We start from the raw sequence: 72,089 nt of genomic DNA, 5'->3' as shown, positions 1-72,089 counted from the left end.
ATGTGATCTAATTCGGCAAGTCTGCTTCAATGTTGAGCTGCCGATTCTCCTTTTTGGAGATTTCAATATGTGTTTATTCCATTCCGAGAAAGTTGGAGGTCGTCTAAGAGATCAAAGGGAGATTGATGCGTTCAGAGGGGCTATTGATGAGTGTGGAGTTGCTGATTTGGGTTTCGAAGGTGCTGCATTTACTTGGTCAAATATGCGTGAAGCAGATCACAATATTCAAGCTCGTCTTGATAGATTTCTCGGCAACATGAAATGGCAAGAGATGCACTGGGGGTGGAGAGTCCAACATCTAGCTAGACAAAGGTCTGACCATTGTCCCATTTTACTTAATACCCTAAATGAAGATGCAGCGTTGAAGGGTCAGAAACCGTTTCGGTTTGAAAAATTGTGGATGTCCCACGAGAATTTTGAAGAGGTAGTTATTAATTCTTGGCAGCAAGACGATGGGGTGCACGATGAATTCATGGGTAAAATTACTTCCTGTGGTGATAACTTTAAATCTTGAGCATTCCACAATATCGGTAGTGTCCGTCGCAATATTAAAGATAAAATGGCAGCGCTGAAAACTTTGCAGGATGGACCGGTCTCTGTTGGCACAGCTCAATCAATTTCTGATATGAGTATAGAGTTGGACGATTTGCTTTGTAAGGAAGAAACGATGTGGAAACAGCGTTCTAGAGCCGAGTGGATGCGATAGGGAGATCGGAATACTAAATTCTTTCATCACAAAGCCTCTGCCCAAAAGAAAACAAATACAATCCATAAAATTCGTGATGCTATGGGCATTTGGCGTGCAGGTACAACTGTCTCAGTGGTTGTTGCTGAGTATTTTTGCAAGATCTTCACTTCATCTAAACCGAGTAACCAAGAGGTAATCGTTGGTTGTATCGATTCCTGCTTACTTCCTGAGCAGATTGCTGATTTGCAGCTCCCTTTTCGCGAAGAAGAGATCACGTCGGCCCTTAAACAAATGGGTCCTACTAAGGCACCAGGCCCTGATGGTATGCCCGCTCTTTTTTATAGCTCGTACTGGCACATTATTGGCAAAGATGTTGTGAAGTGTGTTCTTGATTTTTTTCAGTCAGGAAATATGCCTACGAACATGAACCACACTTTTATCACCCTCATCCCGAAGAAATCTTCTCCGGAGTCTATGCAAGATCTCAGGCCAATTAGTTTGTGCAACGTTGTGTACAAATTAATTGCTAAAGTATTAGCTAAAAGACTGAAAAGTGTGCTATCTGGCTTGATTCAAGAATCACAGAGTGCTTTTGTTCCCGGTAGGCTTATTACTGATAATGCATTAATTGCATTCGAGCTTTTTCATTCCATGGCTAAGCGATCTCAGGGGAGAAGGGGTTCAATTGCTCTTAAATGAACAAAGGGTCAACGCGCCCCTTGAACTTGTAACTCAGGGTCATCTAATCCAATTTATACTTTTTTGAGCAACTAACCCCAAAACTCTACATTTTTGGGTCAAATAACCCCATAATTTATATTTTTATTTTAAAAAATGAATTTAAGATAATTATATCGCAATAATTAGGGAAGTATCTAATTACTTTTTGCATCGCTCACCTCCGATTTGTATTTTACGCGTTTTAAAAATACAATTATGGGGTTATTTGACCCAAAAATGAAGAGTTTTGGGGTTAGTTGCTCAAAAAAATATAAATTGGGTTAGATGACCCCGTGTCACAAGTTTAGGGGGCGCGTTGACCCTTTGCTCTAATAAAAATAACCAATTTTTCACACACAAATCTTAGAACTCAGCTACCAAACACCAGAATTCCAGCCACCATTCACACCTCATAATTAATCAAACTAAGATTCTACGCTTCAGAACTTCAAGAATTAACTGATGCACAATGTTTTACACTAGACTCTGCATCTTGATCACCGGAAAACGACTTCAAGACACTACAATAATTTTGAGGATTCTTATCAATCCTTACAATATATAAGTATCTCTATTTTTGCAGTTGAATTCAGTTTCAGTTGATTCGAATGCATGATTAGGGTTTTTCGTGCTCTTGAATAATTTTTCATGATTCTCATTGATTTCGTTTTTAGATCCATATTTATGATGTTTTCGATTGTTTTTATGTGTGGTATTAATTGATTATCAGTTCTAGAGACTTAATTACTCGTTTTTTTTTATTGTTTTTTGCATGTTTTCGGTCGAAATTTGAACCCCCATGGACCTAGAGTTGTGTCACCGCCGCCACATTAAATTGGCGACATGACTCCTGCTCCCTCAGCAATCTAAGATCTTTGATTCCCTTCATGGACCTTGTTTCTATTTTTCCGGCTTATCCGGACTCGGAATCACTCCTTGTTTGAACCAATGGATATGTAATTAGTTGTAGATTATTTTCATTTAATCTCTCAGACCCTTCCTAATCAGCACGCCGGCGCCGTGTTAGCAAGGGCAGTGTGGTGCCATATTATCAATGGCATCATGGGTCACATATGCAAGATGGCTACCAAATGTAGCATTATTGAAAAATGTGAAGGGGAAATATCAAATTTGTGGAGAACTTACTTACCTAAACAAAGCGCCCCCCAAAATTTCTTTCCCTTTACCGAACATTGACTAGTTGGTGGTTACAATAACATATTATCAGTTGTATAGTTATAGATATGTCTTATGGATACTATCAAATATCCTTGAAACGGGAGATCGGGAGAAAACAAGCTTCGTAATGGATGGAGAAACATTCTATTACATTTCGAGGATAACGCTAAAGGATTATATGAAATTTAGCCTAAGCTCTTTTTTTTAATTTCGCCACAGGTTATGAGATAACTTAATATTTAAGTGAAAAATATATATCTCTTCATCTCAAAATAATTGTCCATTTTGTCATTTTTATACAGTTTAAATAAATAAAATCAATATTCTATTTTTTTTTTATAATTTTATGTTAATATTTTCTATTATATCCTTACCGATATGTATGACTAATTCCCTTTTTAGAACTAAAATAATAAATCGTGAACTTTAAATAAAGACAATACAAAAAAATTAATTTAAATATTATAATTTACAAGAAACATGTAAGTATTTGAAAAAACAGAAATGAAAAATTATTTGGTATATTTTTGTTGATAATTTTACCAACTCGTAATACTCGATAAGTCGAGGTTGAACCCACAGAGATGAGAGGTTTAAAGTGAGTGAAATACGATTTTGAATTCCAATTCGTTTAGCAATGAGTGATGGTTTTTCAATTAACAACTACGGAATTTAGACTAAAGCAAGCGATAATTAAACTATAAAATAAAGGGTTAATGTCATAAAAATTCACCAACTTTACACGTTTTCTCATTTTATTACGCAGTTTAAATTTTCTCATTTTCATGCACGAACTACCACTTTTTCTCAAATTCATGCACGAGGCTGAGGTGTCACGACTCCATTGGTGTAATTCGCTGAGGTGGAGGTCATTTTACACCAATGAATGAGTGGCACCTCAGCACCGTGCATGAATTTGAGAAAAAATGACACTACAAGAAATCAGCCAATTAGCGACGGATATTTCCGTCGCTAATTAGCTAATATCCGTCGCTAATTAAGATTAGCGACGGATTACCGACGGACTTAATCCGTCGGTACATTTTGAGTCGCTAATCATTTAGCGACCCAAAAAATGAACCGTCGCCAACTTACCGACGGAAAATTCCGTCGGTAAGTTGACCTGGACCAGTCGGTATTTTGGTCGGGTTGACCGACCAAATACCGACACATTTAGCGACGGACATTTCCGTCGCTGATTTAGCGACGGATTATTCCGTCGCTAAATGTAGTCGCAAAATTGGACTAATTAGCGACGGATTTTTCGTCGCTAATTAGTCCAATTTTGTCGTTTTTGAGCATTTTAGCGACGGAAAATCCGTCGCTAAAAGCTCATATGTGGTCGCTAATTTTTTGTTTTTTGGGCAGAAAATTCCCGTTTTTCGGCATTTTTCGATTTTCCCTGTTTTTTAATAGACCCGTTAACTAATCACAGACAGACACAATAGGTACTGGTATACATCCAACTGCGGTCTGGATTCATTTCTGGAGGACGTACAATTAGGTACTGGTTCATAAGCTCAACGTAGCAAAGTCAATGTAATTGACTGCTAAAAGGGTAGGGTCCTATCCCATTCGCAAAACTGGCACCCCATAATTCGATTACGATATATGCATGAATACGGAAAAAATATTCGCCAGCCTTCCGGCGTCGTTCCCCAGGTGCATTACATAACATAGGGTGTGTAACGCTAATTATATATTCCGTAAGGAATAAGCGTTACACAGCCTATATTAAATAGCCACCCGGAGAACATACGCCAGAAAACTACCAAATATTTTTATACCATATCCATACATATATGTTTTTTCGTGATCAAATTACGCAGACGACAGCAGTTTTACGAACTGTACACACGTACAATCCCGTATCGTTCAATCTCTTGAACACACGGGACGGGTTTCTACGGCTAGGTAAGATTTTATTCGGTGGGAATAAAATCTTTGTTAATTAAATTTAACAGTTATTCAATTTACTCTAACTATAAAAAATTAAAAATAAAAATGCAGTAACACTTACTTGTTGAAAAGCAGAACCGCAAATGAGAAGTCACTGGGTACCGTCGGCTTAGTGCGAGAAGCGTCTACGACTATTAGCAACAAAATCTACAGTAAAAGTAATCAATTAGTTTTTGATCCTTAAAAAAAACGGCAGCATTTCCCCTGAAAATGAGCATCACCCATTTTTCAAGGAAAGCCTGCAGACAAACAATATGTATCCCAAAATAACCAAGACAATATTAAATCAAAATTATAATGTTTTAAACCTACAATTCAACAATTTAATTAACCTAATCAAATACTAAAATAAACAAAACATTATTAATAAGATATCAAATTATTATTAATTGAATACAAACAATTTCAATTTAACCTAATTAAAATCTAACCTAATAGTCTAATCTAATCCAATATATCCAATTAAACTTATTAAAATTTTATTTAATTAAAAATTAACAAAATTAAAATTTAACCTAATATTGTAATCTAATCTAATATATCCAATTAAACTAATTTAAATATTATCTAATTAAAATTAACCTAATTAAAATCTAACCCAATATTATAATCTCATCAAATATACAATTAAACTAATTTAAATATATATTATCTAATTAAAATTAACCTAATTTAAAACCTAATTTTATTAAACCCTAATTAACAATATTAATCTAATTTCAACCTAATTTTATTAAAGAATAATTAACAAACAATTAATCCTAAAACCCTAATTTAAATCTCATTAATAAATCTGCAAAAATTAAATAAACCTAGTTTTCAATCATATATAAAATCTAATATCAATAAATTTAATTTACAATTTAAAAACCTAATTTAAATTCTGTAAAAATTAAAAAACCTAATTTAAACCTAAAATTAAATCTGTAAAATGTTTAAATAAATTAAAAAAACTTACTTTAAAGCAGCGAGCAGCGGCAGACGGCGGAAACGGAGCCGGCGGCGTCAGGAGGGTGGAGAAACGCGAACTGGGCAGTGGCAGTGGAGGAGAGAACGGCGGACGGCGGACGGCGGAGGGAGGAAGGCGGAGGAATGGAGAACCGGCGAAATGGAGGCTCAATGGAGGGAGGAAGGAAACGGCGGAGGCAGGCGGAGGAAGGAACGAACGGCGGAGGCAGATAAAAAAGTTAAAAGGAGAAGAAAATGGAAAGGGTTCTGCTGCGTTTTCATTTATTATTGATTTTAGCGACGGACGGTCTAATCCGTCGCTAAAATCAATAATAAATGAAACGCAGCGTTTGGGCTCCATGCGTTTAGCGACGGATTGACAAATCCGTCGCTAACTTGGAGCCCAAACGCAGCGTTTGAGGTGCCTCTTAGCTTTAGCGACGGATTTACAAAATCCGTCGCTAAAGTATAGTCGTATTTTTGGCGGGTATGCTCCCGCCAATTGAATTTGGCAATATGGCGACGGATTGGCCATCCGTCGCCAAGTCCGTCGGTAATTGATGAAATTAGCGACGGATTGGCAGTCCGTCGCTAATGTCGGTCGCCAATTCCAAAATTTCTAGTAGTGTGATAGTTCGTGCATGAAAATGGGAATATTTAAACTGCGTGATTAAAATGAGAAAACGTGTAATGTTCGTGATTTTTTTTGACACTAACCCTAAAATAAACAACAATCAATCAAATACGGATTTAAACAATAGGTAAAAGGCGTTTAGAGGTCACTAACAAATACCGCAAGTATCCTAGGTAGCCGGTATTGTGTAATAAGTGGGCTCGTGTCAAGCAATCTTAAGGCCTTAACATCTGCTCTCTCGAGTATAGAGTTAGAGAAAATTGCACCTTGATTAATAAGTCGAAATCTAAATCGCCCTCGCGTAATTAGATTTTGCCTATATCAATCAAACGCAATTAACAAGCAAACTTATAGACCACCTATTTCCTAAACCGCCCTCGCGTGATTAGGTCTTAGTTTCGTGATTGCCACTATCCGTCTAGTTAACTAGCTCTCGCTCAATTAGCTAAACTACCAACCAAAGATTAAGAGATCAAGTCAACCTAGGCATTACATACAACAATCACAACTAACCCTAACCAATACACTAACCCTAATCAACTAATCAACTAATAAGCATTCATTAGCAACCCCCCTAAACAAGGGAGTTTAGCTACTAACTATTAATTACATGGTATCAACTAACAAGCAATAATAGGAACTAAACATAGTGCAAAGAGTAATTACCTTGTAATAGTGAATGGAGCCCCAAAGCATTAAATAGAATGTAGAACACTAATGATGAAAGGAATACTAATTCTTCTATTAATAATAATAACTTGAATCCACAATAAAAGCTTTTAATGTCACTAATAGTAATGGAGGCTACAATCCTCAAAGTTAGTGCATAACCCTAAAATAGAATTGAAGGGATCCTTTTATAGTTCAAGGATAAAAAGGGAATAAAATTACATCATATGACAAGTCTAAATGAAGCAACCAATGAAAATAAACCAAAGATTTGTCCACATGTGCTATTTCAGCTTCTAATCACGTGTCTTCATTAATGTGGTGTTTCTGTCCGAAATGAGCTTGTTTCTTTCGAAATAGGCTTAGGAAAAACTGCTCCTGGATGACTTCTGGTATGGTTTCGATCGAAACCACCATTGACTCGATCGAGACAATGGTTTCTGGGGGTGTTTTGATCGAAACCCTCTCTGTTCGATTGAAATAGCCACTGGCTAGGAGTCTTCTACTTCTTTTGGCCTTAGCTCGCTCTGATTACGCTCCACTTCGCCCAGTTTCCCCGATATGCACCTAAAACACTTCAACATGAAAATGAGCAACATGCGGTATAAAAAAACATATTAATTGATATTAAATGCTTCAATTAAACATGCCAAATAAGTTTAAATTCTACACCTATCAATTTTACGTTAGGCTAAATGAACTTTTATATATATATCCATAATTTTAGTATTTTTTATCAAATATACCACGATTTTTAAATTTTATCAATTTGATCTACCATCTTTTCAATATTTTACAAATATATCTATAATTCATTTTGATCTGATGTGACATAATGTTGATCGTATAGATGTATAGAGATTATTCTACATAGTAGCAGTGCAGCATGTTAAATCCAAATGAGTGATAAGTATTTTGGTAAATACTTAAGAGATGATAAATCATTGATAAATTTTTTAAAAACGTTAAAATTAATTAAGAATAAATAAATTCATTTTACCTCCATATTATAACATGTATATGAGTTTGGAAATGGTCTAACTACACAAAAACCTTAATAATTGTCATACCTCATCTCATTAACTCTAACTCTCTTTTTCTCCATATTTGTCCATATTATCCGACAAACAACCTTTTTTTTCACCACCTTCAAATTCAATATATATATCTTATATCTTTGTTTCTCCCACAAATGTACTTTCACTTAAGGTTTCTTAGTTACACCTAAGAAACAAAAAAAAAAAGCAAGTTGAAGAAAAAACAATAATTTAACTCTCTTATCTTTCTCTTTCTTTTTCTTCTTGTTCTTGATCCCATCCTCAAGCAACTCTCTTTCTTCTTGTTCTTGAATCCAAAACAAAACAAGAACATCAAAATTTATTATATACCATGTTGGATCTAAATCTTGATATAATCTCTAGCGATTCTTCTTGTGACAGCCACAACAAGAACAGAATCAAGAACAAGATCAAGAACAAGAACAAGAGGAAAAATGATGATTATATGGTGATACCAGAGTTCAATCTTGCAGCTGGAGTTCAATTAATGGAGGATGATTCTACCGGAACGTCTCATTCTTCTGTTATTATCAATCCGGGAGACGATAATAATAATAATAATTATAATTCCTCGAATACTAATAATAATATCAACTCCGCGTTGATTTTTGATGTTTTCAAGAGCGAAAAACTCGATCATCCTCATCCTCATCAAGATTTTACAACTCAGCAGTTTTTTCCGGAGAGATGTACTGATAAGTTAGACTTGGATTTGAAGTCTGGTGCTGTACCTATGATAAAGCCACAACAGCAACAGCAGTGGTTGAGATTATCACAGGTCGGGCCTGGTGGTGGCGGTGGAGGAGGCGGCGGAGAAGCGGAGTTGAAAATTGTGCAGCAGAAACAGCAGCAAATGAGAAAGAGTAGGAGAGGTCCTAGGTCAAGAAGCTCTCAATATAGAGGAGTTACTTTTTATAGAAGAACTGGAAGATGGGAGTCTCATATTTGGTAATTAAATAAAATTTTGTTTAATTTTTCCATCAAATTACAAATTTTTTTGATAACGAGAACTCACTCCTCTGACCCGAAGTTCAGTTAATAAAAGATAAAATCATAATCTTTTTGGGTTTGTTTTGTTAATTAGATCTTGATTTTGTTTATGTAGGGATTGTGGGAAGCAAGTATATTTAGGTGAGTTGAAAATTTAATTTCTTGAAAAAAAATTAAATTTTTAAGGCAAGATTTCATGAGTTTAAAGATTAATTATTTTTTTTCTTTTTTTTTAATTTCTTTTAACAGGTGGATTTGACACTGCACTTTTTGCAGCTAGGTATGAAATTAAAATTGTTCTATTTTTGGTTTCTTAATCTTTCCATTTCTGGAATAATTTTGTATTGTTTCCATATATAGATTGGATATGTTTATGCTAAATTTGGAAATTATTGAATTTTCAGAGCATATGATAGAGCTGCTATTAAATTCAGAGGAGTTGATGCTGATATCAATTTTACTTTAAGTGATTATGAAGAAGACATGAAGCAGGTGTGTGAGGAAGCATAGTCACAATTAATTAACCTGTTAATTTTTATTTTTAGCTAATTAATCAACTTTAAAACTGATTTAATATATTTTTGCAGATGAAAAATCTGAATAAAGAAGAATTTGTTCAAATCCTTCGTCGCCAGAGCACCGGATTTGCTCGAGGCTCGAAATACAAAGGCGCAACACTGCAAAAATGTGGCAAATTAGAAGCTAAAATGGGGCAATTTCATGGAAAGAAGTAAGATCCTGCAAAATCATTTAGCACTTTCAAATGTTGTTCTTATTGATTGATGTTAGCATCTAAAAATCACTAAAGATCTAGTGGGTAAAATTGACCGATACGTGTCTTAAAAGAATAAAAAAGTGCGTCAACTAAACACTAAAAAGATTTATTTTTTAAATTTACTCAGACAATCAAATTAATATATAATATAAAAAGAAGATTTTTATACTATTTTGTGCCACGATTATCTTATTCATGTAAAGATGTCTAATGTAACATTATTTCGGTAAAATGTAATATTTTATTCCAGTAAAGTGTCATTGATGGAGTGAAGATAACGACATACTATGTTTTAACCGTCTGGTTTTTTGGGATTTTACCTTTGTTAGTGAGACGAGTTAATCTAATTTATATTTTTTAAATCCAGGGCTTATGATATGACATCCATTAAATGCAATGCAAATGATTATGAAAGGGGCATGATTTTTGATCCAAATTGTGCAGGTAAAAATTTAATTTGCGTGTTGTAATTTCAAGATTATGTATGTATTTCTTGTTGTTGATGATTTTATTTGTATGCAGCTGGTGTGGCCATGGGTGGTCACAATCTTGATTTGAGCCTCGGAATTTCTGTGCCAGATTCAAAACCTAAGTACAGTAATTCAAAACCCAATTACACCCATTTCCATTACAGCACTGATCGCGAAGTGCCTAATCAAGAAACGCCAATGGTAAACTACTTTTTATGTAGCACGGAAATAGAAATACTGTAGTAAGAAAACACTTATATGAAAAGAATATCGTAGAACACGATATTTTTTAGAAAATATATCGTAAATGTATAATTTAAAAAGTTTTCGTACGACATAGTCGATTTTTATTGTCAGTAGTGATTGATTGGTGTTTTGTGTTTGTACTAAAAGGTGGAGAATGCTCCTTCATGGGTACCTAAAGGCAACCAGCCATGGGCATCAAAGAACCTTCCAACAATGTCTGCCATATTTCCTGGTTTTCTATCAACCAGTCAGGTACTTTTCTCCATCTAATTGCATTTAAAAGGGCATCTTCAATGCAAGATAAGCCCTCGTCAAGGGGCGGAATTAGGGTCGGAACGAGAGGCTACATTTTAACTATTATAACTATTCTTTTTGTTATAATTTTATTCTCGGAAATTTAATAAACGTAAGAGATGTACAATAAAAATTAGCTTCTTACATTTAATATAAAAATGATAAACTCAACTTAATAAATAGATGATTGAATTTGAAATCTTCATATTTTTGATACATTGAAAATAATAATTAAATCGCTTCTCTGATTAGTTTCATTTTTAATAAAAAAATTATATGATCTAAATGTAATAGATTATTCCTCTTTTAAAATTCACCATAATAGAAATTGAACTATGCATATTATAATAACTTCGGAATTGCCTCATTTTTTCTTTTCGATTCTTAACAGATACGTTTTTTTTCCTCTCATTCAATTCTTTTATTTTATAGTTCCAGCCTCACCAATCAAAGAGGAAGACCCGACTTCAATTACGTTTGCAATATATCTTATATAATTACTCTTTTGTGATTTACGTACAGAACAATGTTGACGCAGATTTTCCGATGAAAACGTCAAGCTTGTTATGGAAAACGAATGGCAGCAACAACAACAATGTTGCTAGAAATTGAAAAAAGATCAATTGCAGCATCATCAGGATTCGCTTTCACTTCAATTAATTTATCAATCATTGCCCCTTCAGCAACCGTTTTGTGGATAACAATCAATCAATTACATCAATTTATTTCATTTCTCAATACTCAGAGCTAAACGACATCGTTTTGTCTCTGTAAAATTTGGAATGTTAGCTGAATCCAAAAAAAATTAATATTCTGTGGGGACCCATTTTAGAGTGTAGCATATCAAAAACAGATTTGTAGACATGATTTGTCTCCATAACCTCTCCATGTAAAAGCTTTTGTCATTTTATAACTTTTTAAGAAAGGTAGCTTCATTTGATGATGAATTATGTTTATATATATTTGTAGTATGAAACTAAGAATAGGCTATCTTGTGTCAATTATCAAACTTTAGTAAGACTTAATGAAAATTTTACTGCTATTCGAGCTTTGGAGTGGAACAATGAGAAAGGTGTTTCTGTAGAAGTTATTTCAATGGTGGTTCCTGCGATGCAGGACCACCGAAATTAATGATCATTTATTGTGGAACGTTCAGGGATTAGGCTCTACTAGAACGTTCCGGAAATTGCGCGAGCATGTTAATAAAATCAAGTCTAATCTTAATTGGGTGACCCGCTTGGTGGTTAGAAAAACCCTAGTCGATGACTGTATTATTACAGCTCTCATCATCTTTTTTAGAATAGTTCATTCAATGTATTGAAGAATTGTTTCTTTGTAATTTTCATTATTTTTAATGGAAATTTTAGCTTTTGTGAAAAAAAAAGTAAGACTTAATGGTCTAAGAGATACAAATATGTATACCTAATTATAAATTTAACTTATTGTAATTTAATTTAATTTGAAAAGATGATGATAATTTTAGTTTTATTCTATCAATTGTTCCGTTTGACATGTAAATTTTAGTAAATTTAAAAAGTTATATATGCATTTTCTTAAAATCGCTTTATTTGTTTGGCTTAATTGCTTTAAAAATCAGAAAAATTAAAGTTTTTGATAAATTTAAGGCTAAATTCATTTTAAGGTCCTTAAACTTTTATTTTTTTGTTTCATCAAGTCTTTCAATTTTTATTTGGCTTTTTCAAATTCTTAAACTTTCATTTTTTGGTTCATCAGATCTCTTAACTTCTGTTTGACTTTCTTAATCTCTTAAATTTTTATTTTTTTGGTTCATTAGGTCCTTAAATGAAGATCCATTTAAGGATCCAATGAACCAACAAATAAATAATTAGGGACTTGATAAAAGCAAATAAAAGTTAAAGGACCTAATGAACCAAAAAATGAAAGTTTAAGTACCCAAAAAAGTCAAATAGAAGTTAAGGGACCTAATGAACTAAAAATGTATAGTTTAAGGATCTCAAAATAGATTTAGCCTAAATTTAATAAAAATTTTTAATTTTAGCAATGTCATACACTAAGTTTTGAATTTTTACATCTCGAAGCATCAAACGCCATAATAATTGCTCGGTGTTTGCAAAAAAAAAAAACTAAAAGCTTATATATTAAATTATCAAAATTAAAAGTTCATGTTAAAATTCAAAAAACGCTAAACTCATGATTTTTAAAGTAATTATGTCTTATTTTTATAACTTAACACATGTAAATTCTAAAAACTAATGTCACACCTCAATCAGGTAATTTTTAAATTTGGATTAGATTATTATGGATCTTTAAACTTCATATAAATTACCAAAATAAAAACAGTTGGTTAGATTTATGAGTATTTAAAAATATTTGTAAGTAACTTACTAAATGATCATTCTTTCTAGGTCCTGCAAAGTGTCAATAAACATCAAAACAATATCGAACGGTTTTTTCAACAATCTTCTGCCATCAAATTATTTTATAGACACACAAAAAAAGAGAATAGAAAATGATACATATAAAATGACGACTTTTACATCAAATTTTAAAAATAATATAACATTTAAAACGTGTCAATCACAGACTCCGCCTTTTATTTTTTTTCAAAAATAACATCGGCGATTTTTTGTGGCATTTTTGCTGACGTGAAATGACACGTGGCAGATCCATCGGTTGTTCATGTCAGCAAAATTTCACCGAAAAATATGTCATAATAAAATTAAAAAGAAATAAAATATAGTGTCTGTGATTAAAACATTTTAATTATTATATTATTTTTAAAAGTTGATGATTGAGCCTTTAATTAACCCTTTTTTTTATAGATATAGGTTATGATTTTATATAATTAATTTTTTTTATTAATTTCAATATCGACGTTGAGCTATAATTTACGCATGGAAAATACACATATGCAAGTGTCATATTACCTATTTCTAAAGAAGATATTTTATATAATTAATGGCACTTTTGCACACGTGACATGACACGTGCAGACCCTTCGGGTGTTCAAATTAGCAAAATTTTATTGAAAAATGTGTCCATGATAAAATTGAAATACAATAAAAATAGTGTACGTGATTGACATGTTTAAATGTCATTTTATTTTAAAAACATGATGTAAAAATTATGGTTTTATATATAATTAACTCTTTTTTTTAAAGAATTTCAATATTGATGAGGTATAATTTACGCTTGGAAAATATGTTGACATATGCAAGTGTGACATTACCTATTTCTAAAGAAGATATTTACTTAAAAAAATTGAAAAACCCTAGCCGTCTCTCTCTTTGAGAAACCTCTCAAACCCTAGTAAGTTTTCTTCTTTTTATCATTTGGGAGGTGGTTTTTGGCCATTCTTGGCCTAAAATCACCTCCCTAATCTCTCATATTCAGTCTTTTTAGCTTTTTTCATAGTTTTTATCTTTAATTTTGAATAAAATTTCTTTCTTGGCCATTTATGGTCTAGATTTAAAAATTATTTTTTATTCTAGTATCTTAATTTCATTAGATCTGATCTAATCGAAATTAAGAATAGTTTATTTTCATCGTTAGAGATGAAATTGTTTTTTGCGATGCAAGCGACTTGGATCTCTAAAACAATTAGAGCCACCATCTTACGACGGATTTCATCAAATATCGGTATGTTTTGCGTCAATATCGATGATGTCTTTAATGTTCAAGAGAAGAGATATGTCACAGAAGATGTGATCAGAGACTTTAACGATGAAGTTATAGCTGCTAGCTGTAGCTGTAATACCCCAAAATATTTTAAGATAATTACGTCGTGCCACGTGTCGTGATTTCTGATAAATTAAATTAAAGAGAATTTAATTTAATTATATCGGAAATTCAGAATAAAAATCTAATGAGTCAATTAGCGGGATTTAAGGAATTAAATTTGAAAAGTTGGATGTGGAGATATTTCGGGGCTAGATTGTAAATTTTGAAAAGTTTAGGGGCTAAAGTGCAAATTAGCCAATTAAGCCCGAAAAATAGAAATTTGAGGATTTTCGATGGAAATATGTATTTTTGAGTTAGTATTATTTATTCGGAAATAAATAATACGTATTTGAATTAATAGAAAGATTAATTGAATAAGTTTTGGATTAAATTGAAACTTTTGAAAAGTTTCAAGGACCAAAGTGTACTTTAGCCAGGATATATATGAGATTGAGATGAATGAAGAAGGGATCAGAACCTTCATTCCTTTTCTTTCTTTCTTTCGTTCTTAACGGCGATCGATTACGGTTCCATCGCTCGATTCCGTTTCTCGTCCATTTTCGACGTTTAATAGCTCGAATTGATCGTACTCTCGAGGCGAATCACGGTAAGCTTGACGTTTTACCGTTTCGTTGATTATATTTTAAGTTATATCGATTCAAAGTTTTAGGCCACGAAACGATTTTATCGTTTTATCGAGTATAGGATTGATATATAGCGTTTTGAGCTTGGAATATGCGTTTTGGTTGAGTTTGGAGCGTTTTTGCGTATATAGCAGGTCGGGAACCCCGGAAATCGATTCCGGGGGATCGTGCACGACTGTACACGATCGTGTACTGTGGTACACGAACGTGTACTTGAGGTACACGAACGTGTACCATCTATGGTACACGAACGTGTACTAAAGTACACGAACGTGTACCATCATATGGTACACGAACGTGTACCAAGGTACACGAACGTGTACCTCCCTGCACGAGCGTGCACCCTTCGATTCTCGCACCCTGAGTCTTCGTACTTCGATTGAATTAATTACGCGTATTGAATCGGAAATCGAATAGTAGTTAACCTAATGAGGTTATAAGAAGATTGAATTGGAAGTAATTTGCGATCCGTAAACGAGTTTGATATCGTTTAATGGGATATGCGTGAGAAGCACGACGATTAATGAAAGTAAAATGTGTCGAGTCTCGAGTCTAGAGTCAATCTTAGAATAGGATTCTGATGTGAGTCAAATGTTTTGAAATTGTATTAGATCCAGCGAGGCAGGAAGGAGCTGGACCAGGAGCTCGGGAAGCTTGACGTTCTAAAGCCCCGACGTATTTTTGGATAAGCGTTTTCAGTGAGTTTATACGATTTGCTTTTAAAGTATTTATTTAAGCAATTATTATATATTGCTTTATATTTGAATTGCATGTTTTATATGCGAATTCTTTTTATGAATTGCATATGCTGGATTTGAAACCAGTATTGATCCGATGGAACGTGCTACCTATTGGGCGACAATAGGACTGTGTGATCACCAGTTTTGATATGACTCAGCTGGGAGCTGATGATGAATATGAAATTTACGATTGAGTTATGATTTAGATACGCAGAGTGAACTCGGCTACGGTGTAGCCTGGAAGTCCCCGTATCTAGTGGCTGGGCCACCAGCGAGTTGGACTCGCGATTGATATTTATGATTGGGTTGATCGATTGATTATTAGTATGTTTGAGGATTAAGGTTTCAATCGGATCCTGTACTTGGCTGCATATGATTGATTACGATTTTATGTTTTATTTGAATACTTATTAGTAAATGTATGAACTCACGCAGTATATCCCAATATACTGACCCCTCACAGATTTCCTTTCAGGATAAAGACGCTTTGAAGCAACGGACTTCTATCCTACTTCCAGAAGTCTGTATTTTTGAGTATGTAAAGAAACAGTACTTTACTCTTAGAGCTGCAGTAGATAAGTATTTTGTGAGTCAGCTGTAATATATAGTTTTATGTAAATATTACTCTAACGTTTTAAAGTTTTAAACGTTTTACGCTTGCTGCGTTATTTATATATGGTGACTGCCAGAGGATATGTGTGCCTGGCATGTGTGCTTCTGCATGACACGTGTTTGCTTATGTCATGCATGACGTTTACATTTCGCGAAAAATTATTTTACGTTCTCAGGCTTGCTACGGGTTTCGGAGCAACCACTCCCATTCCCTAGCGCCGGTCTCGGCCCTGAGATTGGGTCGTGACAATGTTGGTATCAGAGCATGGTCCAGTTACCATTGCTTATGTTAGAAGAGTGATTGATTTTCCTAGGATTCTACTGCAGCACATAGGATTCAAGTCTTGTCTTTGTTATGTATTCATTTGATTTTCAAACTTTCAGCTTTCCCTCTAGGTTGTGAGTCTGTCTTACGTGTGTGTTCGCATGTGGTGAGATGCGCGTTTTATACGGTATGCGTTTGCGATAATATGTGATTAAGTGGCTAAGTAACGCTGTTTGTCATGGTCAGGATGTCTGACCAACGACAAGAGGTAGAGCGAGCTGCCGCTGCAGCACGTAATGTTATAGAAGGGGCGCACGACATTCATCCAGAAGCTCAAGATGAGTCTTCTGTTCAGGGAGGAGGAGGTGGCCAAGAGGCCCAGGCGCAGGCACCAGGAGTGCAAGCGCAAGCCCATCAACCTAATGTTGTGGGTTTTGATCTGAATCAGTTTCTTACGGGAATTGCGGCTATGCAAGCCAATCAGGCTGAGGTGCAGAATATGCATCGTGAACAACTACAGCAACAACAGTTACGTAATGTGGCTTTCACTGATCGAGATATCGTCTTGGCTTATATGCGTCTCAAACCAACTAAGTTTGACAGTACAGGCGATGCTCTCGATTTCCTCGAAGAAGTAGAACGTAATGCTCGACGCTTGCAAGCTAATGAGAGACAGACCATCATTATGGTGGAAATGTCATTGAAAGGACCTGCGAAAGATTGGTTTCAGCAGCATATTCAGCCAACCATGGATACTATGACTTGGGCTGAATTTGCAAACCACTTTAGGGAATACTTTTTACCATATGCGGTGACGGAGAGTTATCGTAGTCAGTGGTTGACCCTGAGTAGAGGCAATCGATCTGTGCAAGAGTATGTAACGGAGTTTACCAGAGTGAGTAGGTTTGCACCAGACCTGACTACAGACCCTGTTAGAGTGAACTCGAGATTTGTAGAGGGTCTAGGAGCGGAATTTGTGAGTCTGACGTCTGATATCGGAAGAACCCTAGTGCAATTGATTGATAGCGCTAGGCAAATGGAAGTTTCTCTGATCCGTTTTGGAAGAATTCCTGACCCTTCCAATGTTGCACCTGTGAGAGATAATACGTTTCGTAGCGTACAGAGTGCGCCTACTCAGTCATATGTTGGGAATTATTCTCGATACACACAACGTCAGCAAGAACGCAAAAGACCTCGACGCGGAACACGAGTTAGTACCTCAGGCACCGGATTTAGTGCCAGATCGATGAGTGACATGGGAGGCGGAGTTCCTTTATGTTTGAACTGTAATAGGAGGCACTATGGCGCGTGTTACACTGCTAATGGAGCATGTTTTAATTGTGGTCAACGGGGCCATTTCGCTAGAGACTGTCCGAGGCAGATGCCTCAAGGCTCGATGACTACTGTAGTACAGCCTTCTTATCAGCAGCAGAGAACCGCGCAGCAGATAGCGTCAGGATATGATCAGACTGGAAGTACCTTTACGGGCCAGAGAGGCCGTGGCTATGGAAATCGTGGGGGAAGAAACGGCGGAGGACGCGGTACTGGCCAGACTTCGCAGGCTGGCGGGAGTCAAGCTAGGGTCTTTGCACTGAATCCTCAGGAGGCTCAGGCTTCCAATGCGGTGGTGCAAGGTACCTTTCCTATCGCTTCTCAAGACGCATTGATTTTATTTGATCCGGGCGCTACGCATTCGTTTGTTTCGCCTAGTTTTGCTAGTAAGTTAGGAGTGCAACCAGCGTATCTTAGGAATCCCTTATCCGTAGCTACCCCAGTTGGAGAAAGTGTGGAAGTTAGTATCGTTTATCCATCTTGTCCTGTGAAAGTTCAAGGACGAGATTTGTTAGTTGACTTGATTTTACTTGAGGTTTTAGCCTTTGACGTCATACTGGGAATGGATTGGCTAGCTCAACACTACGCCAATGTGGATTGTCGAAAGAAGACGGTGACGTTTAACACGCCTGGAATTGAAGCGGTTTTAATTCAGGGCGATAAGATGGAATCTTCTACGAGTATCATTTCAACTATTAAAGCTTGTAGTATGTTGAAGAAGGGATGTCAAGGATTCTTAGCAGTAGTACGAGACGTGGAGAAGAAAAGTGTAAACTTAAGCGACGTACCAGTTGTATCGGAATATCCAGACGTCTTTCCAGAGGAATTACCTGGATTACCCCCAGATCGTGAGATTGAATTTTGTATCGAATTGGCTCCTGGCACGAAGCCGATATCGATACCTCCTTATCGAATGGCACCAGCAGAGCTCAAAGAACTTAAGGATCAGCTAGAAGAATTGTTTGATCGTGGTTTCATCAGACCGAGTGTATCCCCGTGGGGTGCACCAGTGTTGTTCGTGAAAAAGAAGGATGGATCGCTTCGACTATGTATTGATTATCGACAGCTGAATAAGGTAACGATTAAGAATAAGTATCCGCTACCTAGAATCGACGATTTGTTCGATCAGTTACAAGGAGCGAAGTTTTTCTCCAAGATTGATCTAAGATCAGGCTATCATCAATTGAAGATTCGCGATGATGATATTCAGAAGACTGCCTTTCGAACTCGATATGGACATTATGAGTTCCTCGTTATGTCATTCGGATTGACGAACGCCCCAGCAGCCTTCATGGATTTGATGAATAGAATATTCAAACCATACTTGGATCAGTTCGTGATCGTATTTATCGACGATATTTTAATCTATTCGAGTACAGAAAAAGAGCACGCTCAACATCTGCGGATAGTACTACAGAAGCTAAGAGAGCATCAGCTTTACGCCAAATTCTCTAAATGTGAATTTTGGCTAACGGAAGTGGCTTTCTTAGGTCATGTGGTTTCACAAAGCGGCATTAAGGTTGATCCAAAGAAGATCGAAGCTGTGATAGAATGGAAGCGGCCTGAATCGGTTACAGAAGTTAGAAGTTTCCTTGGTTTAGCAGGATATTACAGACGATTCGTACAGGACTTTTCGAAGATCGCTGTACCTTTGACGAAGCTAACTCAAAAGAACGCGAAATTCAACTGGACGGACCAGTGTGAACTCAGTTTTCTGAAACTGAAAAAGTGTCTGACAACGGCACCAGTCTTAGCGTTACCAGAAGGAACGGAAGGATTCACAGTTTACTGTGACGCGTCAAGAGTTGGACTAGGATGTGTCCTTATGCAACACGGTCGAGTGATTGCATACGCTTCGCGACAGCTCAAGAAGCACGAAACGAACTATCCGACGCATGATCTAGAATTAGCGGCGGTGATCTTCGCGCTAAAGATCTGGAGACATTATTTATACGGCGCTACGTGCGAGATCTTTACAGATCATAAGAGTCTCAAGTACATTTTTGACCAACGAGAGTTAAACCTCAGACAGCGGAGATGGATGGAGTTACTGAAAGATTACGACTGCACGATACAATACCATCCAGGCAAGGCCAACGTAGTGGCAGATGCCTTAAGCAGAAAGTCAGCTGGAAGTCTCGCGCACGTTACAACAACATGGCGGAGGCCATTAATTAACGAAATACATACGATGTTTAGCCAAGGAGTGGAGTTCGAAATCTCATCTCTCGGAAACCTAATGGCTCAGTTAACGATACGATCGACGTTGATAGACCAGATCAAAGAGTTGCAAGCAGACGACCCTCAATTGAAGCATCTAATTGAGGAAGTTCAACAAGGAAAGAGTCAAGATTTCAGTATCGTCAACGGAATGCTGAAATACGGCAGTCGAATGTGCGTTCCAGATGTGGAGGACTTAAGACAGAAGATCATGGAGGAAACTCATGGAATGATCTATAGCGTTCATCCTGGTTCCACGAAGATGTACCACGACATCAAATCAACGTATTGGTGGAGCGGAATGAAGAAAGACATCGCAGAGTTCGTGGCGAAATGCCCGACTTGTCAGCAAGTCAAATTGGAGCATCAGCGACCTTACGGATTTCTTCAGCCGTTACCCATCCCGGAGTGGAAGTGGGAACAGATCGCGATGGATTTCGTAATCGGATTACCCAAGACGCAGAAAGGGTTCGACTCTATTTGGGTAATCGTGGATCGTTTGACGAAGTCAGCACACTTCATACCCATCAAGACGACGTATTCTGCAGCAAAGTTAGCAGAGATCTACATCGATAAGATCGTGAGTCTACACGGAGTTCCCGTATCAATCGTTTCAGATAGAGGTTCCGTATTTACCTCTCATTTCTGGAAAAGCTTACAAGACGCGTTAGGAACGCGATTAAATTTCAGCACTGCGTTTCACCCTCAGACGGATGGACAGTCTGAGCGAACGATTCAAACGCTAGAAGATATGCTTCGACTTTGCGTATTAGACTTCGGAGGTAGTTGGGATACGTACCTACCTCTAGTCGAGTTTGCCTACAACAACAGCTATCATTCAAGCATCGAGATGGCTCCATACGAAGCATTGTACGGGCGAAAATGTCGATCTCCTATTTGTTGGGACGAAGTTGGTGAGCGAAAGCTCACTGGAGCAGAAATTATCCAGATTACGTCAGAAAAAGTTCCGTTGATAAAGCAGCGTTTGAATACTGCTTCTAGTCGACAGAAGAGTTACGTGGACCCCAAGAGGAAGGATATTGAATTTCAGATCGGAGATTACGTGTTTCTTAAAGTATCACCGATGAAGGGAGTTATTCGTTTCGGAAAGAAGGGTAAATTGGCTCCGAGATATGTCGGACCATATCAGATCGTGGAACGTATAGGCTCAGTTGCCTATAAGCTAGACTTGCCACAGGAGATGTCGCAAGTTCATCCTGTCTTTCATATTTCCATGCTTAGGAAATATGTACCAGACCCTTCTCGAATAATTCAACCACAAGTGGTGGACGTGAGCGAGGAACTAACTTACGAAGAACGACCAGTGCAGATTGTCGATACGCAGATACGACAATTGCGAACGAAAAGAATTCCAATGGTGAAAGTTCTTTGGAGAAGTCAATCCGTAGAAGAGTGCACGTGGGAGACAGAAGAGGATATGCGGCAGAAGTATCCATATCTGTTTACTCAAGGTACGTGGCTAATTTTAAATTCGAGGACGAATTTATTTTAAGGGGGGGTGAATGTAATACCCCAAAATATTTTAAGATAATTACGTCGTGCCACGTGTCGTGATTTCTGATAAATTAAATTAAAGAGAATTTAATTTAATTATATCGGAAATTCAGAATAAAAATCTAATGAGTCAATTAGCGGGATTTAAGGAATTAAATTTGAAAAGTTGGATGTGGAGATATTTCGGGGCTAGATTGTAAATTTTGAAAAGTTTAGGGGCTAAAGTGCAAATTAGCCAATTAAGCCCGAAAAATAGAAATTTGAGGATTTTCGATGGAAATATGTATTTTTGAGTTAGTATTATTTATTCGGAAATAAATAATACGTATTTGAATTAATAGAAAGATTAATTGAATAAGTTTTGGATTAAATTGAAACTTTTGAAAAGTTTCAAGGACCAAAGTGTACTTTAGCCAGGATATATATGAGATTGAGATGAATGAAGAAGGGATCAGAACCTTCATTCCTTTTCTTTCTTTCTTTCGTTCTTAACGGCGATCGATTACGGTTCCATCGCTCGATTCCGTTTCTCGTCCATTTTCGACGTTTAATAGCTCGAATTGATCGTACTCTCGAGGCGAATCACGGTAAGCTTGACGTTTTACCGTTTCGTTGATTATATTTTAAGTTATATCGATTCAAAGTTTTAGGCCACGAAACGATTTTATCGTTTTATCGAGTATAGGATTGATATATAGCGTTTTGAGCTTGGAATATGCGTTTTGGTTGAGTTTGGAGCGTTTTTGCGTATATAGCAGGTCGGGAACCCCGGAAATCGATTCCGGGGGATCGTGCACGACTGTACACGATCGTGTACTGTGGTACACGAACGTGTACTTGAGGTACACGAACGTGTACCATCTATGGTACACGAACGTGTACTAAAGTACACGAACATGTACCATCATATGGTACACGAACGTGTACCAAGGTACACGAACGTGTACCTCCCTGCACGAGCGTGCACCCTTCGATTCTCGCACCCTGAGTCTTCGTACTTCGATTGAATTAATTACGCGTATTGAATCGGAAATCGAATAGTAGTTAACCTAATGAGGTTATAAGAAGATTGAATTGGAAGTAATTTGCGATCCGTAAACGAGTTTGATATCGTTTAATGGGATATGCGTGAGAAGCACGACGATTAATGAAAGTAAAATGTGTCGAGTCTCGAGTCTAGAGTCAATCTTAGAATAGGATTCTGATGTGAGTCAAATGTTTTGAAATTGTATTAGATCCAGCGAGGCAGGAAGGAGCTGGACCAGGAGCTCGGGAAGCTTGACGTTCTAAAGCCCCGACGTATTTTTGGATAAGCGTTTTCAGTGAGTTTATACGATTTGCTTTTAAAGTATTTATTTAAGCAATTATTATATATTGCTTTATATTTGAATTGCATGTTTTATATGCGAATTCTTTTTATGAATTGCATATGCTGGATTTGAAACCAGTATTGATCCGATGGAACGTGCTACCTATTGGGCGACAATAGGACTGTGTGATCACCAGTTTTGATATGACTCAGCTGGGAGCTGATGATGAATATGAAATTTACGATTGAGTTATGATTTAGATACGCAGAGTGAACTCGGCTACGGTGTAGCCTGGAAGTCCCCGTATCTAGTGGCTGGGCCACCAGCGAGTTGGACTCGCGATTGATATTTATGATTGGGTTGATCGATTGATTATTAGTATGTTTGAGGATTAAGGTTTCAATCGGATCCTGTACTTGGCTGCATATGATTGATTACGATTTTATGTTTTATTTGAATACTTATTAGTAAATGTATGAACTCACGCAGTATATCCCAATATACTGACCCCTCACAGATTTCCTTTCAGGATAAAGACGCTTTGAAGCAACGGACTTCTATCCTACTTCCAGAAGTCTGTATTTTTGAGTATGTAAAGAAACAGTACTTTACTCTTAGAGCTGCAGTAGATAAGTATTTTGTGAGTCAGCTGTAATATATAGTTTTATGTAAATATTACTCTAACGTTTTAAAGTTTTAAACGTTTTACGCTTGCTGCGTTATTTATATATGGTGACTGCCAGAGGATATGTGTGCCTGGCATGTGTGCTTCTGCATGACACGTGTTTGCTTATGTCATGCATGACGTTTACATTTCGCGAAAAATTATTTTACGTTCTCAGGCTTGCTACGGGTTTCGGAGCAACCACTCCCATTCCCTAGCGCCGGTCTCGGCCCTGAGATTGGGTCGTGACAGTAGCAGTCGTGCGATTAAAGGTAGTATTATCATGGCGAGCGAAGCTAATCTAATTCCCTTTATTTTAAAGGTTGCAATGGATGTCTTCAACAACAACTCTTTGCTTTGTAATATTATCAGTTTAATAGCACATGACTACTTTAGCTTAATTGAGATGCATAAATGTTGTTTTAATAGAAAATCTCATGTGGTAGCATATGACTATTTTAGTTTATCTAATTGGTTGGGGCATGTCCCTCCAATTATCAAATTCTATGTATTGGCTGATCAATCAACTTTTGATTAATAGAACTTTTATCTCAAAAAAAAGAAGATATTTACTTTTAGAATTGTCCCATTCAATTTTTGATACTTAGTAATGATAATGAATTTGAGTGAGGTTAATTATGCTACATCATTTCTTTCAACAACTAAGTACTCCATTCAATTATTATATGATTGAAAAATTCTAACTTATTCCCACTCTTATACCCAGCGGCTAGATTGATTCACTTAGGTTTAAACTATTGATATTTTTTTTAATTTGACCACATGTACATCCATTCAATAAACTTGGTCAATGGCAGCCAGACATGTAAATTATAGAGTTGACATATTTGAATACAACTTTCTGAATTTGGAAACCTTCCATTTACTTTTCATGTTGATTTCACTCCAACTTGGAGAAATGCATTTACGCACCGTTTGGATTGATGGATTTTAAACAATGGATTTTAAACAATCAATGAATTTAGACAAAATCCATCGTTTGTTTCAGAAAAAAATTAATAGAATCCATTGATTTATAAATTCCCTCATTTTCTACAATTCATCATTTTTAATGATTTTAATTTCCCACCTACTAGGTGGGAAAGTCGAAATTTACCATTTTTTTATGAATGATGGATTGTTATACTATTTATTTTTTTCCATAAATAATATTAAAAATCATTGATTTTATTTTCAATTCAAACGATGTAATTTTAAAATTTATGGTTTAACGCCTTAACTTGACTTAAAATGCAGATTAGTATATAAAATTTGGTAGGTGTAGTTGGCAAAATAATCTTTTTATGTTTAGTTTCTTGATCATTTGTTAAATATACCCTCAAAACTAATATGAACATTGTAGTGCATTAATTTTATGAATTGTGAAATTATATTCAAATCAAAAAATACATCTATTTTAAAACTTTTCTTAAAAAAAAATAAGTTCATGAAAAATTATCTTATATAGTTGATTTTTACATTAGTTTATTATGTGCCTGAAAATAAATTAAATTGAAAAATAAATTTATTAATTTTAATTCATAATTTTGTTTTTATATAAAGGAGGTAGCGTTTGTGGGAAGAATCAAATTTACGACCTAATAGTTTGTTGCTCACCATTAATAAAACCTATATTCGGTTTATGCAATCAAGACGTGTTGCTTCTACAGATTGAAGTGAAGACTACAAAAACTTATGCTCTAGTTGATAAGTCATGTCAGCAATTCAAGTGATAACTTGCCATGACATTTTTGATTAATAAAGAATTTGTTTTTGCTCTTAAATATATTATGTTTTCTATTAAGCGCATATACCATTTGAGTTGTAATTCATTAGTTCAATTCGTAAAATTGATGGATCAAAATATCCAAATTATCTTTTACAAATATATTTATGAAAAAATAATTAAAATTATAGATATGAAAATCATTTTATCAAATTAGTTTGACCGTTAATATGATTTTGGCCGCACTTAATACAATGTTATTATAAAAATTGAATATTAAAATATTTAATAACAAAAGAAACTGGATGAGTTTAATAGTTATTAAGAAAGTTAAAAATGAATGAGGTGAAATAAATATTTATAATATTTTTTTTTTAAAATCTAATATAAAAAGGAGTTTCAAATTTCAAATACAGTCAAATTATATACTCCTAAGTTATTATTAAAACATAATCACTTAAAAAATAAAAAACTTATCAATCTTTATCGTTTCTAATCTAATTTTTATATATTTTTTTTTCATTTTTAATATGAACGAATAGTTTTAAGTATGGACCAACTCGACCTCTCTTCTGCTAACAAAGACTTAATCTGCTGGACAGGAAAATCCCGCAGTTCACATCTCGGTCTATTTCTGATGTTTCTCGTCTGCACAGCTCTGCTTTTTCACCGCTGTGGAAGTCAGTCAGTTCTTCTCGCATTAAGTTCTTCGCTTGGACAGCTTTGCATGGAAGGATAGCCAATCATAATTCATTCCTTACTCAATGAAACACCATTCCAAATGTGAAAACAACTTTTATTTTTTACGGCGAGATAGAAGATAGTGACCATTTTCTTATGCATTACTCTTATACTAGATCAGTTTGGAACTTGAGTTTATCAAAAATTGGTTTGTTATGGGTTATGCCTCGTAGCTTAGAGTACTTTATCTTTTATTGACGATGTTTGATTTACAACAATCTCTACTCAGATTTGTGGTTCAGTCTATGGGTATTTAGTATTTGAAATTTGTGAAAAAGAAAAAATTTGCGTATTTTTCAGAGAAAAAGCATTTCAGCATAGGATGTGATTTTTGATAGTTTTACTATGACGGCGAATTACTTTAAGTTCTCAAATCTGTTTTTCTCTTATTCTGGTTTGGAGTTATTTAGAAATTTGGATTGTATTTTTCTTAAATGATTTTTTTTGTTTTTGTTTAAATCTTTAACTTCTTTCGCTTTTAAATGTTGGTTTGCCTTTTTCTAAGTTTTAATATATTTTTATTCATAAAAAAATTACAGTTAAATGACTCGTCTGAATGAGTATCACTCAGTGATATATAAGCACAACTTATGCACTATTCATTTAAATTAGACATTTAGTAATAACTAAAATATTTCATAGACTAGATAAATTTTGCAATTTTTATTATTAGGGCCACAACTAAATGTCGGTTGAATGATATTTTTAATAAGCTTTAACATTTTAAAAATACCAGATGTTTGCTCTTAATGTCAATTCTAAAAAAACCTTCAAAATCGACGTATTTAGCCTGTTTTAAGATTTTGTGTATTAACTATATGCAATTTTGAAAATAGTAAGATCTTTTTGTCAAATTTAGGTCCTTAAAGTTGTTGACATGTAGAGGAAAATCTGATTTTGTATAAAATTAATTATAATTAAGACAAGTTTTAATTTTTAAAACGGGATAAATAAGACAATTTTAAAAAGGCCTAATTACTTAAAAACCACCCACCTTGTAACTTTTTTTCATTTATACCATGACTTAGGAAAATTTTCAATTGTACCCTATTTTCGATTTTTATGTTTCATCTCTACCCTAATGAGCTTAATTGACCTATTTTTTTTTAAAAAAGAGTTTAAATTAGTCCTTCATTTTTAACCTATATTCTAATAAAACATTAATGTTAATCATTTATGTATCTTATTTTTAATATTTTCATCTTTAAATTAATTAAATTATCAAAATTTTTAATTTTGGGGTACAAATGAAACATAAAAATTGAAAATAGGGTACAATTGAAAATTTTCCTAGGTCATGGTATAAATGAAAAGAAGTTACAAGGTGGGTGGTTTTTAAGTAATTAAGCCTTTTAAAAAAATTTGATTAGAATGGGCTCTAAACGTAAAATGTTTAATACTTTTAGATATTGACTCCTTATAATATTTATCATCAGTATGCTGTATATATAAATAAATTTGGTAGCATTCACTATAAGGAATTAATTATATGTGACAAAATTTAAATATAAAAGATGGGCTGTTTTGTCTTCTAGTCCATTTTGGTTGTCAACCACAGGAAGCTTTTTAGATGTTGGATATGGGCAAATCGCATTACTAAATAGAAGACCATATAACCATAAATTCCTACATCTTTGCTCCATATCATATCACATCTTCTCATTTCTATTGTTAAATTTATTTTTGATATTTGATTTTAAGAATGTAATATAAAAAAGAAATCAATATATTTATTGGTCACTTAACATATTATCGACTCACTTAACATGAATATATCGAGAGATTCATGAATGTGCCGAATAATAATTAATTTATTTTTTTATCGTTTATATTTGTACGAATTCATATTTTTAAAATAAAATTGGTTTTAATTTTTTTATATAAATAATTGAATCAAGCTCAATTATAAATAAAATTTGAAACAATTCAAGTTAATTTTAAATTTAAAAAATGAGTTAAATTTGAATTAAATAATATTTGACTTGATTCGATTATGCAACTAACACTAATACCATTGATAGTAGAAGAAAGAAAGAACTACCTATAATAGATAGTTTGTCGATTAACCTATAATATTTATTTATGGCAATATATTCAAGAAAGTTTCATTGGCATATCTTCCCTCCAATAATTCAATATATAGTATATTTAATGTTTTCATAAAAATAATTTTTCCATTATTCCCAATAATTTTAAAAATGCTTTTGGCTATGGTCCTACTTCAAAACCCCGTTCCACCAATTTATAAAAATAAATAAATAGGAATGAGTGATTGGGGTATATCATATCCATCTTAAGATCGTGGAGCCATAAGGACCAATAAATTCTTGAGGTAGATTTCTATTATATATGGTAAATCATCTAATATTTTTTTTAATAATTATTAATTTAAATCATCTAATACATTCGTAGACCTAATATTAATATTATATTAAAAAAACTACATACACTTCATACTCACTTAATACAAAAGAAATAATTTTATATTCAGTACAAAAAATATCAACTTAATACTAAACTAAAAAATAATTATCAAAAAGTTGTATTTATGAAATAAAATAATTTTTAATATCTTTTTCTACTAAAGATGCTTCAGTTGCTTTTACTTATTTATCTAATAATTTCTAATAATTTCTCTTAAAATTTTCTGAAACGAACAAAAAAATTATAATTTAATTGTTATTTTAGCTTCCACCTTATGAATCATAGTTAGTGTTGAAAAATCATCAATTGTTATATATTTCTTTAGAAAAATCTCTCTGGTAATTAATATTTTTATAAAATATATTTTAAATTTTATTAATTATTAAATAACAGAATTATAAATTATTCGACGTGGAACGAAGATGATTTCTTTAAATTTTTATTAATTATTAGAATTATTAATTTATTGAATATTAACAATTAGAGGGTCTAGTCTAGTTGATTTTATCTAAGGATGTAATTATTAGAAATGAATTTAATTTAAATTTTCAATTTTTTTAAATAATAAAATTATGTACAATTTTGAAAAATTGAAAGATATTTTAAGCCCACTAAATATACACCTTGAGCCTTCTCCATACCAAAATTGTGGGTATAACTTTTGAGTCCTAATCTCTCTCTTTTATTGGAAGCTTGATGCAAGTTATTATAGGCCCAACATAAGATATTCTCAAATTCGTGATAGATGTATAATACTACATTTGTCATATTTAGTTGTTACTTTTTGTTTTATTTTTATGTTTAAAAAAACACATATTTTTTTTAATTTTTAATATTAATGAGTTCGATATATAGGTTAATAAATTAAATTAATAATGTATTTGTTTGTATTATATTTCCAAGATAAAATAAGGGGCATAAAAAATGTGTACATAATATTCAATGTATTTTTAATATACGTGAAATCGAAAAAAGTGACAAACAAAATAGGATTGATCGAGTATTTTTTTCAGCAGATAAATGTCATTATTATTATTAGGATAAATCATATCAGCGGTGTCTAAACTTCTTAAAATAGACTATTAAATTTCCTTTTTTTAATAAAAAATTACTTTTAACTTTTTAATAGTGTATGATCAAATGAGTGTTTTTAGTTATTTTTCAAACTAATGATAAGGTCAAAACAATTTTTTTTTAATATGATATGACATTCTATTATTTATATAGAAATCTACTATTGCTCACATAATCGTCATTTTCATTTACTAATAAAATGTATAAATCTAAGTAAAAGATTATTTATTTTTATTTGAATATCACTAATAAACAGAAAACGGTTAAAAGCACTTGTTTGATATATTTAAAGAATATTAATATAAAAAAATAAAAAACCAATATGAAATATTTGAAAAAAATTCAAAAATCATTTTATAATCTTCCGTTTTTTACTTGTCCATTAAAGTGGAATTTTTATCTTAAGAGCATCTCCAATATTACTTTTTATTTTAAAGAATATTTTTAAATAAATAAAAATATTTTTAATAATAAAGAGTAAATTTATCTTATAGCTAGTGGACTTTTGAAATTTACATATCGTAATCTTTGAATCAAAAAATGAAAAAAGAAATGAAATTATCAAAAGATAAAGAAAAAAATACAAGAGAAGAGATAAATGATTTAGCTGTCTATTTGTGAAGAGCCAAACTGATTTTTTATTTTTATTTTTAAAAATAAAAAATTTGTTGGAGCATTATTTTATGATGATACTTTTAATATTATAGAATTTTAAATTTATAAAGAGTGTAATGTAGATACTCTAATATAATTCTATTAGTTAATTATGGAGTCTGCATTCTGATCCGGTGAATTAGACCTGCAAAACAGGGTAGAAGCTGACTGGAGGGTGGTTGAGCTTTGAGCAGCGTTTTGAGTATATGAATGTAATTGTGTGTTTAGACATACCTCATGCTCCTTTTATAGTAGATAATTGCATACCTAGTAGTAGGGGTGAGCATGGTTCGGTTCGGTTCGGTTTGGTTTAGTAAACTTTCAAACCAAACCATATTTTAAGGGAAAATATAAAAACCAAACCACGCCAAATATTTATGTAAAATTTCGGTTCGGTTAACCAAACTTTAGCATCGGTTTCGGTTCGGCTTGGTTCGGTTTGGTTAATATAGATTTAGATAAAAATTATATATAATTATACGTAATAATTAAAATTATGCATAATAATTTTTACTTATATGTGTGTATTAGTTTATATGTTTTATTTTCATATATGTATCTATACACACATATTATATTTTTATATAAATATTTCAATAAATAAATTTTATATTTATTTAAACATATATAAATATTAATAAAAATAATATTATTGTAAACTTCGGTTTTTCGGTCGGTTCGGTTAACCACTAGTTGAAATCAAACCAAAACCAAAAACCATACTTTTTTATAATTTGAAACCAAACCAATCCATTTTAACCATTTTAACCAAACCAAAATTAATTTCGGGTTGGTTTGGATCGGATTAATGGTTTGGTTCGGTTTTTGCTCACCCCTACCTAGTAGAGCTGTAATAGGAAAATGAATCCTACTTTATAGCACTTGGCCCTGATTAGAAGTAATATTCCTTATTCAGATATGAGTCCTATTTAGGAATGTCTTCCTAAATAGTCTCGTCTTCCTAAGTTAGAGTTTATCTTCCTAAGTTGCAGTTTGTATCCAAATAGATAGATGCTCGAGAATATTCAGTAGATCTGGTGATGCGTCCGAATTCCAGGGTCGACGCGCTTTGTCCGGATCCTCAGAGATTCGGCTTTATTACTGTCGGATTGGTCGTGGCGGATCCTGTGAATTCGACCAATTGTTTCGTATGTTTTGATCCTTCGGTTAGGAGTCTGGTATCGTCTGTGAATGGATCTCCTGCGACTCGGCTCCATTGTAGTTAAGATAGGATTCGGTATCCATCAGTTAATAAGTATTTTATAAATTGGATCATAGATATATTTATTAGAATAGGGTAAATTTGAAACATAATAGTCAAAATTATTTTAAAATTTTAGAAAGATAAATAATTATAGACATATTATATGTATATTTGAATAAATTAACAAATAAAAGAAAAAGGAGAGGATTTTTTGTTCTTTATTGATAGATACCGAATCCTATTCTACTTATAATGAAGCCAGTCGCAGGAGATCTATTCTTAGACGACACCAGACTCCCGCCCTAAGAGCCGAATCAAGATAAACCAGCGGCCGAATCCACAGGATCCGCCTTGACTGGGACACATCATTTGACATCATAAAAACCGAATCTCCGAGGATTCGGACAAAGCGCGTCGACCCCGGGATTCGGATAAGATCACCAAGATCTACGCATATTCGGAGTATCTGTCCTATTTGGATACAAACTCCAACTTAAAAAGATAATCTCCAATTTAGGAAGACGAGACTATTTAGGAATATCTTCCTAAATAGGACTCCTGTCTGAATAAGTAAAATTACTCATAATCAGAATCAAACCCTACAAAGTAGAAATCACTTTCCTACTACAACTTTACAAGGTATATAATCATCTACTATAAAAGGAGTATGAGATATGCCTAGACACAGAATGGACAATAAATACAATTATTCTCCCTTAAGCCTAAACTGACTTAAGCATCAGAGAGCTAATCGGACAAAACGTCCGATTGGCCATCTACATTGTTTTGCGAGATTAGCGTCATCGAGATGCCGTAATCCATCATTTATTAATATTATCCAGAAATACGATTAGTTAATAGTATTTTAATTTTTTTAAGCATAAATTATTGCACTTTTTTTGTGAGACAACTAAATTTAATATGTTTGAGAAGATAATTTGCTTGATTGTGAGTGAGAATTCGAATCCAATACTTCACATAGGATATTCATTCAATTAAATAAGTAATTAATTTTTTATATCTATAATTCAAGAACCACTAAAACTGGTGAAATATCAACCCAAACAAAATAAAACATAAAATTCATCAATCAAACTACAAATATAATTGTATTGCTCAATTGAATATCACAAACTAGACTCGGTCTCCTTTATTACATAAACAAAACCACCTTAATCAATTTTCGAAACTCTTGTGAAACCCATAAGAAACCTTGGGATTCCATTTGTAGCAAATATCATAGTAACCAGAAGCGCTCTTCATGCAAGGCCCGTCAGTTTTTACAATCCAATAACAATCATAGCATATTGGATAATCTCTATTATCTACGTAAATGCTAAACCACTCAAACCTATCCTTCCATTGAAAGCTACAAAAGAATTCTGTAGTCCCCCAAAAAGTAGGTCTAAAGGTGAACTTGAAAGTTTCATCAAAATGGAGCAATTTAATCCCTAAATCATTATCTTTGGATTTGCAATGCAAAGTTAGGTCTAATCCATAGTCTAAACTATTATCTACATAGACATTGGTCTTGTGTCTGAGAAAGCCTGCATTGCAAGATATGAAAAAAAATACTATGAGCAAAAGTAGAAGCAGGAGATGATTTTGTTTAGTGCCACTCATTTTTTTAGGGTTTAATTGATTTTTTATGTGCATTTTTTATAGAGAAAAGAAGGTGTTGGTGAAGGTTTAAATTTGTTCATTTTAGCATCTTTAGTAAGTAGTTGAATTGGAGTAATTATGGAAAATAATAACTGTAATTTTTTCATAATTGGATGGGTAGATTATTTGGTCGGTCAACCTTCCATATTAACATATGGAATTGAAAAATACATTGTCAATTAGAGAAATTTTAAATAGACTCAGTTGACCACGTTGTCCATAGGCTAAGCTTATTACAATATGACACATCATTAAAACAATGGTACTATCGTAATATTATTATTCAAAATGTGTAAAAAAGTAACAAACAAAATTACAATAGTATCACTATTTTAATAATGTGTTATAATATGATAGGCTAGTTCACGGATGATGTGGTAAACTGAGTGTACTTAAAAATCTCTTTGTCAATTAAGAATTCATCTCTAATTCATTAATTTTTCTAGTAAATATGAACTTTTAACGTATGTGGTTTATTTAAAAAAATCAATTAATTTATAATACAATTTAATACATTCAAAACACGGTATAAACACTTTTTAGGATAAAACTATGATTGAATTTATAAAATTTTATAAGATTTATTTTGATTTTCTATAATTTGTTTTAAATATCCTTTTAAAATAATCATAGAACTTCATTTCTATCACAATGGCTAGAAAATAATTATTTTCTGTAAATTTAAAATTTATATTTTATGTTTATATTATCAATTAATTTAATTATTGTCATATTTTATATTTATATTTCAGTAAGTCCTGTCTTTAGCGCATTCTTCATTTTAAAAAACACAATACTAATTTATTTTGTATCACATCTTGTGCCTGTATCTGTATTAATACTTCATTATCTTCTACAATTTTCAAATAAAATTGGTGATAGATACTTTGAATAATTAACATATTACACTAGTGAATTTGTGATATTTAAAATATATAAAAGAACTTTTTGATTTTATTTAATTATATATAAAAAAAGTATTATATAGTACTCTTAATTAAGAAAAATAAAATATCATATTCCCTCCGTCCCAATAGAGTTGTCCACTTTGAGAAATTTTCTTGTCCCAAAACTATTGTCCACTTTCAAAAAGTAACTAACTTTTACATTCAATTTTCCTATATTATCCCTATTTAAAATCCACTAATGAGTAAATTGTAAGTGAACCATATATTAAATAAAGGTATAACAAAAAAAGTAAGGAAAATTTAATTAAACCCATAAACAATAATTATTTTTCTTAAACTGTGTGATAAATGTAAAATGAAGTACATCTCAATGTCTAACATATTATATTTATTACTCTCTCCGTTCTTTTTTAGTTGTCCATTTAGCCAAAATTGCACATTTTAAGATAGTGAGATTTTTGTCTTAAATAATAGGAGTTAATATAACCCTACTATATAATAAATGCTTTGTAAATTGAGTTATAGAATTATTTATTAGGGAGGATTAAATTTGGAAAATAATAGCTAATATTATCTTAAAAGTCTAAATGGACAATTAAATGTAGACAAATTCATTTGGCTAAATAGACAACTAAAAAAGAACGGAGTGAGTAATTTCTTACTTTGACATATTATACATTTTAAAGTTAATTTCATAAAAATTTACTAATTTTAAATTTTTTTAATTTAATTACGTCTTTTAAAAAATATCATATTTGGACATCCATTATTATTATTTTCCATATCAATTTACGGAGTCATAATTTGCTAAAGTAACACCATTCTTTAGTGTAATTTATTGAGCTATAAGTAATTTTTCGTTTATCACCTCAACAAACTATGACCTCGGGTGTCAATGTAGAAAAAATAAAATAAAAATTGGTGTTCAAATATGATATTTTTTCATACACATAGGATTAGATGTATATTTAGAAAAATTATACTGATTGCAATTGTATTTGCAACATGATTTGTCGCTTTCCCATCACATATAATTAACTGAATGAATAGTATAAATAGAAATGTAGTAAAACATAAAAATTTATACATAAATTATAGAATAACTCCCTAGACTTGAATTTTTAATTGGTGCGGTTATTAGTGTTGCATGATGAAATCTGGTTATTGTCCGAATTTGAAAAAGATATTCCGACTACGCCGGATGACTACTCCTAAACATCGCGCTAATTCTTAAAATTAATAGTGTTGTCTCGTGTTTTGATAAAAACAATGTCGTGGTCGCTAAAAATTTAAATGTGGGTCTCATCCTGCCGCTCACAACTATTCAAATTTTAATATTTTTTATTAAAAATAAAATATATTTATCTATCTAAGTTATCAATTTAATTAATTTATTTATTAATATCTTTTCTTTTGATTAAAATATCATCACCCTGTTTATTTTATTTTCATATCTTTACGTTAGGTGTCTAAGAACTTTTTCCAATTATCTATTTTTCCTTATGAAAAAATGTAAATACATTAATATAATCAATGCACATTAATAATTACTTAAAAAGGAAAAAATATGTGAGGCAAAAAGCTGAGGTGGTCCTTATTAACAATTTATACACTTTTATATCATATGCCAAATCTTATAAAAAAAATATTTTGTTGGGAAAAAAATGTTCATAAAATTTAAGGTGAATATATAAAAATTGATCAACTTTATACATATTTTTAATTTTTTATTAACATTAATATCATTTTATTAAATAAACCTAAGTGTGTCTATTTGATTTTAAATATTTACCATTTTAAGTCTATACAACCTCCAATTACAACTAACCCTAAATGTCTATTAAATTACGGCTAAATTATTGAAAATGTCAAACTTTTCACGAAAATTTCACAAAAATCAAAATATTTCAATTTCATCTAATTCGTCCTTATATGCAGAATTTTATTTTAATAGTATCCAACCTTCAATTGACAATTGATTTTGGATATATAATGCTCATGTGGCATGCCACACATGTTCCATGCCACACATGTTCCATCATCACAATTTAATAGTGTAAAGTGCAAATAAATTTTTAGTGTTTAAAAAAATATCAATTTACACTTATAATTTTTTTAACACATTGCACTCTCTTTTTTATTTAAACATCAATAATCAAATACTATTTAAAATTAAAATATTTATTAAAACAAATCAAAATTCAATTAAACCATTCGAAACCTAATTAAATACTTCAAAATCTGATAAAATCAACCAAACTAATTTTATGCGGCAATTTTTTTTTAAAGTTTTAATTTCTTTTTTGAATAACGGAGGAGGACGAGCTCCTCGACAAAAACGAGGAGCGGATATGCTTCTCGAAAGAGGAAGAGCAGCTGCTCCTCTTCTGTTATACGAAAAAATCATTTTTTTTAAAAACAATGGTCGGAAAAAAGTTTTGTCGGACTGAGGAGAGGGGATGGTTTATGTTTAATTTGGTTGGGTGTTAGATTGGATTGGTTTGATTATTTAATTGGTTTAATTTATAATTTTATTTATTTATAGATGTTTAAATGAAGAAGAGAGTGAAAATGTTTTAAAAATTCATAAATTTAAAATTGGTTAGAATTTTAAAAGTTAAGTTGAAACGATTTAAAGTTTGAGGGTGTAAATGTTATTTAAAAAAATCTATTTTTTTGTACTTTATATCTTGTATTTGTCATGGTGGCATATATGTGGCATGCCTCGTCAGCACCACATAAACGCCATATGTGCAAAATCAATTGGTAATTGATAATTGGACATTATTAAAATAAAATCATGTGTTTTCAGGACAAAATTAGATAAAGTTGAAAGATTTGGACTTTTGTGAAACTTTCATAAAATATTTGTCTTTTTAGTCATTTGGCCTTAAATTAATTAGCGAAATGAGATTAACTATTTATTAACCTTAAAATTAATAATGTACAATTAATGAGTGATAAAAATAAGACTAAAATTATAACATAAAAATAAAATATATGTCTAAAATAAATTTTAGGATTTGCTATTAAAACCTAAATGTATAAATGAGTTTAAATTTTAATAAAATTATCGTCTTGAAAAACCTAGACAATCGCTAATTATATTTTTAAATTAAATTATAATTGTTACTAAATGAATTAATTTTAGTTATATTGAATTTTCTAATGTAAACACTGCCCTAAATTAATCTATTAAAAATAATAACCACTGTAATGCAATTTACAACAAATAATAGAAAAAAACTACGCACACGCGCGCGCACACACGTTGGACCAATCCATGTGCTGCTTTAACCCAAAAGCTGAGCAATAGAAACGAAATAGCCTTAGTAGAGACGACTGCAAACAAGGAAGGGACGACGAGGTTGCTGTGACGACAACTACCGTTGTTAATTAGATCAGACATGACGACAACATGACCTAAGATGTTGTCGTCACAATGACATAGTATCGATTATTAATATTCAGTTATTGTTAGACTCACCTTCTTCGGGGGTTCGATGTCAGAAGAGTTATAGCGGTGTGACTTATTCTGTTTGATTAGGGTTCATGCATTTCGGAAATTTTGTTGAGTTTATTTGTTATATTTATATTATTAAGTAAACAATATTTTAATACATGATGGAGTCTGCCTTCTGAACCGGTGAGTAAGACCTGCAAAACAGGGTAGAAGCTAACCGGACGGTGGTTGTCCGATTAACTCTCCGATGCTAAAGTCAGTTTAGAGCTTTGAGCAGCGTTTTGAGTATATGAATGTAATTGTGATTCTAGGCATACCTTGTGCTCCTTTTATAGTAGTCGAATATACCTAGTAGAGTTGTATTAAGCAGGTGAATCCTACTTTATAGGGATTCGGCAATATTGTAGAGATTCTCCTGATTTGTCGTGATCTACCTTAATCTGATAAGAGTCCTATTTAGGAACGTCTTCCTAAATAGTCTTATCTTCCTAAAGTAGAGCTTATCCTTCCATATGTAGTGTCTGTGTCCGAATAGGACAATATTTCCATACTTAGTCGATTACCCGAATCCCGGACCTGACGCGCTTTCGGCGGATCATGTGGGATTCGGTCTTTATTAGCATGTCACCGAATCTTAAGAGATTCGGCATCTCCTTCATATCTTCGGATCTTCAGGGGGAGTCCGGTATCACCTGAGTGTGGATCTCCTGCAACTCGGCTCCATTATACTTACAATAGGATTCGGTATCCATCATTAGCCCCCCCGCAAGTGAGCTGAAGTAGTTTGGCATTTATGCCTTAGTGGATTTTAGCTCTTTTGGAGCTGAGTTCTCTTATACGGGCGAGTCGTTTTGTATTCCAGGCGAGTCGTTTCATATGTTTGTGGGCGACGTTTCTTCTTTAGTAAGATTCTGTGTTGCCACGTGTCGGCATTTAGTGATTCAACGGTTAATGATTCAAAAACTCTTTGTATTTAATCTCTTTGCATTTCTTCTTTTCCCTCTTACTTGCTTTTCGAATTTGTTCTTATTTCTTGCAGCTATTTCCTTTTCGTTCTTTGTTTGATTATTTGGTTCTTCGTGACTTGTTTCATCCAGATTTTTCAGGTATGTTCTCTTTTGTCGCTTGGATGTTAATATGGTTTTCTTCTTTGTATATGTTCTTCATGATTTATATTCTGGAAATTCCCTTTCTGTACTTGGTGTTCTTCGACGTGTTCTTCAATATATTTCTTGTTTGATCCTTATTCTGTATTTATGTTTGTGATTTCCTGTTCTAGGATGCCTCTTAGTCGAGTGGAAGATGCATGCGCTGCTATGGCTTTTACCAGATCAAAGCTTCGTAGGGATGAAGTCTTAGATATCTATTTTAAGTATAGCTTTCCTTTCGATTATAGGGTAATATTACCTGGTGCCGATATGGCTGCTTCTGATTCTCCAGGATCTTCTTGTAGGGCGGTTTTCTTTGAAGAGCAATTTGCTGCTGGTCTTAGGTTTCCTTTAGATTCATTTTTAGTGGAAGTGTGTAGGGATTTAAAGGTTGCTCTGGGACAACTTTATCCTGGTACGATTAAAGTAGTGCTCGCCTTTTCGGAGGCGTGTAGGCTCCGGGGTTGTGCCCCTTCTCTCAACGTGTTGTATCATTTTGTAGACTTTAGGAAGTGCGATGGTTGCTTCGTTTTTGCCCTTGGCAGAGAAGGGCGATCTCGTATTTATCTTCCTTGCCTAACCAGTCGCTGGCGAAGGCGTTTCTTTATTGTTTACCATAAATTTGCTTTTCTTCATTTTTCGGATGGTTTTTCTTCTCATCAAGTTCGGAGTTGTTCGTCTCCTTTAAGTTTATCCGAGTCAAAACTTGCTTTCGACATATCTTCCTGTGGTGTTGTATCGCGTCCCGTTTTAGATGTCTTGGTCAATAGTCATCTTCGGCGTCGATGGTTTCCTTTGGAGGATCCTCCTCGAGGCTTGGCGGATCTTTGCTACTCTTTTGTTCATGGTATATTAATTTGCTTAAGTTCTTTTTGATGTTTCTTTTGTAGGATGTCTTCTTCTTCTGACGATTTCCTTTCCGGGTTTCAAGTAGATTTGGACGTTCCGATGGGTGGTCCTGACGTTCCTATCGCCAACATTATTCCTGGCGACATTGACGTGGATGTGGCTCCTGTTGATATTCCCATAGCTCCCGTCGAGATAGCGTTGCCTGTGGGTGGTGAGGTTATTGTTGTAGATGATGATGATGACTTGGCTGATCCAGTAGGTGACGAGGCGGTTTCGTCGCTACTTCCCCCTCTAGCATCATTTACCGTCTCGGGGGGAGTTGGGGGTGTGACTTCAGAGGGGCTGGTTGTTGCTGATTCGGGAGAGATTTCTCTGGGTCGAGACCTGGATCCTCCGTCTAGGAAAAGACGTCGAGTTGGCGATGGTTCTCCATCGAGGGAGAGTTTTCCTGGAAACTCTTCTTCTGCTCCAGATTTGGTGCAGTGGGTCGAAGGTCGGGATCCTGCTAGTTTGCTGAATCCTAGAGTGCTAGCGGAATATATCCGAACTTTGGCGATTCCTGATGATGTCACGTGGTTTTGTGGTAGGCCGGGTCAGGAGCTTTCCGATCTGGCTTGTTTTCATGGTTTCTCTGTAAGTGCTTTCTTTCTTGAATATAATATGTTTTTCGTATTCAGTTGTTTCCTTATTTGTTTGTTTCTGGTGTTTGTAGGCTCTTCAATCTGTTCTGGTATTGAACGACCGCCGACAGTGTGCCGAGGAGGAGGTTGAGCGTCTGTCTTCTCTTTTGGCGACTTCCGAGTCTGAAAGGGAAAAATTGAAGGCCTCTTTGGAAGAGCATGATTCCCTTCTGGCGCAGCTTAAGGCGCAGGATGCGATTAATGATCGCCAAGTGAAAGTGATCGAGAAGAAGACCGATGACTTGACTCAAGAGATTGAGGAGCTTATTCGAATCAATTCCCTTGTTGGTGGGGAGAGGGACAGTTTAAGATCGGAGGTTGAAGGTCTTCACATCCGTTTGCTAGATACGAAAGCTTTTTACTCTGCTTTGATAAGCGAGTATCGCCTTGCGATTGGGAGGAAACTTCTAGAGCAGAATCCTAATATTGATCTTTCTGGAGTTAACGGGTTGGATCCCCAGGCCATCGCTCGTGACCTTCTTGTCAAGATGTTTAAAGACCGTGTCTAGTAGTTTTTCTTTTGATTGTATTTGCTAATGTACTAATTTTGCTTTTTGTAATTCGCAATTTATGAATATATTTTCTTCGTGTTTCTTCGAAATGCGCTTTCGCCTTATATCAATTTTTATGTACTTGTCTTGCCTCGAGGGTTATTCTAAACCCTGTTCTTGGCGTTGCTTTTTATAGAGTTAATCTAAACTCTTTTATTTTTGTTTTTATTTCGAGTTAATCTAAACTCTTTTTTGGCGATTTGCCTTTTCTGAGTTAATTTAAACTCATTTTCTTGGCTGTTAGCCTTTTGTGGCGATTTGCCTAGTTTGGCGATTTTGCCTTGAGTTAATTTAAACTCATTTTCTTGGCTTTTAGCCTTTTGTGGCGATTTGCCTAGTTTGGCGATTTTGCCTTGAGTTAATTTAAACTCATTTTCTTGGCTTTTAGCCTTTCTTGAATTTGATCTTTAATTTATTTTTTCTTCTTTCATCTTTGATTTAATCATTCGTGGCTGTTCTTTATTTCTTTATTGGTTCGTCTGGCTAATCAGATAGTAGCAAAATTGAACTTTTATTGATAAAAAGATGGCATAGAAAATATTAAAGATAGATTTGACGCCATCTGGTAAGACGTAAAGTCGTTACCGATGATGGGTCGTTTTCCGTTCCTATTCTTCCTTCTTTTCGGTCTTGTTTTCTTGAAGATCCACCACTGACTCGTCATAGCACTTCTTGGCTATTCCTTGGTCTCCTCTCAGCGTCACTACTCCCTTTTCGGTTGGTATTTTCATTGCCAACGCTCTTATGCTGGTTACTGCTGCCGAATCATGGAGGAAAGGTCTTCCTAGGATGGCATTGTATGTCAGTTCCATGTCCACTATGTTAAATAGTGACATGATTTTCTTGTTTATTCCTCTTTCTGGGCCGATTATTACTTCCAAGGTGACTGCTCCCAGTGGAATGATGGAGGGGCCACCGAGTCCTGATAGTGGAATTGGGACTCGGCGTAGCCTTGACGCCGTTCCTCCCAGCATTTTGTATGCTGCGTTTGTCATGAGGTTTACCGCGCTTCCTTCGTCGATTAGGATTCGCTCCATGTTCCAATTTTCAATGATAGTAGTCACTACCAAAGCATCGTTGTGGGGTGCTTTGACGTGTTCATAGTCTTCTACATCGAAGATCACCGGCGGCATGTGAGTTTCTCGTATGTTCATTACTTCCTTCCTCTGCTTCCTCCTGATCGTGGAGCTGCTATGTCCTCCACCGTTAATCATGTGTATGGTTCCCAGAATTTTGGATGGGCGCTCGTCTTCTTTCTCTTTCGGCTTGTCTTCTCTGTTTCTTTTTTCTCCCTTGTCATTGCTCTTCACTTTTCGGGCCACAAATTTCCTCAGCTCGCCTGTGTCGATCATTCTTTCGATCTCGACCTTTAAGTCTCTGCAGCTATCCGTTTCATGTCCGTAATCGTCGTGAAATTTGCAGTATTTTCTGGTGTCTCTTACCTCTGCTTTCATCTTTGGTGGCCATACCGCGTTTTTGACGTTTTCTTTGATCCACATGAGGACATTAGTTCGGCTGGTGTTTAGCGGAGTGAAGTTATTCTCGTCATCTCTGGGATCATATCTCGATTCATATCTTGTCTGGGGGGCGAATCGTCTGTTCTCTTCGGGTCTTCCTCTCCTGTCATCAGGTTTGGACTTGGTTTTTTCTCTGGATCTCTCTTTTGATTCTTTTCCTTTTGCTTCCTTTCCTCGGATTGCCCTTCGCCCTTCGTCTAACTCGAAGTATTTCTGGGCTATGCCCATTAAGTTCGAGAAAGTTGTGGGTTTATTGACTAGCAGCTTGTCCACCAGTTTTCCGAATCGCGTCCCTTCTCGCAATGCTTCTGTCGCCATGTCGACGTTCAGGTTGTCTATCTTCATAGCTTGCTTGTTGAATCGTTCGATGTAGCTTCGCAGGATTTCTCCTTCTTCTTGGATGCAGGCTCTCAGGATACTGGTAGTGGTTTTAGCTGGGATGTTTGTGAGATATCTATTAAGGAACTCTGTTGAAAGTGAAGCGAAGCTTTTGATCGAGCCTGGTTTTAATTTGTTATACCATCTCTGGGCTGTGCCCGTGAGTGTGGTAGGGAAAACCCTGCAGAGAATGGCGTCTGATACGCTGAGTAGCCCCATGGTCGCTGTGAACCTAGAAGTATGGTCTCGGGGGTCTCCTTCCCCATTGAAAATTGGCAGGATCGGCAGCTTCATGCTGTGCGGGATGGTTTCCTCCATGATCTCGGGCGAGAGGGGTGATCCTTTCAACCTGAGGTCGTCTATATCCAATTCTTCAGATTTTAGTTTTTTGAGTGCTTTGGCGATCTTCTCTTCTAAATCTTCTTCCACCACATATGTGGCCTTGCTTTTTTGGGGTGTCTCTGACGATTCGCCCTCTCCTTCTTGGTGTTTTTTCTTAGTTTGCTCTTTCCCTGCATCTCTTTCTTGTCGCTTGCTCCTTGGCGGGGCGTCTTCTTTTTCCTTCTCCCTTCGTTCGTCTCTCTTTGAATTCAGACCGCTCCGGGCGTCCTCCTGGTTGTGCTCATTTCTGGGTGTCTCCGGTGATTCCTCGTTAGATTTGTCTCTGTTTGGACTTTCCTCGTCGCTGGTTCTATTTTCTCGCTGGTTTCTTGCTTCGTTTCTTTCTCCGTTCCCTCTGGTTCGGGGTTCCTTGCTTTTATTGTTTTCTGCCCTTGTCTCTCGTCGGCCAGGATTTGCGTTTTCCATTCTTTCTCTTCTTCTGGGAGCTGTAGGGCTGAAATTTTCCCTTAGGATTTTCATAGTTTTTTCGTGCCTGTCGTTTGTTCTTTTGGCTTCGCTAGCCAATCTGTCAAGATTTGCCTGTACTGATTCTAGTATCTTCTTCAGTATTTCGTTGTGTGGATCTTGTGCTGCTACGTTTGGTGCTTGTTCTTCAGTGCCCAGATTGAAAGCAATTGGGTTGCTTCCCCTCATCGGATTAGTTTGGTATTGGGGTGTTGAAAAAGAGGGCCCTCCGGTATTGCTTTTTTCCCCGGAGTTGTGAAGCCTGTCTTCCGTCACGTTGATTATCTCCGGAGTGCTTTTTGGGTCCATTGGTTGTTTGTCTTTCAGGTTTACTCTTTCAGAAGTCATCTTCTTCAATGAGATTTGTTTTTTGAGTTCAGAAAAGCTCCTTCTTTTGAAGTTTAGTTAAGCTTTTCCCACAGACGGCGCCAATTGATGGAGTCTGCCTTCTGAACCGGTGAGTAAGACCTGCAAAACAGGGTAGAAGCTAACCGGACGGTGGTTGTCCGATTAACTCTCCGATGCTAAAGTCAGTTTAGAGCTTTGAGCAGCGTTTTGAGTATATGAATGTAATTGTGATTCTAGGCATACCTCGTGCTCCTTCTATAGTAGTCGAATATACCTAGTAGAGTTGTATTAGGCAGGTGAATCCTACTTTATAGGGATTCGGCAATATTGTAGAGATTCTCCTGATTTGTCGTGATCTACCTTAATCTGATAAGAGTCCTATTTAGGAACGTCTTCCTAAATAGTCTTATCTTCCTAAAGTAGAGCTTATCCTTCCATATGTAGTGTCTGTGTCCGAATAGGACAATATTTCCATACTTAGTCGATTACCCGAATCCCGGACCTGACGCGCTTTCGGCGGATCATGTGGGATTCGGTCTTTATTAGCATGTCACCGAATCTTAAGAGATTCGGCGTCTCCTTCATATCTTCGGATCTTCAGGGGGAGTCCGGTATCACCTGAGGGTGGATCTCCTGCAACTCGGCTCCATTATACTTACAATAGGATTCGGTATCCATCAATACACAACAAAATTTATTGATCGCTCTTCGAAACGGTTTTCTAATATTCGTATGGGAATTTTGGAACGTGCTTCCTATTGGACTACAATAAAACTGCATGCGCCCGTAAAGATTGATCAGGTTTGTGATCATACATGCGTATTTGTGGATATAGAATTGGGATTGTTGAATACTTCGTTGATTAATTTCTCGGGTTATGTTGGGGATAGTACTCGGCTGATAAAATTCTCGGGTCTCTCAACTTGTGGATTAAGTGAAGTCGGTGATGTACTCGGTTAATTAAATTCTCAGGTATCACGACTTCTTGGTTTTATTGATTTGGAATTGTGGATTACAAGGTTGATCGGTGATACGTTCCGGTTGATTAATTTCTCGGGAGTTATGATCATTTGGATTTATGATATTATGAGTATCATGAGTTGAAGATTAGGCTTCCATTAGTTTCTGTACTAATTTATCATTTTATTATTTGATTTTGGTTTTCAACTTAATAATTAGATATAACTTTATCAACTCACTCAATTTCAATTAATACCCATTATTGTTTTCATTTTCAGGTTTTATCGAGTAAACTTGTGGCGAACTTTCAGTTTTTATTTTGGAGGTTCAGATTTTTGAAGATAAGTAAAGGCGTTTTCACTTTAGAGCATCTTAATGTTTTTTTATTACAGAGCATGTTTGAGTAAATAATAATGAATAAAAAACTAATCTAATTTAATTGAATTTCTATTTTTAAACATAAAATTTAAATGCAAAAGTTAATAAACACGAAAGAATTAATAAAGTATAGAATACATATTGTGTTTTTTAAAATATAGTATGTTTCTTTTAGAGAGTTAAACGAGTTTTTATTGTATTTTTAAATATAAAGAGTCCATTAAAATATTGTTTTATATTTAATTTTTTTATACAAATTTTAAAGAGTCTGTTATAGATACTCTAAAAAGTAAAGTTTATGTATTTGGCTATATCTTGGAATTTGGATGAAATATGAAAATATTCAATTCTAAAGGTAGAATCATATATTAATTAAAGTTAGACTAATCCTTTTTTTTCTTTGTATTATTTTATTTTAGGCTTAATTGCGTAAAACATCACAAATTTTACCGTGTTTTGTAAATTTAACATAAATTTTCAATTTTGGTAAATCAATACACAAACTTTTGATTTTTTGCAATTTCAGCACCGATCAATTTTCCTTAAAAAAATAGAGAAAAATGCCGATGTGTAGATCGGAATAACCACTGTTCCGGTGTCCACATCAGCATTTTTTCCACGGAAAATAGATCGGTGTTAAAATTACAAACAATCAAAAGTTTGGGTATTAATTTGTCAAAATTAAAAGTTTATGTTAAATTTGCAAAACACGCTAAAATTTGTGATTTTTTACGCCATTAAACCTTTATTTTATGTCACATTATTTTGTCTCATTTTTAATAGTTTTTTAATTGTTTTATTTTATCTCGTTGGATTTTTTATAGTTAGTAATTTTGCATGTAATATTATCTTAGCTGGGGCTTTATATTGGCGTAGTGTTACTAATTATGATACTCATTGGCACTTCGAATATCAATAGAAGAGATGTTACTCACAAGATACGATGATTAATTCGGAATGGTACTGATGCTGCTAATTCCTCCTCTAACAATGACAGAGATATCGAAGTAGTTATAGAAATCAAGCTTTCTAATTTTTGAAACTTAGATTTCAGCTTGTGATTCGTAAATGTAATTGGATGATTTATTTGGTGGCTAAAAAGCTCTTGTCAAAGACTGCCTTTACAGTACGTATCATTTTTTTATGAAATGACTCACTCAAAATTATTAAAAAGTCGTTCACTTCTGTATTTTTCACGTTTCTTCAATAAAATTTTACCTCAAAAAAAGGTTGGTAAAAGTGTGAGTTTTCTTGTCCGCTTTTTTTATGATTGTCTTTTTTGATACTTCATGCAAAGTTAAGGGGGTGAAATGATCCTTTATTCAAAAACCAATAGCCTAACCCAACCACCCGATTCGTAACCCTTTCTTCTTGCTTTCTCTCCGAGAAAAAAAACAAAAATGTGGAGAACAATAGACAGTCACCTCAAAACAATTCGATTACCAGTCCGTACAATTTTATTCTCAAAATCACCACCGCCCAAAAACCCTAATCTTAATTATTACTCTAATTACTCTCTTAAACCCTCACATTATCCTAAACCCCAAACCCTAAACCTCTCAATTTCAACTATTTCCCCTCCTCTCAGTTTCAATGGACGCACTCGTTATAGTGATTCCAATTCCACTTCCCATTTAGGGATTTTGAGATGCGTCTCTTCTATTTCCTCCGCCTCCGCCTCCTCTGTGCCGCAGCAGCCGCCGCATACGGCTGCCGTGGAGTGGAATGAGGCCGGTTTGGATGCTGAAGTTGTTGATAGTGATGGTATTGGAAATCGGGAGCTTGAGGATTCTAAAATATCTATTCCTGTTCGAGCCTTTTTTTTCTCCACTAGGTTCGGTTTATTTTCATTTGCTGTTTGTAGTTGATTTAGAATTGATTGTGGTTTAAGAAAAAAACTTAATCTTTTAGCTATTAGAACTGAATGGCATTACATTTTGATATTTTGCCAATTTAATTGACTAAATTATTGGGTCTTGTAGTTGTTAGGATTCAGTTAATTAAAAAATAAATTATTTTTTTTGGAACATTTTGAAAGAAATGTCATCGTGCCCGGTGGTAAATTAAATTAAATTCAATGGATATAATGCGGATACAAAATTTGTTTCAAATAAGGATTTTTTGAGGGATAAAGAAAATGTGGGGTTGTGGTGTTTTTGAATGTGTGTTAAATCGTGAATAATGTGGTTTTTTTGAATGTGTGTTAAATTGTGAATGTTGTAGTGAATTATTTGTTGATGTTGGTTGGTTGGTGTGTAGTGTGGATTTGAAGAGCTTAATGGAACAGAACAAACCGAATTTCATCCAACCAGCTTCTCGTATGACTAACTATGTTGTTCTTAGATTTGGAAATTTCTCCGAGCTAGATGTAAGTTTTTTTTTTCTTTACAGCAATTCATATATTAGTTTGATGGCTATTATTGGAATTGAAAGTTGTAAATTTAATGATAGCATTTTGAAAGCAGTCATAAGTGAGTTTCTGATTCCCATATAGTGTTCTTTGGACCATTGTTTATTGCATATTATCAGATGTACTTTGGAGTCCCTTTAATAAATTTTAGATTAAAAACCCGAGATTTCTTTGCACTATAGGATATTGTCTTCAATTAGAATACCCAAAAGCTATTTTTATAGTTGTTAGCTCATGAAAGTAGAAGACATGATAACATGGTTGTTCATTAGTATGTTGTGCAGTTGATAATGTATCATCTGTAACCATAGTCCTCTTTGCAGTCATAAGATTGCAAATAACATATATTACACTGCAAACATCCAATATGTGCTATGAATATGACATGAGTAGTTAATTTTTTTGCTTGCAATTAAAGTTTTGGGCTTAGGAGACGACCTCATTGTCCACATTAATTACTGTATGCAGTTTCTTTAAGCTTGCATGGATGATGTCAAGTTGTTTTTGTTACTGAAAGCACTAGTTGAATTTATTGTTTCAGGCATCACGAACTTGCATAATCGGAAGCAATTGCTGTTACATGGTAGTGTTTCAATATGGATCTATTGTCTTGTTTAATGTTCGTGAACATGAAGTTGATGATTACTTGAAAATCGTAAGAAATCATGCTTCAGGATTGCTTCCAGAAATGAGAAAGGATGGTGAGATTTTGCATATTTAATTCTCATCTCCCATGTGCATATTAATCTGAGATAGTAACTGAAAAATACGAGAGATATTGGGTGAATATGAAGCAAGATGAAATGGACAAAGATATTTTTCGTTTGTGTGTTCAACTGTATCTCAAATTCAGGATGTTCTTTTTGCACTATGTGCAAACTTTTTTAAAGTAGTTGATGTTAAAAAAGAAGTGCAATCCAAAAGAAGCTTAGAAATGTAGAGATAAACATGAATGCTCTCTCAAGTCTTGACCATTTGGCTGGGCGGCTTATACTTTTTGAAATAGAAATTGTGACCACATGAATATGTATGTGTTCATTTTGAGCTCGACTCTTTGCCTGAATAATTGGATAATGTCCATTCTGTCACTATATAAAAGAAGAGACTGATGGAGCTTGATTTTCTTATTATGCAAGAATATGAGGTGAGAGAAAAGCCAACATCGCATACGTGGATGCAAAGTGGATGTGATTACATAATGTTGCAGTTCTTAAATATTGACGGAATCCGTACAATTGGTAGTGTTCTTGGTCAAAGTATCGCTCTTGATTATTATGGTCGCCAGGTATGTGTTTTGTGTGTCATCAACATAGAAATGTCTAAAATTGGTGTGGCTTATATAGTTATGTCTGCTGGCCGTCTCTTAGGTTGATGGGATGGTCGCTGAATTTACTGACATAAATCGCGGGATGGAAAAAACTGGTACATTTTCCATGGATAGCAAAAAACTTTTTCAACTTGTGGGCAAAGCAAATTCTAATCTTGCTGATGTGATTCTTAAGCTGGGACTTTTTGAGAGGTAAAGTTCAGTGGCATTACTGCTTGTAGGAATGAGTAACTATTTCTTTAATCGAGGCTATTTAACGAAAATGTAGCTGTGCTTTAATAACTTAATAAGCTGGTGGCATGTTTGGTTTGGCTCGTCATATTTTTCGGTGTATGATTAACTCCAATATGTTTGTCGGTTTCAACAGATCAGATATTGCTTGGAAAAATGCCAAGTATGCTCAGATATGGGAATATTTAAGAGACGAATTTGAATTAACTCAAAGATTTGCAAGTCTTGATTTTAAATTGAAGTTTGTAGAGGTAATATCAACCTCCATAAATATGCTTTTGATTTCATTATTGTGATCGGTGATTAAGATTGTGCGAGTGACATCTTGTCTTTTCTTTTGCAGCATAATATTCGATTTCTTCAGGAAATTTTGCAAAATAGGAAATCAGACTTCTTGGAATGGCTGATCATTGTGCTGATTAGTGTTGAAATAGTTATATCTGTAGTTGATCTTGCTTTGAGGTCAGGATTTAAATTCTTTAAATTTTTTTAGCATTGATTTTTAGTCATATACATAAAGCTGGTCTCTTTTAAACTAAGACCAAGCGTGTAGTTTCCTTACTATTTCCAATATTTTTTGCTCCCTGTAAGTAATAATATTAATACTATACTTGTGACAGGTTATAATATAGAGAACTTTGCTGTAACGTTGCTTCTTTAGTGACCTCAGGGGGTGTAATTGAGTTTAGTCGAGCTGTTAAGGTTGAACTCGACTGTCTCTAAAATACGAAACTTGAAAATCGGATGTCTAAAATTGAGTTCGACTTGGCTGGTCTCGATTATCTGTACAAGTATTTAAAAACTAAATTTTATAGAAGGAAGGCTATTGTTGTAAGTATGTGTATATATAAAGCGTAAAGAGAAAATTAGTCAAAGCTCGGGCATGTTGAGTCGACTATTTTGATGTTCAATTCTGACTTCACAGTTGACTCGAGCAGCTTGAACTCAAACTGAAGAAAGATTATTTTTGAATCAATTTCAAGTTGCATGTTCGAGGTTTTGGCAACATACCTCTTTGTAAGTTGCATGATGGCTTGGCTATGCATTTTTGAAGCTAAATTTTCTCTGAAGTTGGAGAAATTGGTTCGTCCATGGAGCTTTTTTGATCCTCCGTGGCAACATTAGAATCATATTTATACATTTTCCCAATTTCCATGTCTCAAAGACGCAATGTCCAAATGAGCCTATTAATATTATTACCAGTCATAAGTCTGTCTATTTGTACAGAATCTAATTAATAATAATTATTAATTTAATAATTATATCTTTAAAATAAATAATAGTTAAAATCTATTATTGTTATATCATAATTTACGAAATATTGAATGAATACTATACTCAATTTGAATCTACTCAATTTGAAAAACTAATAAAAGTTACCTATTAATATTTACTTTTGAAAATTAAAAAGTGTTTCATTTAAATTTAAAATTTATAAAAATGATAATTAGTATAAGAATTTTATTCAAGTTGGAAATGAAAATTAATGTTTACATTTTAAAATTAAATAGTGTTTTATATAAATTTAAAATTCATAAAAATGATCATTCGGTATAAAAAATTTATTCAAGTTGAAAAATTAATAAAAATTTTATTTAAGTTGAGATTTTATGAGAATGTTCATTTGGTCCCCTCTCAATTATATAAGTATATAAATTATTTTAAAATCTTAGAATTTACGAGCGCTAAAAAATGTAAAAATTTAACTTATTTGATGAATTTTTTTAGGGGAGACTATTGTTTGACAATAATTGATGATGACAGAATAATAAGTTATATTTTAAAAAAAACTCACCTTTTTCTAATAATAAGAAAGAAATGAATTTAAATTAAAAGTGAATAATTTTGTTAAATTAAAAAAGATTGCATAAAAAGAGTTATTTATGCTTGTAAATAAAAGTTAGATTAAAATTTTATTGAAAAGTAAATAGTTATTTATGCTTGTATTGCATTTATTTTAGGGGAAACTACCCATTTTTCCAAAATATTTGAAATATTACATTTTTATATAAAAAAAACAGTTTTTGGAGAGGGAATTTTTGTGTTTGTGAGAGGAATTGAATCTACAGTTTTAGTATATTATGTGTTTATACCATTGAGTTAATAAGACATTGCTATATTTCTACAATTTAGTTGTTAAGTTTTAGTGGCTCATCAAGTTTGGATAGAGGCAGTAATAATAGCATTAAGAATAGATCATTGAATTTAGTACCAAGATAATGTATTAGAACAACAAACTCTTTCATGCATTTTAACAACCAACTTTGGCACATACCATTTTTGTTCTGATTATACATTCAAAAATCAATAAAAACTCCATTAATATCTTCTTCATCACCATTGAATTTCATCATTCTATCAAACAAAACACATGTGTGATGACGATAATATTACACTAGAAAAATTACCCTAGAATATAACAAAACACTAACAATGCACCTCGCCATACAGTTCAAGCTTCAATCAATTTGTCAAGGTGCTGCCGAAGAAGTCGGCCACGATGGCGACGATGGTTGTGGGGGCGACAATGAAGACGACATCCTCGGATTTTTCTTAATATATTTTCGAGCCCAGACATGTTTTCCATTGATAGAGAACTTGGCCTTGTTTTGGCCTTCAAGAAAAACATGAACAAGAGTAGAAGATCGAACAATAAGACGTGCATATAGCGGTTGATGATCTTCTACCGTTACTTCTTGCATGTGAATTGCTTCAATACAATCACCATATTTTCTGTAATTCCATTCATTCATTCATTAGCTTAAGTTTGAAATTCCATACATTCAAAAATCATTTCAAAAAAAAAAAAATCAAGCAAAAAATTCATAACTTTATATGCATATAGTCTAATGGAATTATAAAACGGTAATGTCTAATTAGGCATCATAAAAATCCTAAGAAGATTGTATAACTTTTAAATTGTAGATATTCCAATATAATTATCTACTTTATAATCTCCAAGTAGCTTATAGATTTAGTTGTCATATTTTATTTCTCATTAATATTAAATTTTCGAATGCTCACACTATGAAATTAAATATAATTAATTATTTTCAAAAATATGTAAATAAATAAAATTAGTTACTATTTATATTCAATGTATTTTAGATTATGTGAATAATTAAATATGCCGATTATTTTGGTACGGAAAGAGTACACAAGTTGAAACCCGTCTTTAATTTGAGCATACAATAATCCCACATGAAATAAATATTATAATACAAATTGATTTTAAGTTAAATATCAAAAGTCTTTTAAAAGATTAAATTGTTTACATTGTCTAAAAAAGGCATATGTATCATCATATCTGATATTATAAAATCTATGTAATGGGAATAATTTAAGAAACTAGATACATAATTAATACATGCTACAAATTTATCATGACATTTTCTGATTAATCTATAGAAGGTAAATCTCTTCTTATGATGATATATTAAATTATTTCAAACATTTAGTCAACAAATATATTAAAAAAAATTAAAATAAGACAAAAAAATTAAGAAAAAAAAAAGTTTTTAGAGAAAGAGAATTAACCTTGTGAAAAAATCTTTAACTTCATCTTCAGAAATAGGGTACCCTTTAGAAAATGTCAAGAAAATAGTCCTATCATCCATAGGAACATTCATAAAATCCGTCTCTTCTTCACTTGAATTATTAATCTGAATATTCCTCAATAAATCTCCAATATCCATAACCTGTCTTTGAACACCCAAATCATTATTATAAGAATCAAAACCATGCAGCAAATTACCTGAATACCCTCCTCCTCCACTAGCCTTGAATTGAGAATTCCCCAGTTGATGATGAATAGTATTATACTCATAAGACATAGGCAACACAGCAGGATTATTACTACTACTATTATTAGTCACTGAATGACCATAATACCCAAAGGGCATTTTCGTCATTTCTTGTTTCCCGCCAACCATACTCTTCAATTTCTCTGCTTGTTTCAGAATATCTTCAAAAGCTCTTAAACAAACTTGACTAACAATTTTCGACACAGCGCGAAGAATATTCAATCGATTTTCGTGAAAAAACTGAAGCGAAACACCCGTTTTCGTAACGCAATGAATCAAAGGAATAATATCATTGCTAGTAGCATAATTATAATAAAAATTCTCATCACTTTCGATACAATTCAAGCAAATCACAGCTTCATCCGCCATGGAGTTTATAAGAGTATCAGGCAAAGACAGCATTTTCTTGACAAAATTACTAACATGCCCTGATCTTTCAAGCCAAATCCAAAACCCTAGAACTTGCATGGACTGCGTAGAATCACGATCAAGATTAAGAACAAGCCTTTTGTAAAGAACACGATCGATGTTATGAAAAATTTTAAACTGTTCTTCGGTTACTATCGGTGTTAAAAATGGATTCGAAGACGAAGACGAAGAAGAAGAAGAAGCATAAAGCGAAGGTGCTGCCATTTGGTTGTGTTTGGTTACTAGGAAAATCTGAGATTATGAGAGAAAATTTTACCGATAAGAATTAATGTATTGGGTCAGTTTTGAATAATGTATATATATAGAAGTTAAAGGGTGCAATGGATATTAGGGTTTTGGTAATATTGAAAAGTTGTGTCTGGTTGAAGAGGTGTGAAATGCAATGATGGAATGTCTGAGTTTAGTTACTTAATCAGGGTTTTATTACTTAAATGTGACATATGCTGTTTTATGGCATTGTTCTGTGTATTTTGTTGTTGATTTATCTTTTTCTTTTAAGAAACATATTAAATGTGGTTAAGAGAGATTCACTTTTAATTGTTTGAAATTCTATCATTTATCTCTTCAAGTGAGTAATTAATTTCCAAAATTTATTAAAATATTGCAGTGTCTTTTTTTAATTCATTAAATTAAATATGAAACAACTACATTTTGTAAGATATTCGAGAAAGTTTAGAAAATAAATCCGACAATCTGACATAGAACTGCCTGATTTGTAAATCTACCTACAATAATAAAAAAAAATTATCTAATTGTTTTACAATTAAAATGCAGTTTTTGATTAAACTTTTTTATCATCCGCAACCAGGTTTTAAAATAAAAAAACTACAATCATGATACTAAATACAACCAAAACATTGCAGCGTCTTATTTTATACTGATGATACATAAAATTATTTACCATCTTGTGAGAGTTGAATCTTATTGATGAATTATTTCTTTCGTAATATTTAAGTTGAATCTTTAAATTTAAACTCATAATTGAAATAATTAATTAATCAATTTTATTAAAGCTCTATTTTAATCTTAAGTTTTTGATAAATTTGCTATGCAGGAAACCATTCCTTCTTTTTTTATATGACTATGACAAGAAGGAAAAGAATTAGAATATGAAATTCTACATTTTCTTTTAATCAAGAAAGATACTTTTTTCAATCGATGATTTCATACTTCAATATTTTTTTTATTTAAATTTGCATGTAATTACAATTCATAAATGTCTCCTGGATTTTTTATTATTTATTGAAGGAACAATTGTATTAATGATAACTGAAGTTGTAACAGAAGTACAAAAATTGGCCATACTTTCAGTCTCTATGTTTTTAAAATTTTATTTATCTTGTAATTTTTAAATTTTTTTGTATTTATTTTATTTTGAATATTTAGGTTCTAGTTAAATGAAAAAAAAAATATATCACACTCGCCATGAAATGCGTGTGAATATGAATTCAAAAGGTTTCTCTAACTCGACACATTGACAAATTAGATCATGCCGTCAAACTATAGAAACTTCATAAATAAATTTTTAGAATTGTATAGGGATATACTGTATAATTTCTTTTAAAAAATTAAATAAATAAAAAATTCATTTTTTTATCATTTTCGACACGAAAATTGTTAATCATTTAAGACAACAGAGAAAAACGCTCATAAGCATCCATAAGAGGACTCATTAAATTAAAAAGTGAAAGAAATTCAAAAATATTAAAAATCGAATAGTATAAAAACGTAGCGAATAACAAACTTAAAAGAGAAACTAAATAAATAAAAAAATTTAAAATATATAAACTTTTGATGGATTAAGCCTAATAATCACAGGTATTAAAAAGTTTATATTATTCAAATAAAATTAATTTATTTATTAAAAAATATCACACTTGCTCTATTTAATATACTAGAATTTTTTGTTTATTTCCAAGACACTTTATTACAATTATTGAATCTATATTTAAGAATTATTTAATAAGACAATAATTGCGTGTCAAAAATTTGAAGAAAATAAAATTACGATTAGAGTGTGCATTCGGTTTTTCGGTTAAGGTTGAAAGTGAAATTATATCGATCAGCTTTGAGAATTTAAAAACTGCACAAAACTTTTAAAAAAGTGGTTCGGTTTGGTTTTACTGAAATAGGAAAATAAACTTTTGCTTTAAAATTTTACTCGTAAAAATTCAAAACATATTAATTGTAAATCAAATCTAAGTCAAACTGTAATAATGTGAAAGAAAATATTATTATTTCTTAAAAAATAATAATAATATTTTAAAATAAATTAATAAATATAAATATATCGGTTATTCAATTTTTAAAAATTAAATATCAAATTAAACCAAACTAAAATATAGGAAAAATTACAATTTTAAACCGAACCGACTATTTTTGCTTTTAATTTCAGTTTGGTCAGTTTAAGTAAACTTAAGGAGGGATGTCTAATCTTTTTTTTAAGGCTTAGTTACTTAAAAATCACCCACCTTGTAACTTTTTTTTATTTATACCATGACCTAGAAAAATTTTCAATTGTACCCTATTTTCGATTTTTATGTTTCATTTGTATCCCAAAATTAAAAATTTTGATAATTTAATTAATTTAAGAATGAAAATATTAAAAATAAGATACATAAATGATTAATATTAATGTTTTATTAGAATATATGTTAAAAATGAATAATTAATTTAAATTTCTTTTTAAAAGAAAATAGGTCAATTTAACTTATTAGGGTAAAGATGAAACATAAAAATCAAAAATAGGCTACAATTGAAAATTTTCATAGGTTATGGTATAAATGAAAAAAAGTTATAAAATGGGTGGTTTTTAATTAATTAGGCCTTTTTTTAAAATGCCAAAGTTAGGAGTTCAATCGAATAAAGTTACAAATTAGGCCCTCAATCGCAAATAACACAAACTACCACAACACCGGATTGGGATTCCCTCAAGTTCATTTTCAACTTAAGGGGGTCATGTTCAGATCTACACCGTTCATTATAAAATGAACGGTGTAGATCAAAAAGATACAATTTTAATTAAATTAATCTACGCCGTTCATTTTATAATGAACGGTGTAGATCTAAACATGACCCCCCAAGTTGAAAATGAACTTGAGGGAATCCCAATCCACACAACACCAACTTGAACTCCGGGACTGCAACTCCAAAACGATACCAGAAAATGGCAACCGGCGCTTCCCCTTCACCGTTCCTCTACCAAAACGGCGTCATTTCACACTCCGGAACCACCCCATCAGTCACCCAATTCCTAGAATCCAACCCAGGCGCATACACCACAACAAGAACTCACAACAATGCAAATTCTCTCCTATTTTGGCCCCAACATTTACAAAGACTTTCAAATTCCACCTCAATTCTCATCACTTCAACCCCCCAATTTTTCTTCAAAAACCTTAAATTCAATCCCAACACCCCAGTTTTCAGACCAACTTGGGAGTCCAAGATCAAGTCTTTGGTTAATGGTTCGGTGAAAAAGGTGCTGCCTTTGGCTTTGGAAGAGAGAAAATTTGGGGAGGAATTGGCAGTTACTGCTCTTGTTAGTGGGGATTTTGAGAAATTGGAAAAGATTGGGGACTTGGGTTGTGAAAATTGTGATGTTGGTTTGTTTGATGTTTGTTTGCATATTGGAAAGTATGTTCCTTTTGTTTTTGGTGTTAGAGGAAATGGTGCTAATTTGGCTGTTGTTGGGTATGGTAGGAGTTTTGCTCAAGCTAAATATTCTCATTGGGTAAGGTTAGTTTAATTTGTTTTGAGAATTTTTTTATGATTTTGAGAAATTTAAGTTTTTTTTTTTAAAAAAAAAAGTTAATTGGGAGGAGAGCGTTCGTAAGAGGAATAAAACTCGCGACTTTGGCAAAATGTTGCCCAAGGCTTATACTCGTTGGTAGGAATATAAGTATTTGTTTAGATGATCATTCAAATTTTAAGTATGACCATTTTATTTTTGTTTTGATTATGTTTTTTGATTTTAAGTGATGTTGTGGTGATTACTATTCTTTGTTAATTATGTGACTTGGCTGATTTTGTTCTGTTGTGTTTTATGTGTAGGTTAAGGAAGCCTTTGGAGAAATTGAGGCCTCCTTCAGTGACTGAGCTTTTGTTATCCGACGATGGTGATCATATACTTGAAGGTTGTGTCACCAATTTCTTTGTCGTTTGCTACAAGGTGAGTGATGAGGATCTGAAATGTTTAACTTGCAATCTTCACATAATCTACTTGAGAATGGGTTAAAATTTGAATGTGGTTGGTTTGTTTATTATTGACGTGTTATTTTCTATGATTGCCAACTCCTGTGGGTTTGGTTTTGGATATCTCAAACTATTCCTATGATTGCAAACTTGCATCCTTGCGGTTGCGAGCACAAAATTAGTTTTTCCTTGTGGTTGCGAGCACAAAATTAGTTTTACGTCTAGTACGAGTGTGGCCCCTATACTGAAAATCTTAAGATACGGTTAACCTCTTAACTTGTGTTGGTTTGTAATGAATCTTGGAATTTTAGTTGACAATGTAATATTGTCGATCAACATTTTAATATTTTAATTTGAGTTGCGTTAATGGTTAGCATGAAATTTCATAAAAAAATTAGTCTGACCTTTTTTGTGCATTACAAGACTTTATCTTCATATCTGGTTTGTATGTGCACGTCAACCGGCAGACCACAACTCTGAACTTTAGCAAGTTTTAGAAGCAACATTGTAATTTTAGGCATATAGATGTGATCTTTGATACGAGTCTTGTAAAGGAATTGGAGCTCTTTAAATCCTCATACGGCATTGCTTTTTTTTTCTTCTTCTGGATTTACTTGGGTTCCTTTGTGTTTATAGTTAATTTGCTAAGTATTGTTTGCTCTAGGTGATTTCAGGACAGCAAGGAAGTCAAGAGGGACTGCTTTTACGAGGATGGCAATAAAGATCAATTTGAAGTGCAGACAGCCCCAATTAGCGATGGTGTCCTTCCTGGAATTATTCGCCAACTGGTTATTGAGTAAGTTTTTCCTCCTTCAATACGTTGGAAGTGTGATGGAAATTTACTGGTAACACTCCGCATGCAATTTTAGTGTTCCATTTCTTATTACGGATTAGTTTGCATGAACTTATTTTATTAGCATCTAGTCAAAGCTGGATAATAACTGACTGTTTGTTCCATTTAGTTGCCTGAAACATGATTTAATCATTGAATGAAAATGCATGATTCTAGTAAAGTTACAGAGTTAGGAACTTTGACAGCACTAATTCGACTTCTTCAATTTCACTGTTTAACTCTATCGGGATTAAAAGCAATGTACCCCAATTTGATTAACTGAAAGGAGCTGTACACTTTTTAGTTTTATCTAAAGATGGTTCATTGTGGCATTTTGCATTCTAGTGCAGAGTGTGTTTAAGCAAGGGAATACCTGTTCAAGAAGTTGCACCATCGTGGTCTACGCGGGACTCTTGGAAAGAGGCATTTATTACAAGTAAGCCCTTGACTATTTCTTGTTCTTTTGACAGCTGAGATTATCTTTTTTATCAAATAAATAAATTTTGCACCTAAAGAATTCAAGCTCTGCTTGCAATAAAATCTTGGCCTTGGCCTTGGCTGAGGATTAAATCTTATACTTCCTGGGTGTTTAAGCTGGAAGTCTCATTCATGTAGATCTATGTTGTATGAAAACTTATTGATTGTTATGTTTTTGGGGTTTCATTTTTGTTTTGGAAAATCCTTCTAAAACTCCGAACTTTATATTTATAACCTATTCCTGTTAAAAATGTTGATTCTCCATTTTCCATTTCAGCATTTTCCGTTTTCGTTAAACGTAGATGTAAATCTTTTATTCCAGTTTTCTTGTGAAAAAGAGGATGAGAATTCCCGGTCATTTTGCTATTTTTTTTTTCATGGTTTGCAGAAGACTCTGCCATTGCCTCATGTTTCTTAAGTTCTTTCTCACACTGGCTAAACTATTTTCTGTGCATTTTGGTTGTGGTGTGCAACTTAAATGTCACCATGAGAGCCTCAAAGTGGAAAATGACCTTGATTTGCTAACCATTCCGATTTTGAATGTTTTTGTAATGAAGGTTGCTTTTCCATGATTGTTGTAATTATTATAATTTCTTTTACCTTTTGATTCAAGTATATTGCTGAAGGGGTTTTACATTGCAGATGGCTTGAGAATTGTACAGCATGTGGAAAAAATTCAAGTTCCAACTTCATGGGAATTAATAAAACAAAAAACTCTCGAGGAGATATCTTGGGAGGAGAAGCATTTTCCGGTGAGTAAATCTAATGTTCATTGACTCCATCAGTCTTGTTTTCTTCTTGACTACAGTTCTCTTTTGTTCTTTATAGGAGGATCCTGGGATGATTACAGCAATTATCCAGGTAATGTCATGTTCTGCAATTTCTTTCGCATCCAACTAGTGCGCATAGAAGAACTGTTTTTTTATAGCTAGCCGGTTTCTGTAGAAAGTAATTTTGGGATACCGTAATAAATTATATAGCCGGATTCACGGGGTAATTTACAGTGACAGTCCTTCAACTTCCATCTCTCATCGTGTTCTTTTTTCTTTGATATGTAACAATAAAATGCCCCAACTTTGATTTTATAGCACCTAAAAGTTCTTGTAGGCTCTAATTACTTAAGTTTAGACGACGTGACTATGAGCTCGACGTAGATAATATCTTTTAAAAAAATTGTATCAAATCACCTGTCACATATTAAGATCACGTGGCGCCACATCATCACCGACTGATATGGCGTCACATGGCCTTAATATGAGACATGCTGATATATAAATTAAAAAAATAGTTTTGTTATTCATATAGACTTCATGCTCAATAGATCATGTAATCCAAAATTACAGTTAGACTGTCGACTAAGAATTTTTATTGAGGAAAAGATGTTGAGGGATGTTGGTGAAGATTATCTTGGAACTGGAATGAACAAGGCGGTTGCAATAAACGCAAGAATATTTACTTTCATATTTCATGCTATATAGTGTAATTATCATATGGAAATTTTGGAATAATTTCTCCCGCTTATTTACGTTTTTTCTGTTCAGAAAGAGATTATGGAGAAGGCTCGTCTTGAAGGATATCTGTTATAGCTCTCTTAGCACATGAATGGTTCTCGGCATTTTATACCATTTCGGCTGGTTAGGTCTCTTAGGTAGAGTATTTTGCAGCTTACACCATTGATCTCGAAAGCGGACAATATGAATGGATGATTGTGTATGATGTTTATGGGACAATGTTTACAAAGCCTTGCAGACTGCAGTTATGAGCAAAATGTATTTACTTATCCTACTCAAATCTAGAGTTCTATTTGTCTGCCATTTGATGATTAAAATGCTTATTATTCATCCTCAAATTTATCATTTTTACTTAATAGACATAATAATTGAGGGTGCACTAGTTATAGGTAGTAATTAGTAATTTTTTAATCTTTAAATATTATAAACATAAATTATTTTTTTCAAAAATGAAAAATAAAAGTAAATTAAAATTATCAGAATTAATAAAAATTAAGCTTAAGGAAGTATTTATATCACTCGTGAACTTTCTTCAAACAAAATTACAATATCATAATTAACTGTTTATTTTTTATTTTATTTTTGGAAATTAGCATAATTTTATTAATAATTAAAAAAAGACTACTAAAGTTTGTTATGAAATTATTTCGGAAAAGAAGTTGATTATCCCATATAATGGTTATGCTACGTTATTTTTACAAGGCAGTGAATGTTTGTGATAATATTTAATTATTGTTTATCTTTTTAATATAAGTATTTTTATATTACGAACGTCTTATTAATTTGTTGTATGAATGATGTGGTACGATTATTTTGTTGAATAATATGAGGATTTTGTGGTTATTTGTTGAGTTACATTTGAGAGAGATTACACTCCTTCTACACATAGCCAAAGTTGTGGATGGCACAAAATGTTAGATACTTTTAGCACGAACATGCATTGTCATGTATCCGACAAAGTTATATATATATATATATATTTTATATTTAATCTTTTTTGAGTATATGATAAGGACACATTCAATATTAATAGGGTTTTTTCATAAACAACCGACATTTATTATATTATTGCTTTTATACAGATACATGTTTCCGTTATCAAAACTATCATACACTCTCTAAATTATACTCCCTCCGTCTCAAATTGATAGGCACTATTTGCATTTTCTTTGTCCCAAATTATAGGCAGTAATTTATTGCTTGAATGACTAATTGTCATATATACCCTCATTAATTATAGTTGAATGCATTGAAAATAACGCAAAAGATGCTAAAAGACAAAATTGTTATTATAATAAATGAGGGTAAGTGTGGTATTTATTTATAAATTTACTCATTTTATCTTGATAAGTACAATTTCTTAAAACTTGTGTTTGTCCTAAACTGCCTATCAATTAGGGAGTAATATTTATACGGACATATATATATTTCTCCTCTGAAACCAACCCTTATAAACAAAATTATTTTCTCTCTCATCATCATCAGTTTCTCTCATCGATGAACTATATTACACCGAAACTTGTCAAGTACATTTAACTTCTTTTTATATATGGTAGCTATAAGCCAATAACTTATTCTTGTAAATAAAAATCGCTATATAACACTGAAAAAGAAAAGCTGAAATGATTGAAATGAGAAATTGCGGCAAAAATATGCTCTAAAGATTGAGTTTCTGAGAAAATATGTTATAAAGATCGATGAAGCTTTAAGAAGCGTTTTCAGAAACAAAATCAAAACGCCGAATTGTTGAATTCGTTAAGTTTCTATGCAATATAAAAATATAATTCGGTCGTTTTCTATAGCAACATTTTCTACTTGAGCGTCTTTATTTCCGTGCAACATATAAAGCAAGTAAAAGTACTTACACTTGTGAACAGATCACTAATACTTGTGATTATATTGCGATTGTATACATCTTGTCTTGAACATGTTGATGAAAGAAAATCAGATTTTGGTGAACATGCCCCTAAACATCTAATTGAGCAGAAAAATTTAATAAATTTTATTTCATGGAAAAATAAATAGAGTTTTGCAAAGCTAAATGAATATTTATGCCCTTGTTCATAATAGATTAATCACTTAAGCATCTCAATTTCGACAATGACCGTTTTTTTTTATCTTTTGTCATATTTTCATCAAATTCAAAAAGCCTATAAGCAAGTCATGAGTCCTTCAATAATGCAATTTTTTTGTCAGAAAAAAGGTTATTAATTCCATAACTTTTTATAATGAGGTTAATTAGATTCAAATTTAATTTCTATTATAACAACGGGGTGATTATTATTTCTAAAAATAACATAATTCTTTCAAAGAAAACACAAATTAGAATTCTATAAATTTTTATTTTTCTATACATAAATCAATGAAATTTTTACTAGTGTAACAGTTTGTAAATATCTTATTAATATTAATATATATATCTTACAAATCCATGTAAGTTATTATGTTATATTAATAAGGCTTATCCCCTTAAAAACCCCTCACCTTTTATCCCCAATTCATTTGCACCCTCACGTTGTAAAACCACCAAATATACCCAAATTACGACCTTTCACTTTCAATTGCACCCTCAAGCATTAAATTGATCTCTTTTCACTTAAAAAAATAGGTTTATTTTTGTTTTAAATAAAATATTAAGTCCTATTTTAAAATATATGCTAGAATTGAAAGTATTGATTTGAACATTTTTCAAGTGAAAAGAGGTCAATTTGATGCTTAAGGGTACAATTGAAAGTGAAAGGTCGTAATTTGGGTATATTTGGTGGTTTTACAACGTGAGGGTGCAAACGAATTGGGGGTAAAAGGTGAGGGTTTTTTAAGGGGATAAGCCTATTAATAAAAAGGATAATATTGCTTAAAACAATATTTAAATATTAAGAATATTTTATATTTATTTCTTGAAAATTTGTGGTGAGCGGTCGGTACAAACCGAACCAAATAGATTTTGTCAACTCGTTTCAATTTTTCAGTTCGGTGCGTTATTTGCAATCTTATTTCATTATAAACTTTGACATAGATTTGAATTATCCTTAAATTGTAAGACTTGTAAAGCAAGTAAAAGTATCTGCACTTGTGAAGAAGGCACTGTCCCAAGCTAAACTTTTGCGCAAACTAAGGATTTTCATCTAACTTGGTTACCAAACTGACATTTCATATAAACATCTAACTTGGTTAGATTTTCATCCTATTTTTTGAAACAATCGTATGTTTTAAATAATGATCAAATCAAGCCAAATTGAATCGAACCATAAACCGAACCATTCAGGACTATTGAGGTTGGTCCAGAAGATAATTCAAATAATAGAAATTGTCCAGTAAGATAATACCTTAGCTTATAACTCTAAATATTGAGGCTCAAAGTGACATGTCATATAATACGATTTATAAAATTAAAATGTGTTTCCTAAATTATTGTATAACAATTGTGTTGACATATGCTTCCTAAATTACAAAATCCTTTTCCGTATAAAAAATACATTTGACTACTGAAAACCTAAACCTAAACCTAAACCTAAACCTAAATAAATACCCATCATCACTCACTTCTTCACTCTTCTTTCTTATACTTCTTCTTCTTTCTTACCTTCCACAATCTCCACTGCCCACTCACGTTTTCATACTTTGATATAATCACAACTTATTTCAAGTGAAGAAACAATATAGTCACTGAATAATGTTGGCTAGTCCCACACCCATCCTTGCCTTTCCTCCCTCCACTCCACACTTTCTTTACTCACCCATCCACAACCATCAACACAAGATTCTGCAGATGATTTCTTGGCACCGTCCGCAACACGGATGGGTCAAGATTAACACTGACGGGGCATGGAAACCATCCTTGGGCATTGCTACCGCAGGCGGAGTAATACGCGACAGCGCTGGACAATGGTGTCTCGGTTTCGCAATGAACCTTGCCGACTGTTCCTCCGCCATTCTAGCTGAGCTTTGTGGAATCATGACGGGCTTGAGGGTTGCATGGGAGAAGGGCTACAGGTTTGTCGTTCTCGAGAGCGACTGCAAAATTGCGGTCGATGCAATTAACAGTCGCCGGCGAAAGAACTGTGGCGGAGATGAGAAGCGGGCCATTTTGCTGAGCTCAATCGATGAGATGTTAGGGAGAGAATGGTGTGTGAGAGTGCAACATCAGTATAGAGAAGGAAATAGGGTTGCGGATGGCTTAGCGAATTTTGGAGTCAGTCTTACTCCCGGTAATATAATTGAATCCGATCATCCTCTAAATCAGAATATCCTGGACTTAGTGATAGATGATTTACAAGGACTTGCACTGCCTAGATTGTGTCCGGCTTAACATTTCTTAGTTGTATGATTTACATTTAAACTTTTAAGAGAAAATATATGCATGATTGATTGTATTTCACTCACTTATTCATATGATCAGTAAACTCTTTGTTGCTTTCTTCTATGACTTGTACAAACTCTGGTTGATCTATTATTATGGCCAAAGGTATAAATATATATCTTTCAAGTTATTTAAAAAGGATCATATAAATGATTTTAGTATTTTTTACCACTTAGGTCCATAACCAAAAGTTTTTCTGCATTATCAGATTGTTAGTATTACTGCAAATTTCAGTGAAGACAAATTCAGGTGAAGCTGATGCACAAGCACAATTTGTGAAAAAAATTAAAAGAAATAAAATTTCAAGAGCTTACTCTTACTCTTGAGATGAATTTTCCGGTCTTCTAGAAATTGCAAAGAGTACAAAATAATTAGATGAAAGAGTAGACAGTAGACCTCGCACTTCGTTTATACGGATCATAAATGGATCGTGTGGATCTACTTTCATGACATGATTAGTCTAAACACGAACACGATTGACAATCGTATTTTACTTATAAAATTACAATACAGCACACTTATGACACAAATTATGCAACATTAAACATTTTCTAACATAATATGTTTGAACTCGGTGAATTATTTGAATAATAAATAAGTTTAATATAACACAAATTGACTCATTAGCATCTAAAACATAGAGTTTGGGAGTTATATATACAAAAAGAAGCTTACTAAACATGTTTATATCAAGTCTACTTATTAATAGAAGATATGTAATTATGTGTATGTATAAGGGTAATACTGTATTTGTATCTATACATCATTAATATAAATATGGGTGTTAGTAGTCTTCTAATATTCATTGGAGACTCACCCTTCTTTATGGTATCAGAGCAGTAAAACCTAAAAGAATCTCTTTCTCCATCTTTTTCTTATTCTCCTTCACTATGTCAACATCATCTGATATTTCAAGTTCTGCCTGCACCTCTTTCTCTAATCCAACTCATTCTGTTTTTGCAGTTAGTAACATCAAAAATCATGTTTCCATCATCCTTGATTTTACCAACTTTCTTTTATGGAAAACACTCTTTCTCAATATCCTTCATTGTCATCAGATTCAAGATCACATCAATGATGAAACTGAACCCCCTTCTCCTACAATTCTAGAAGACAATTCTGCACTTCCAAAGCCAAATCCAGTTTACGTTTTATGGCAACGGGTTGATTATATTATTGTCTCTTGGCTTCATGCTACTATTTCTTCTGATATCTTGAAACAAGTTGTTCAACCTGAAAAAATTCAGACTGCTCTACAAACATGGAAAGAGATTGAAAAATTATTTCATGACCATGTAAATGCTAAATACCTTCAACTTAAGATTTCTTTTAATCAAGCCACCAAAGGTTCTCTTTCCATGGCCGAATACTTGCAACAAATTAAATCTACGACAGATTCCCTTCACTCCATTGGGAAACCAGTAGATGATGATGATATTATTCTGCAGATTTTATCTGGGTTATCCGCTGAATACTCTGATGTTGTCACGGTCATGACCGCAAGGAAGCCATTGCCATCTTTCTTGGAGCTTCGTTCCTTTCTTTTGGCTCATGAATCTCGCATCAAACCTGATTCTAAAATAGACAACAATGTTCAAGCTCTTGCAATGTCACGTAATCGCGGCGGTTTTTCTAGTAATCACAATTTTCGTGGTAGCTCTCGTGGTTCTTTTTATAGAGGAGGTCACCAGAATTTTCAAAGAGGTGGTGGTTATGGCAATAACTTCCGTAATGGTTCACGGGGGAATTATAATTCCAATTTTCGTGGTGCTTCCTCTTATCCGCGACATCAATGGCCCTCACCAATGCAATCTAGTTCTTCAATCCTTGGTGCACCTCCAGTGCAATGTCAGATTTGTAATGCTCCATCTCATACTGCCAAATTTTGTCCTCAACGAATGACAAATGCTTCTGATTTATCCTCTTTTGCTGGCTTACATCTCCAAGAGCCTACTTGGCAAACTGATACAGGTGCTTCACACCATATGACAGGAGATCCAGGTATATTAGACAATTATCAGATCTATTATGGTGTTGATTTTGTTACTGTTGGTGATGGGAGGAAATTACCTATAACTCATATTGGTCAAAAAGCTATAAAAACTTTTTCTTCTATTTTTTATTTGCGAGATGTTCTTGTTGTTCATGGTCTACAATTCAATCTTATTTCTGTCAGAAAATTTACCCGTGATAATTGTTGCTCACTTGACTTTGATAACTCTGGCTTTTCTGTGAAGGAATCTCAAACACAGAAGGCAGTTCTACGCTGCAATAGTTCCGGTTCTCTCTATCCTTTCATGAGTGCAAAAGGTTCCAGTCCAGTTCATTCTGCTTTCCTTGTTACCAAAGTACCTCCATTCACATGGCATCTACGTCTTGCACATCCGGGTGGTCCAGTCTTTTCTGAATTTTTCAAGCAAAATTCTAGTTTATTTACATCTAGAAAGTTAGATTCTCTTTGTCATTCTTGTCAAATTGGTAAACATGTCAAACTTTCTTTTCATGATTCAATAAGTGTATCTCATTCATCTTTTGAGTTAATACATTCGGATGTTTGGCAATCTCCAATTTCCTCTTTTACTGGTTTTCGTTATTATGTTCTATTTATGGATGATTATACTGGTTACACATGGGTTTATCCTTTAAAGGCCAAGAGTGAAGTTTTTGATGTTTTTGTCAGTTTTAAAAATATGGTGGACACCCAATTTTCCACAAAAATTAAGAAATTTCAGTGTGACAGTGGTGGTGAATTTCTTAATAACAATTTTCAGAAGTTGTTCAATGATACTGGGATAATTGCTAGATTCTCTTGTCCACAAACACCTCAACAAAATGGTCAAGCCGAACGAATGCACAGAACTTTGTTAAATGCTATTCGAACCTTGTTATTTCATTCTTATTTGCCTGCACATTTTTGGGTTGAAGCCTTACATGCTGCTGTCTATATTATCAACAAAGTGCCCCATAGTTCATTGCAATTTTCAACCCCTCATGAATTATTGTATGGTGTTAAACCAGATTATTCACTCTTCAGAGTTTTCGGTTGTCTTTGCTATGCTCATATTACTAATCCATTGCCTCATAAGCTAGCTCCACGTGCTAGGGAATGTATTTTTATTGGATACGCAGCAAATCAAAAAGGCTACAGATGTCTTGATTTGTCCACTTCAAAGGTGTTTGTTTCCAGGCATGTTACGTTTCTTGAAGATAAGTTTCCCTATTTGAAAATTGGTTCAACAGCAGAATCTCGTTCCAAAATGCAATCTCTTGGTAAGTTTCACAATCCAGCTCATATACTTCCATCTTCTCACCAAATCTCTATTTCTACTCCCACTTCATCTCTTCCTTTGACTTTTCAAAACAACCCAATCTCATCCAATGATTCCCAAAATCAAACGTCACCCACCTGCTCATCTCATCCTTTATCAAATCCCTTATCACCCATTCAAAATTTAAATTTCACATCTCCAAATTCAAATTCAAATACACCAATTCTATCTCCTAATCCACTCTCAAGTTCAAATCCTCCATCTATTCAAATTCAAACATTTCCCTCATCTATTCCAGTCTCTCACCTTCATCCAATGATTACGCGTACACAGGATGGCACCCGAAAACCAAAACAACCTTTTTCCTTACTCACAAATCTCAGTTTCTCTGCAAATCATGAACCTTCTTCCTTTAATGAAGCCTGTACAACACAAGCTTGGTCTGATGCTATGAACTCTGAATACAATGCTCTTATATCCAATAATACATGGTCTCTTGTTCCTAAACCTGATTCTGCCAATATAATTGGATGCAAGTGGGTTTTCAAGTTAAAAAGAAAAGCAGATGGTAGTATCGAGAGACATAAGGCGAGATTGGTTGCTAAGGGTTATAATCAACAACAGGGAGTTGATTTTGATGAAACATTTAGCCCAGTTGTTAAGCCTGCTACGATCAGAATTGTCTTGACCCTTGCTTTATCTCGAGGTTGGAAGATACATCAATTAGATGTTAAGAATGCGTTCTTGCATGGCGAGCTTAATCAAGAAGTTTATATGATGCAGCCTCAAGGTTTTATTGATACTCAGTATCCAAATTATGTGTGCAAATTAAGCAAGGCATTATATGGATTAAAGCAGGCACCCAGGTCTTGGTTTCATCGTTTCACTTCTTATTTGCATAAAATTGGATTCTCTGGGTGTAAGTCGGACTGCTCTATGTTTGTTTTTAAAGATGCTGGTGACATGGCCATTCTATTGCTATATGTAGATGACATAATTATTACCGCATCTTCCTCTTCTTTATTGTCTCGACTTATAGGAAAACTCAAAGATGAATTCCAGATGACAGATTTGGGTCTTCTTCATTATATCCTTGGCATCCAAGTTCAAAGCAATAAAGATGGGTACTTTCTCTCTCAACAAAAATATGCTAGTGATTTGTTGATCAAAGCAGGTATGCTTGATTGTCATGGTGTTGATTCACCTGTTTCTAGTAAGCCATCTATATCCACTTCTACTACAGCCTTTGATAATCCTACTTTGTATAGAAGTGTAGTGGGGGGACTTCAATATCTGACTTTTACTCGCCCTGAGATTACTTACGCTGTTAATTCTGTTTGTCAACATATGCATCATCCTCTGGATCTTCATTGGCAGCAAGTCAAGCGCATTTTGCGTTACGTTAAGAGCACTATTTCATATGGTTTTCAGCTTTGTTCTGGCAGTTTGACAAAAATGGTGGCATATAGTGACACTGATTGGGCTAGTTGTTCTACAACAAGGCGATCCACTACTGGATATTGTGTGTTTCTTGGTAATAATCTTATCTCATGGGCATCAAAGAAGCAACCCACTGTTTCCAGAAGTAGTGCTGAATCTGAATATAGAGCATTGGCTTCTTTACTTATATCAAATCTAAACATGTTTGATTCCGTGTCTAAAATTGCTACTACATGAGCTCAAGCACAAATGATCTATATATACAACAAAGAAGCCTAAATTCACAGCAAACAACAAACTTACAAAACACAACTACACTCACCATAGCCATTTTGCCTGCCCTTTCCTCAGGGAGTTAAACTTGACTCATTTTCACGTTCCTGACGTATAGATGCTCTTATATCGTCGAAAAGATCAAGTTCGAGACTAGCAAGAGAGTAACCATCACTAGTTACCGTAGAATTTGATTCAGCAGATCTCCAGATATTATCCTCCTCAACCCCAGGAAGCAAGAACTTTTCAGACTTTTTAAATCCTCTATTTACGACAGACAACTCTTCAGCATCCAGAACTCCTATGGATTACAAAAAGTGGCAATTTTAATCATTACATGAACTAAACAAACATAAACTCTCCACAATATGGTAATAATGATAAACTATATTGCATGGAAATTTGTCTAGCCCTACATTTAAACTTTCTTTCTATTTGTTAACTTATAGCTAGAATCTATTCTAGTCAAACAAAATCGCTATGTAGCACCGAAACATAAAAGTTGAAATGAAAACTATTGAAATAAGAAATGGAGAAACTATATTTTCGCAAAAATATGTTGTAAAGATGGAGTTTTCAAGTTTCAGAAGCATTTTCAGAAATGAAAAAAGAAACGCTGAAACGTAGAACTCAATAAATCTCTATGCAACATAGAGATATTATTCAGCCATTTTCAGCGGTGAATTTTCCAGTTAAGCGTTTTTTGTTTCCGTGCAACTTAGATAATAAATGATAAGACTTGTAAAGCAAGTAAAAGTACCAAGCTAAACTTTTGCGCAAATTACTGACTCCACTTGCTCTTGCTGGTTCTATGAATTTCCTGTCCATGCTCGTGTCTTCTCCATCATTTGCTACTTGTAAATTAAGAGTCTCAAATAACTCTTCTGGATCAAGAACTTCTGAACAAGAGCAGAGCACAGTCATATCAAATTGAAAAGTTTATGAATTGATACTTATATATAGGATTGAGCAAAAACATATCACTTTTTACGAATCAGAGCAAATCAAAATTCAAGATATTAAACTCCCTACGTCACTAGGGTTACCTTAAGTTATAAAATGGTAACCGAACTATACATGTTGTTGTAAAGGGGTGTCACCCATATAGAACGCACCGTTTTTACTCTAATGTTGTTACAAAAAGAACACTAAACTTTTCATGAATTATAAAAAAATCACTGAATTATACTTTTAATTACAAAAAGGTCACTAAACTATGTCCTTTTTTATAATTTTCCCTTGCCCATGTAAACAAAAACGTTGCGTTTTATATGAGTGAAAAACCTTTGTAATAAAAGGTATAGTTTAGTGACTATTTTTGTAACTCAAGGTAACCGTAGTGATTTAGGAAGTTTATATCCCAAAATTCATTATAATTCTGTTAAAATGGTTAACAAAGATTCTTCCGGATGTGAATGAATAGCAAATGTGTTTTATAGTTTCGATTTGGTTTTGACTATTATTTGATCAAACCGACCAAAAACCGAATTTAAAAATACATCATGTTAATATTAACATATATATAGTACATAAAAACTGATCATATATACTATAAATTAACATATATTTATTTGAAGTGAAACAGGGAAGATGGAGTATTTATTTCGCAAAGAAAACATGCAGCACACTTGCTTGAAAATTTTAACTTGACTGGTTGCAAAGTAGCAGCTACACCCACGAATATAAATGAAAAATTTCAGCTCGAGGACAGTACAGAAAAAGCTGATGCAAAAAAAGTTACAAGACCAAGGTGGCGATGCTACATTATAACATAAATAATTATTAAAGTCATACTATAAAAAAATTAAATTAAAGTTTCACAATCTTTAAGCCACTTCTAACTTTTTGTAATATTAGAGTATTGTATTAAAAATAAAGAAGTACTAATATATGAAATTTAAGTATCAATACATAAAATGGTCCACTCGCTCTATTTAATTAATGATCACATTTTTAAATATGTACTATTAACAAAAGTAATTTACATATAACTGTCTATGACTGACAATCTATACTATATATAAAAGCACGGATGGGGGGGACAGGCAAATTTACTGAATAATCCTTTTCAGTTTACTACTAAATAAAGGTTTTATAGTCATTAACTAATTAGTTATTTAATTAATCACTATTGTAATTAAAGTCCTAATTAGAATAGGTAGCTAAATTATCTCCAATTTAGTTTTTAGTATGTAAAAAAAACTAAATTGTCTCCAAAATAGTAGGAATACCTATCTTTTAGTTTGATTGAACTACAAAATTAAAATACTGTATTTGGTCAATATAATATTATTTAAATTTCTATCTTATTATTTTTAAAGATATTATTAATAAAATTAAGTTAATTATTTTATTATGATTATTATAAAATCAAAAGAAGAATAAATT

The 72,089-nt window shown here is 33.3% G+C and overlaps 5 protein-coding genes across 7 annotated transcripts; 3 read left to right on the top strand and 2 right to left on the bottom strand.

Moving 5' to 3' along the window:
- Positions 1–7,987: 7,987 nt before the first annotated feature.
- LOC126660959 (floral homeotic protein APETALA 2-like) lies at positions 7,988–11,577 on the top strand. 2 transcript variants are annotated; one of them, XM_050354688.2, is made up of 9 exons: positions 7,988–8,803; positions 8,961–8,986; positions 9,095–9,125; positions 9,250–9,337; positions 9,433–9,575; positions 9,988–10,064; positions 10,143–10,291; positions 10,484–10,588; positions 11,169–11,577. In XM_050354688.2, the coding sequence occupies exons 1-9, from the start codon at positions 8,187–8,189 to the stop codon at positions 11,178–11,180; spliced, it is 1,248 nt and encodes a 415-aa protein (XP_050210645.1). In that variant the 5' UTR covers positions 7,988–8,186; the 3' UTR covers positions 11,181–11,577. The 2 variants fall into 2 exon arrangements, with proteins under 2 accessions (XP_050210645.1, XP_050210644.1); XM_050354687.2 differs by having other exon boundaries at positions 7,989–8,803; positions 11,153–11,577.
- A 20,966-nt stretch (positions 11,578–32,543) lies between these two features.
- On the bottom strand, positions 32,544–37,436 carry LOC126662009 (S-protein homolog 5-like). The gene is made up of 3 exons (XM_050355896.1): positions 37,298–37,436; positions 32,670–33,004; positions 32,544–32,552 (listed from the first exon to the last, which is right to left on the bottom strand). Exons 1-3 carry the CDS (start codon positions 37,434–37,436, stop codon positions 32,544–32,546), a joined length of 483 nt encoding a protein of 160 aa, XP_050211853.1.
- Positions 37,437–46,505: 9,069 nt separating this feature from the next.
- On the top strand, positions 46,506–50,134 carry LOC126662292 (protein RETARDED ROOT GROWTH-LIKE). 2 transcript variants are annotated; one of them, XM_050356218.2, is made up of 8 exons: positions 46,507–46,979; positions 47,405–47,513; positions 48,097–48,256; positions 48,692–48,840; positions 48,923–49,074; positions 49,250–49,364; positions 49,457–49,575; positions 49,734–50,134. In XM_050356218.2, exons 1-8 carry the CDS (start codon positions 46,546–46,548, stop codon positions 49,738–49,740), a joined length of 1,245 nt encoding a protein of 414 aa, XP_050212175.1. In that variant the 5' UTR covers positions 46,507–46,545; the 3' UTR covers positions 49,741–50,134. The 2 variants fall into 2 exon arrangements, with proteins under 2 accessions (XP_050212174.1, XP_050212175.1); XM_050356217.2 differs by lacking the exon at positions 49,734–50,134 and having other exon boundaries at positions 46,506–46,979; positions 49,457–49,686.
- A 1,450-nt stretch (positions 50,135–51,584) lies between these two features.
- LOC126662008 (uncharacterized) lies at positions 51,585–53,549 on the bottom strand. The gene is made up of 2 exons (XM_050355895.1): positions 52,651–53,549; positions 51,585–51,846 (listed from the first exon to the last, which is right to left on the bottom strand). The coding sequence occupies exons 1-2, from the start codon at positions 53,547–53,549 to the stop codon at positions 51,585–51,587; spliced, it is 1,161 nt and encodes a 386-aa protein (XP_050211852.1).
- Positions 53,550–56,436: 2,887 nt separating this feature from the next.
- On the top strand, positions 56,437–60,689 carry LOC126659536 (uncharacterized). The gene is made up of 7 exons (XM_050352833.2): positions 56,437–57,083; positions 57,399–57,516; positions 58,214–58,335; positions 58,722–58,807; positions 59,491–59,600; positions 59,677–59,709; positions 60,390–60,689. Exons 1-7 carry the CDS (start codon positions 56,512–56,514, stop codon positions 60,432–60,434), a joined length of 1,086 nt encoding a protein of 361 aa, XP_050208790.1. The 5' UTR covers positions 56,437–56,511; the 3' UTR covers positions 60,435–60,689.
- The last annotated feature ends 11,400 nt before the right edge of the window (positions 60,690–72,089 follow it).

Source organism: Mercurialis annua, linkage group LG8, assembly GCF_937616625.2.
Source record: "Mercurialis annua linkage group LG8, ddMerAnnu1.2, whole genome shotgun sequence".
NCBI lineage: Eukaryota > Viridiplantae > Streptophyta > Magnoliopsida > Malpighiales > Euphorbiaceae > Mercurialis > Mercurialis annua.
This window is presented reverse-complemented; position numbering and strand designations above follow the sequence as displayed.

What these genes read in the sequence shown, in the direction of transcription:
- LOC126659536 (XM_050352833.2), top strand. Translation starts at nt 56,512, where the DNA reads ATGGCAACCGGCGCTTCCCCTTCACCGTTCCTCTACCAAAACGGCGTC. An exon ending in GGGAGGAGAAGCATTTTCCG is followed by an intron (nt 59,601 to 59,676) that starts GTGAGTAAATCT and finishes TGTTCTTTATAG; the next exon opens with GAGGATCCTGGGATGATTAC. An exon ending in TGATTACAGCAATTATCCAG is followed by an intron (nt 59,710 to 60,389) that starts GTAATGTCATGT and finishes TTTTCTGTTCAG; the next exon opens with AAAGAGATTATGGAGAAGGC.
- LOC126662008 (XM_050355895.1), bottom strand. Translation starts at nt 53,549, where the DNA reads ATGGCAGCACCTTCGCTTTATGCTTCTTCTTCTTCTTCGTCTTCGTCT. An exon ending in GTTAAAGATTTTTTCACAAG is followed by an intron (nt 51,847 to 52,650) that starts GTTAATTCTCTT and finishes ATGGAATTACAG; the next exon opens with AAAATATGGTGATTGTATTG.
- LOC126660959 (XM_050354687.2), top strand. Translation starts at nt 8,187, where the DNA reads ATGTTGGATCTAAATCTTGATATAATCTCTAGCGATTCTTCTTGTGAC. An exon ending in ATGAAGAAGACATGAAGCAG is followed by an intron (nt 9,338 to 9,432) that starts GTGTGTGAGGAA and finishes ATATTTTTGCAG; the next exon opens with ATGAAAAATCTGAATAAAGA. An exon ending in CTAATCAAGAAACGCCAATG is followed by an intron (nt 10,292 to 10,483) that starts GTAAACTACTTT and finishes TTGTACTAAAAG; the next exon opens with GTGGAGAATGCTCCTTCATG.
- LOC126662292 (XM_050356217.2), top strand. Translation starts at nt 46,546, where the DNA reads ATGTGGAGAACAATAGACAGTCACCTCAAAACAATTCGATTACCAGTC. An exon ending in GCCTTTTTTTTCTCCACTAG is followed by an intron (nt 46,980 to 47,404) that starts GTTCGGTTTATT and finishes GTTGGTGTGTAG; the next exon opens with TGTGGATTTGAAGAGCTTAA. An exon ending in TCCAGAAATGAGAAAGGATG is followed by an intron (nt 48,257 to 48,691) that starts GTGAGATTTTGC and finishes TTATTATGCAAG; the next exon opens with AATATGAGGTGAGAGAAAAG.
- LOC126662009 (XM_050355896.1), bottom strand. Translation starts at nt 37,436, where the DNA reads ATGTCTGATCTAATTAACAACGGTAGTTGTCGTCACAGCAACCTCGTC. An exon ending in AGCACATGGATTGGTCCAAC is followed by an intron (nt 33,005 to 37,297) that starts GTGTGTGCGCGC and finishes CTTGCAATGCAG; the next exon opens with GCTTTCTCAGACACAAGACC.